The sequence below is a fragment of the Ranitomeya imitator genome, chromosome 9 (assembly GCF_032444005.1).
Source record: "Ranitomeya imitator isolate aRanImi1 chromosome 9, aRanImi1.pri, whole genome shotgun sequence".
Taxonomy (NCBI): Eukaryota; Metazoa; Chordata; class Amphibia; order Anura; family Dendrobatidae; genus Ranitomeya; species Ranitomeya imitator.
Genome location: NC_091290.1, coordinates 101,898,893 through 101,970,981, shown reverse-complemented (window position 1 = coordinate 101,970,981; position 72,089 = coordinate 101,898,893).

Here is a 72,089-nt window from a genome sequence, read left to right as displayed (position 1 = left end):
CAGAGAAGAATGCAGCAGGCGACACAACGGGTTACTCCATGGAGCTCTTTACACATACCGTCCCTGGCTTAGAAAGTGAAGCAGTTAACAGTCCATGCCCATTACAAATTGAATCTGACATGGAGTGCACTGACGCACAGCCACAGCCAGACTACTATGCTGGTCCTTTGACTCAGACCACAACATTGCCCTCGCAGGGTGCTGATCAAGAATCAGACCCTGATGAGACTATGTTGCCCCATCACGAACGCTATACCACCGAACGACACGGTGACACAGACGAAGTTGCGCAGGAGGTACAAGAAGAGTTATTAGATGACCCAGTTCTTGACCCCGATTGGCAGCCATTGGGGGAACAGGGTGCAGGCGGCAGCAGTTCTGAAGCAGAGGAGGAGGAGGGGCCGCAGCAGGCATCAACATCGCCACAGGTTCCATCTGCCGGGCCCGTATCTTGCCCAAAACGCGTGGCAAAGCCAAAACCTGGTGGAGGACAGCGTGGCCATCCGGTTAAAGCTCAGTCTGCAATGCCTGAAAAGGTATCCGATGCTAGAAAGAGTGCAGTCTGGCATTTTTTTAAACAACATCCAATTGATCAGCGCAAAGTCATCTGTCAAAAATGTTCTACTTCCTTAAGCAGAGGTCAGAATCTGAAAAGTCTCAATACTAGTTGCATGCATAGACATTTAACCACCATGCATTTGAAAGCTTGGACTAACTACCAAACGTCCCTTAAGGTTGTTGCACCCTCGGCCAATGAAGCTAGTCATCAACGCAACATCCCTTCCGGCAGTGTAGGACCACCATTTAGCGCACCACCTGCTGTATCTGTGCAGGTATCTTTGCCAGGCCAAAGCAGTCAGGGTCAGGGAATCACCAGTTTCGTAGTAGGAAACACTGCATCTAGGGCACCGGCGGCAACAATACCATCTCCCACCGTCTCTCAGTCTGCCATGTCCACCGGCACCCCCGCTAGTTCCACGATCTCCAGCTCTCCAGTCCAGCTCACCCTACATGAGACTATGGTTAGAAAAAGGAAATACTTAGCCTCGCATCCGCGTACACAGGGTTTGAACGCCCACATAGCTAGACTAATCTCGTTAGAGATGATGCCCTACCGGTTAGTTGAAAGCGAAGCTTTCAAAGACCTGATGGACTACGCTGTACCACGCTACGAGCTACCCAGTCGACACTTTTTTTCCAGAAAAGCCATCCCAGCCCTCCACCAGCATGTTAAAGAGCGCATCGTCCATGCACTCAGGCAATCTGTGAGCACAAAGGTGCACCTGACAACAGATGCATGGACCAGTAGGCATGGCCAGGGACGTTACGTGTCCATCACGGCACACTGGGTAAATGTGGTGGATTCAGGGTCCACAGGGGACAGCAAGTTTGGGACAGTTCTGCCTAGCCCACGGTCTAGTAAACAGTTGTCTGTAGCCGTTCGCACCCCCTCCTCCTCCTCCTCCTCGTCCTCCTGCAGAAGCAAGAGCTCGTCCACAGACCGCAGTCGCACAAACACTCCATCCGCACCTGCCACTGTTGCACACCAGGTCTCCCATTATGGGGCAGCTACTGGCATACGTCAGCAGGCTGTATTGGCTATGAAGTGTTTGGGCGACAATAGACACACCGCGGAAGTTCTGTCCGAGTTCTTGCAGCAAGAAACGCAGTCGTGGCTGGGCACTGTAGATCTTGAGGCAGGCAAGGTAGTGAGTGATAACGGAAGGAATTTCATGGCTGCCATCTCCCTTTCCCAACTGAAACACATTCCTTGCCTGGCTCACACCTTAAACCTGGTGGTGCAGTGCTTCCTGAAAAGTTATCCGGGGTTATCCGACCTGCTCCTCAAAGTGCGTGGACTTTGCGCACATATCCGCCGTTCGCCTGTACACTCCAGCCGTATGCAGACCTATCAGCGTTCTTTGAACCTTCCCCAGCATCGCCTAATCATAGACGTTGCAACAAGGTGGAACTCAACACTGCACATGCTTCAGAGACTGTGCGAACAGAGGCGGGCTGTTATGTTTTTGTGGGAGGATACACATACACGGGCAGGCAGTAGGATGGCAGACATGGAGTTGTCAGGTGTGCAGTGGTCGAAGATTCAAGACATGTGTCAAGTCCTTCAGTGTTTTGAGGAATGCACACGGCTGGTTAGTGCAGACAACGCCATAATAAGCATGAGCATCCCCCTAATGCGTCTGCTGATGCAAAGTTTGACGCACATAAAGGATCAGGCGTCTGCACCAGAGGAAGAGGAAAGCCTTGATGACAGTCAGCGATTGTCTGGTCAGGGCAGTGTACATGACGAGGTACCGGGCGAAGAGGAGGTGGAGGATGAGGAGGATGATGGGGATGAGTATATTTTTAATGAGGAAGCTTTCCCGGGGGCACGGGAAATTGGTGGCGTGGCAAGGCCGGGTTCTGGTTTTTTGAGGGACACAAGTGACGTAGATTTGCCTGCAACTGCCCCTCAACCAAGCACAACCGCAGATTTGACAACGGGAACTTTGGCCCACATGGCGGATTATGCCTTGCGTATCCTCAAAAGGGACACACGCATTACAAAAATGATGAACGATGACGATTACTGGTTGGCCTGCCTCCTTGATCCTCGCTATAAAGGCAAATTGCAAAATATTATGCCACATGAGAACTTGGAACTAATATTAGCAACAAAACAATCAACTCTTGTTGACCGTTTGCTTCTGGCATTCCCTGCACACAGCGCCCGTGATCGTTCTCACACGAGCTCCAGGGGCCAGCAGACCAGAGGTGTTAGAGGGGCAGAAATCAGAAGTGGCGTTGGACAGAGGGGTTTTCTGACCAGGTTGTGGAGTGATTTTTCTATGACCGCAGACAGGACAGGTACTGCAGCATCAATTCAAAGTGACAGGAGACAACATTTGTCCAGTATGGTTACAAACTATTTTTCATCCCTTATCGACGTTCTCCCTCAACCGTCATTCCCATTTGATTACTGGGCATCCAAATTAGACACCTGGCCAGAATTGGCAGAATATGCATTGCAGGAGCTTGCTTGCCCGGCAGCTAGTGTCCTATCAGAAAGAGTATTCAGTGCTGCAGGTTCAATACTAACAGAAAAAAGGACTCGTCTGGCTACCCAAAATGTAGATGATCTAACCTTCATTAAAATGAACCACAACTGGATTTCAAAATCTTTTGCCCCACCCTGCCCGGCTGACACCTAGCTTTCCTATGAAAAGGTCTTGCCTGTGGACTATTCTGAATGACTTTTCCAATCTCGTAATTTTCTTCACCTGATTGTCCAGCATACGACATGTTTCCACCTCACGAAATGGCCAAACTCCCCACACGGGGCCGTGCTATCGCCACTTTGCGCTTGGACCCTTGAGAGTGCTGTTTGTCTGAAGAGGTGGGTGTGGCCGCTTTTGGTCGACGGCACTGCCACTGGGTCCCTCATAGTACAATAAAGTGTCTCTGGCGGTGGTGGTGCGCACCCAACGTCAGACACACCGTTGTAATATGAGGGGCCCTGTGCCTGTACCGCCGGCCACAAGACAGTTCCCCCCCCCAGCTCAAACAGTGCTCTACCACTAGCAAAATTATCTCTCACAGCTTCACCAATGTGTAGTCTAGCCGCTGACATCCTTCAATGCCTGGCACTGACAATACCATTGTTTTGACATTTTTGTTATGTTAGGCCTTCGAAGCCTGTCTGCGGTCCCTTCTTTCTACAACTACTACACTGACCAGGCCACTGCTGGCCGTGTTACCCTGGAACCAATTTAAAAGTGCCTACAGTCAGCCCAATTTTGTTATGTTAGGCCTTCGAAGACTGTCTGCCGTCACTCCTTCCACTAGACTTCCACTGACCATACACTGCTGCCCATGTACCCCTGGAACCAATTTAAAGTGCCTACAGCCAGCCCAATTTTGTTATGTTAGGCCTTCGAAGCCTGTCTGCGGTCACTCCTTCCACTAGACTTCCACTGACCAGACCACTGCTGCCCGTGTACCCCTGGAACCAATTTAAAATTGCCTACAGCCAGCCCAATTTTTTTATTTTAGGCCTTCGATGCCTGTCTGCGGTCCATTCTTTCAACTACTACTACACTGACCAGGTCACTGCTGCCCGTGTACCCCTGGAACCAATTTAAAATTGCCTACAGCCATGTGTTATTATTTTAGGCCTTCGATGCCTGTCTGCGGTCACTCCTTCCACTAGGCCTCCACTGACCACACCACTGCTGTCCGTGTACCCCTGGAACCAATTTAAAATTGCCTACAGCCATGTGTTATTATTTTAGGCCTTCGATGCCTGTCTGCGGTCACTCCTTCCACTAGGCCTCCACTGACCACACCACTGCTGTCCGTGTACCCCTGGAACCAATTTAAAATTGCCTACAGCCATGTGTTATTATTTTAGGCCTTCGATGCCTGTCTGCGGTCACTCCTTCCACTAGACTTCCACTGACCAGACCACTGCTGCCCGTGTACCCCTGGAACCAATTTAAAAGTGCCTACAGCCAGCCCAAGTTTGTTATGTTAGGCCTTCGATGCCTGTCTGCGGTCACTCCTTCCACTAGGCCTCCACTGACCACACCACTGCTGTCCGTGTACCCCTGGAACCAATTTAAAATTGCCTACAGCCATGTGTTATTATTTTAGGCCTTCGATGCCTGTCTGCGGTCCATTCTTTCAACTACTACTACACTGACCAGGGCACTGCTGGCCGTGTACCCCTGGAACCAACATCAGAAAATATAAAAATAAGTATTTTGCTTATAAAAAAGAAAATACTGGTGAGATATCAAATGCAGACATTTTAACATTAAAAACAAACACACAACTCTAATCTGGTACAGTACTAAAAATGGCCACCAGCTACAATTACTTTCTCCTGCAAGTAGTTAACTGAAAGTTTTTTTAAATTGAAAACACACATATGGCATCCACCGAGTGTTGTCCTGTCGCGTCTTCTTTATATTATTGCCGAGAAGATGCAAAATAATGAAAATAATAAAATCATTAATTACCAAAATAATAGAGAAAGTCAACACCACATTGCAAATAAACATTCATTCCAAATAAAGAAGCAGGGCGCGTCCGAGGGTGAGTATATACCTAATAAGAATATAATCACCCTCGGACGCGCAATGCTTATTTCCAACAGCCTTCCTTCCTAAGAATCAGCCCTTCCGTCGTGTAGAGAGACGTTGTGTTACACTCCAAGGTGTTCCCCAGGTTGCCTTTCCTGAGCTTCGATCTTCCGGCTCTCGTTTAGTAGTTCTTGGAAACTACTCTGCATTAGGCCTTCAAATTGGGTATGGGGTGTAGAGAGATGGTGTGTTCCACTCCAAGGTGTTCCCCAGGTTGCCTTTCCTGAGCTTCGATCTTCCGGCTCTCGTTTAGTAGTTGTTGGAAACTACGCTGCATTAGGCCTTCAAATTGGGTATGGGGTGTAGCGAGAGGGTGTGTTACACTCCAAGGTGTTCCCCAGGTTGCCTTTCCTGAGCTTCGATCTTCCGGCTCTCGTTTAGTAGTTCTTGGAAACTACACTGCATTAGGCCTTCAAATTGGGTATGGGGTGTAGAGAGAGGGTGTGTTACACTCTAAGGTGTTCCCCAGGTTTCCTTGCCATTGCTTCGGTCTTCCGACTCTCGTTTAGTAGTTGTAGAAAAGTACACTGCATTAGGCCATACAAAATGGGTATGGGGTGGAGAGAGATGGTGTGTTACACTCCAAGGTGTTCCCCAGGTTGCCTTTCCTGAGCTTCTATCTTCAGGCTCTCATTAAATTGTGGTTAAATGGAACAACTGCATTTGGCGTACTAGTTGGTTTGGGGCCTACTATCGGTGTCTGCCACTCCTTGCTGTTCTCCTCCACTGAACAAAGCTGTGCCGCCTGTTTACTACGGTTGCCAATTTTGAACTGCATTTCGACTACTTACTGATTTGGCCCTACTCTCTGTGTCAGCCTCTCATTCCAGTTGTCCTCCACTGCAATGCCCCCTGGTTATTCCTGTGTTACCAATTTTGAACTGCATTTAGCCCACTTTCTTCTTTGGGCCTATATCTGTGTTTCCACTTCATCGTGCCCATTGCCCAGCCAGTGATAGATGAGTCTGCTGGTACATTGACCCATAACGCAACATTCCCCGTGCACGCTACACAACAACATTGTGACCCTGCTGAAAGTCAGGTTGCTCTTCCCGCATACCATACCACCTTACACGGGGACAAAGAGGAAGGTGCAGATGAAAGTGCAGGTTCCTTCATCAGGTGGGGGGAGGAATACTAGTTGGCGACGTCACTGGCACAGGGCCTCTCATAGTACGCAAAAGTGTTGCTGCCGGTGGGAGGCGCCCCCGCCGTGCAAACACACCGCTGTACTTTGAGGGGCCCTGTGCCAGTGCCAATGCCAACGAGTGGGCCCCCCCTGCTTGCTCAGGTTCACAGCACTTGCAAAGTTGAAATACTTACCTCTCCCTGCTCCACTGCCGTGACGTGGTCCAGATTTCCTGGGCCCACTAATTACTTGAACCAGCCCTACCCCCCACAACTTTAGCCAAATGACCCCCAATTTCAAATGCCTTCCAATTATTATAAGGTAAATTACGCTTGACAAGCTTCATTAAGAAGAATGGATGGTTTTGACATTAAAATGGCCACTCTAGGTGTTTTCCTGGCCCCCACTCACTGCCGACTATGCTGCCCCATTGACTTGCATTGGGTTTCGTGTTTCGGTCGATCCCGACTTTACGTCATAATCGGCCGATTTCACTCGACCCGACTTTGGACATAGTCGGGTTTCGCAAAACCCGGCTCGACTCTAAAAAGGTCAAGGTCGCTCAACTCTAATTCTCACTCTGTTCTGTGAGTTACTGCTGCTTCTCCAGTCTCTGCCATTAAAGTCAGTGCTGGTCAGCAGCGAGCGGACTTCTCTGGGACTAAGTCCTTGTCTGCACGTACTGAGCATGTCCAGGGTAAGATCTCCCGTTGGAGATCGAGGGTCATGTGCTCAGGCTCTGCAGCACATTCCATTGGTCCTTTTGGCAGGTCTTGGAAGGGCAAAGGTACTGTAGCCACTTCCTGTGCTGCTGCTATATAAACTGCGCATGACCGCACGGCCATGCGCTAGTATTGTCTTACAATTGAATACGTGTGTTTGTTGTGAGTGCAAGTCGTTCATTAAATACCCCTACCCTATTGTATGACTGTTCGCGTATGGAGTATGGCTGCTATCTAGCGCCCGACTAATCACTCAACGTGTCACACACGTATCAGCGTCTATTGCTGTGACCGCCAGTGCGGCGCCACGCGCCAGTAGTGCGCTTCCTGACCCACGTCTGGGTGCTTAGTGGTGCCTGCCAGCACGGCACAGTTCGCACTTCGGTGCTCTAATTATAAGAGTTGCCTAACACACCCTGTTGCGGTGTTGTGTCAGCAAGTGGTCTAATCGGACTTCAATCCTGTGTCTTGGGGTTGTGTTCGCTGACTCCTTGCTTGCACTCTTTAGTGCGGTATTGCGGACCTGTGGTTTTACCGGATTCGCTTCCACCGCCATATTACGCTGCCATTTACTAGCAGCAGGTTTTTACCTGCACGGTGGACCCCGGACTGCGAACGCATCTATTACATCTTTCTTGGTGCGTTCCGCCAGTCCTAACAGAATACTAGCGCCAGGGTCTGGCTAGTAAATGGCAGACGATCAGCGTTTACAGCGGTACATCCAGCAGCTGGAGGGAAGGTTGGCGGCTCTAGATCGTTCAACCTCAGCTGTGGATGTCACTGCTGTCGCTGTTCAGGCTGCAAGTGTAGCCGCAGCCAGTTTGTCCGCTGCCACCTCTGCCCCGACTTTATCCCGTCTCCCGCTTCCTGACAAGTTTGCTGGCGACAGTAAACAATGTCGCGGATTCGTGAGCCAGTGCTCTATACACCTTGAGCTCCTGGCGGCGCGTTTCCCTACAGAACGGGCGAAAGTGGGATTTATTTTATCTCTCTTGTCGGGCAGGGCGTTGGAGTGGGCAACGCCACTTTGGGAGCGTGATGACCGTGTGGTACAGAGTGCTCCGCTCTTTCTGGACGCTCTGAAGCAGGTCTTTTTGGGACCCCGTATTACACACGATACTGCGCTCCAGTTATTGACAATCACTCAGGGTTCGTCCGTGGTCAGTCAGTTTGCCATCCAGTTCCGGACTCTAGCCTCGGAGTTAGAGTGGTCGGATAAAGTTCTAATTCCGGTGTTCTGGAGGGGACTGGCAGACCACGTGAAGGACGCCTTAGCCATCAGGGAGATACCCGCCACACTGGAGGAGCTTATTTCTCTATCTACCCGCATCGACCTCCGTTTTCACGAACGAAGGTTAGAGCAGACCCAGTGTAGGCAGAGGTTTAAACTGGCTCCCACCTTCGCCAGACCTCTTGAATCTTCCGTTTTGGCGTCCGACTCCCATGAGCCCATGGAGGTTTCTCGAGCGGGACCTAAGTCTCAGGCCGCTCGAGTACCCATGGTTTGTAAAAATTGTCACCAACGAGGACATTACACTAATAAATGTCCACGGCGGTCGGGAAAACGATCGCGTCTAGTAACCTTAGGGGGAGGTTCACTAGACACAGCGGCTTTTTCCTCCAAACTGTCCTTTAAAGGGACAATCCTGTTTGACTCATCCACTCTACCAGTCGAGCTTTGTGTGGATTCAGGAGCAGAGGGAAATTTCATGTCCTCTGCTTTTGCTCTGCGCCACGCTGTACCACTTGTTATGCTCGCCAAACCTGTAACTGTTAGAGTTGTGAATGGGTCGACACTTCCACAACAAATCACACACCAGACTGTTCCATTCTCGTTGTCCATGTCCCCTTCCCACCAGGAGATTATTTCCCTTCTAGTCCTACCCGAGGGAATGGATGAGATTTTACTGGGAATACCCTGGCTCCGTTACCACTCCCCACATATTGAGTGGTCCTCTGGGAGAATATTGGGTTGGAGTAAGTCTTGTATGGGCAGGAGTGTGAGTGAGTGTGTACAGGTCTCTACTACCGAGGTACCCGCAGACCTTTCATCTCTTCCAAGGTACTATTGGTGCTATGCAGATGTATTCTCTAAAAAGGCAGCAGAGACTCTACCGCCTCATCGCCCCTATGACTGTCCTATTGACCTCTTGCCTGGAGCTGAACCTCCTCGAGGAAGGGTATATCCCCTCTCTCTCCCTGAGACGGAGGCTATGTCTCAATACATCCAGGAGAATTTGGCAAGAGGATTCATTAGGAAGTCAGTGTCTCCTGCAGGGGCGGGATTCTTCTTCGTACAGAAGAAAAACGGGGAATTACGTCCTTGCATTGATTACAGGGGTCTCAATGCTATCACCATTAAAAATAAGTACCCGTTGCCCCTGATATCGGAGCTCTTTGACAGGCTAAGGGGAGCAAAGATATTCACCAAACTAGATCTGCAGGGTGCCTACAACTTAATTCGCATCCGTGAGGGGGACGAATGGAAAACGGCTTTCAATACCAGGGATGGGCACTATGAGTACCTGGTGATGCCCTTCGGGCTCTGTAATGCCCCAGCCGTTTTTCAGGACTTTGTCAACGATATCTTCCGGGATATGCTTTCCACCTCGGTTGTAGTCTATCTGGATGATATTCTCATCTTCTCTCCAGATATTGACTCCCACCGGAGAGATGTTGGCAGAGTCTTCGAACTCTTACGGGCGAATTCCTTATATGCAAAGTTGGAGAAGTGTGTGTTTGAACAGGAGTCCTTGCCTTTCCTGGGCTATATCATCTCGGCCCAGGGATTGGCTATGGATCCTGCCAAACTACAAGCAGTGATGGACTGGCAGGAACCCCATTCTCTTAAAGCGGTGCAGCGCTTTATGGGGTTCATAAATTACTATCGCCAGTTCATTCCCCACTTCTCAACTTTGGTTGCTCCCTTGGTATCCCTCACCAAGAAGGGAGCGAATCCCAAATCGTGGTCCTAAGGGGTCTCCAAGGCCTTCTCTTCTATAAAGTCCCATTTTGCCAGTGCTCCTATCTTACATCGTGGGTAAGCCATTCCTTTTGGAAGTGGATGCCTCATCCGTTGGTGCTGAAGCAGTCCTCTATCAAAAGGATGCTCAGGGTCGGAAGCACCCATGCTTCTTTTTCTCAAAGACCTTCACACCAGCGGAGAGAAATTACTCCATCGGGGATAGAGAGTTGCTGGCAATGAAGTTGGCCTTTTCGGAGTGGAGACATCTCTTGGAGGGTGCTCGGTTCCCATTCCAAGTTTTCACGGATCACAAGAATTTGGTCTATTTACAAACAGCCCAGCGGCTGAATTCTCGTCAGGCCAGATGGTCCTTGTTTTTCTCCCGGTTCCACTTTACCCTACATTATCTCGCCAGGGAGAAGAATATTCGTGCTGATGCTCTCTCTCGCTCCTTCGTGTCAGCTGAGGAGGAGGAGGACGAGCCTCGGCTCATTGTCCCTTCGGAGAGTCTGAGAACTGTAGCTCCGGTTTCGCTGGAGTCTGTGCCCCCGGGCAAGACTTTTGTTCCCATCAATTTGCGTCCGGAGGTTCTCGCTTGGGCTCATTCATCCAGAGTGGGTGGACACTTTGGGGCAAAAAGGACATCTGAGCTACTGGCGAGGACGTACTGGTGGCCTCATATGGTTCGTGATGTCGGAGACTACGTTCAGGCATGTGTCTCTTGTGCCAAGAATAAGTCTTCCCGACAATGGCCAGCTGGTTTGTTACACCCTCTGCCGGTGGCAGACAGGCCCTGGGAGATGGTCGGGATGGATTTTGTTGTGGGTCTGCCCAAGTCTCGTGGCTGTACCATTATTTGGGTAATCACCGACCATTTTTCTAAGATGGTGCATTTGGTGCCGCTTCCCCGGTTACCTTCTGCACGGGCCTTGGCAGCGTTGTTTGTCAAACACATCTTTCGTCTTCACGGTATGCCAGACAAAATTGTCAGTGACCGAGGTCCCCAGTTTGCGTCTCGGTTCTGGAGAGAGCTTTGTCGTCTTCTCAGTATCGAGTTGAATCTCTCTTCGGCTTATCATCCCGAGACGAATGGGTTGGTAGAGAGAGCCAACCAGACCTTGGTCACATATCTGCGACATTTTGTTTCAGCTAAGCAGGATGACTGGGCATCTTTGCTACCGTGGGCGGAGTTTGCTCTTAACAATGCCGTCGCTGATTCCACTGGACAGACTCCATTCCTCCTTAACTATGGTCAGCATCCGCGGGTACCTGTGCCCATGCCCATGTCTTCCGCCGATTCCAGGGTGGCAGACTGGGCTGTGGAGGCACGGGACATTTGGGATCGCACTCAGGATGCCATTCAGGCTTCCAAAGAGAGAATGAGGTCCTCCGCCGACGCACATCGACGCCCCGCTCCAACCTTTGCTCCTGGCGACTTAGTGTGGCTCTCCGCCCGTAACATCAGGCTGCGAGTTGAGTCTACCAAGTTTGCACCTCGCTACTTAGGTCCTTTTAAGGTCCTCGAACAGGTTAATCCTGTGGTTTACCGTCTGGCCCTTCCTCCACGCCTAGGTATCACCGACACCTTTCACGTGTCCCTCCTTAAGCCCGTCTACATGTCCCGGTTTTCTGAGTCATCTACTGGGACGTCGGGTTTGTCTACGGATGATTACGAGGTGAACGCTATCTTGGGGTACAAGGTAGTTCGTGGCAAAAAATTTTATTTGGTGGATTGGAGGGGTTACGTTCCTGAGGATAGATGTAGTTGGCTACAGGTTCTATGCTAGGGACGGGCTGCATCTCAATGGGGAAGGTGCAGCTGAGCTGGGGGAGAAAATGGCTGGAAGGTTGGAGGATTGTTTAAACTAGGGAATGGGGGGGAGGGTATTCATTTTATAGGAGGGGAAGATAATGCAGATAGAGACCTGGGCACAAATAAGGAAGTTGGGGGTGGCGGTGGCATGGGGGGTGGGGATAGAACAGTTAATAATTTAACACACAATAGAGGTACAGAGAGATACATAAAGTGTATGTATACTAATACATACCTAATACAGACCTAATACTATCTAATAGACCTGACAGAATAACAAATCTGCAGGTGGTTGGGCATTTAGGAAATAGCGACCACAATATTGTGCAGTTTCACCTGTCTTTCACTAGGGGGACTTGTCAGGGAGTCACAAAAACATTGAACTTTAGGAAGGCAAAGTTTGAACAGCTTAGAGATGCCCTTAATCTGGTAGACTGGGACAATATCCTCAGAAATGAGAATACAGATAATAAATGGGAAATGTTTAAGAACATCCTAAATAGGCAGTGTAAGCGGTTTATACCTTGTGGGAATAAAAGGACTAGAAATAGGAAAAACCCAATGTGGCTAAACAAAGAAGTAAGACAGGCAATTAACAGTAAAAAGAAAGCATTTGCACTACTAAAGCAGGATGGCACCATTGAAGCTCTAAAAAACTATAGGGAGAAAAATACTTTATCTAAAAAACTAATTAAAGCTGCCAAAAAGGAAACAGAGAAGCACATTGCTAAGGAGAGTAAAACTAATCCCAAACTGTTCTTCAACTATATCAATAGTAAAAGAATAAAAACTGAAAATGTAGGCCCCTTAAAAAATAGTGAGGAAAGAATGGTTGTAGATGACGAGGAAAAAGCTAACATATTAAACACCTTCTTCTCCACGGTATTCACGGTGGAAAATGAAATGCTAGGTGAAATCCCAAGAAACAATGAAAACCCTATATTAAGGGTCACCAATCTAACCCAAGAAGAGGTGCGAAACCGGCTAAATAAGATTAAAATAGATAAATCTCCGGGTCCGGATGGCATACACCCACGAGTACTAAGAGAACTAAGTAATGTAATAGATAAACCATTATTTCTTATTTTTAGTGACTCTATAGCGACAGGGTCTGTTCCGCAGGACTGGCGCATAGCAAATGTGGTGCCAATATTCAAAAAGGGCTCTAAAAGTGAACCTGGAAATTATAGGCCAGTAAGTCTAACCTCTATTGTTGGTAAAATATTTGAAGGGTTTCTGAGGGATGTTATTCTGGATTATCTCAATGAGAATAACTGTTTAACTCCATATCAGCATGGGTTTATGAGAAATCGCTCCTGTCAAACCAATCTAATCAGTTTTTATGAAGAGGTAAGCTATAGACTGGACCACGGTGAGTCATTGGACGTGGTATATCTCGATTTTTCCAAAGCGTTTGATACTGTGCCGCACAAGAGGTTGGTACACAAAATGAGAATGCTTGGTCTGGGGGAAAATGTGTGTAAATGGGTTAGTAACTGGCTTAGTGATAGAAAGCAGAGGGTGGTTATAAATGGTATAGTCTCTAACTGGGTCGCTGTGACCAGTGGGGTACCGCAGGGGTCAGTATTGGGACCTGTTCTCTTCAACATATTCATTAATGATCTGGTAGAAGGTTTACACAGTAAAATATCGATATTTGCAGATGATACAAAACTATGTAAAGCAGTTAATACAAGAGAAGATAGTATTCTGCTACAGATGGATCTGGATAAGTTGGAAACTTGGGCTGAAAGGTGGCAGATGAGGTTTAACAATGATAAATGTAAGGTTATACACATGGGAAGAGGGAATCAATATCACCATTACACACTGAACGGGAAACCACTGGGTAAATCTGACAGGGAGAAGGATTTGGGGATCCTAGTTAATGATAAACTTACCTGGAGCAGCCAGTGCCAGGCAGCAGCTGCCAAGGCAAACAGGATCATGGGGTGCATTAAAAGAGGTCTGGATACACATGATGAGAGCATTATACTGCCTCTGTACAAATCCCTAGTTAGACCGCACATGGAGTACTGTGTCCAGTTTTGGGCACCAGTGCTCAGGAAGGATATAATGGAACTAGAGAGAGTACAAAGGAGGGCAACAAAATTAATAAAGGGGATGGGAGAACTACAATACCCAGATAGATTAGCGAAATTAGGATTATTTAGTCTAGAAAAAAGACGACTGAGGGGCGATCTAATAACCATGTATAAGTATATAAGGGGACAATACAAATATCTCGGTGAGGATCTGTTTATACCAAGGAAGGTGACGGGCACAAGGGGGCATTCTTTGCGTCTGGAGGAGAGAAGGTTTTTCCACCAACATAGAAGAGGATTCTTTACTGTTAGGGCAGTGAGAATCTGGAATTGCTTGCCTGAGGAGGTGGTGATGGCGAACTCAGTCGAGGGGTTCAAGAGAGGCCTGGATGTCTTCCTGGAGCAGAACAATATTGTATCATACAATTATTAGGTTCTGTAGAAGGACGTAGATCTGGATATTTATTATGATGGAATATAGGCTGAACTGGATGGACAAATGTCTTTTTTCGGCCTTACTAACTATGTTACTATGTTACTATGTAATGCCAAAAGCCTTGCCAACAAAATGGAGGAATTAGAATTAATGTTGCTGGAGCATAAAGATGACATGGTGGGGATATCTGAAACATTGCTGGATGAGAGCCATGACTGGACTGTTAGCTTGCAGGGTTATTGTCTGTTCAGAAATGACCGAACGGATCAGCGAGGGGGAGGGGTGTGTCTATATGTAAAATCATCCTTAAAACACATCCTGCGTGATAATATAGGTGAATCTAATGAAAATGTAGAATCCCTGTGGGTGGAGATAAGGGGAGGGGGAAAAATAATAAATTACTGATAGGGGTTTGTTATAAGTCTCCAAAAATAATGGAAGCAACAGAGAATATGCTCATAAAGCAAATAGATGAAGCTGCGACTCAGGGAGAAGTCATTATTATGGGGTACTTCAACTTCCCTGAAATAGATTGGGGAACGGAAATCTGCAGTTCCAGCAAAGGTAATCGGTTTTTGACAACTATGAGGGACAATTACCTTTCACAATTGGTTCAGGACCCAACAAGAAGGGGGCACTGCTAGAACTAATATTAACCAACAGGCCAGACGCATTGCAAATATAAGGGTTGGGGGTCACATGGGGAATAGTGATCACAAAATAATAAGTTTTCATGTATCCTTTAAAAAGATGTGTAGTAGAGGGCTTACAAGGACACTAAACTTCAGGAGGGCAAATTTCCAACGGATGAGAGAGGATCTTGGTGCAATTAAATGGGATGATATCCAGAGACACAAAAATACACAAAGAAAATGGGAAACGTTTATTATTAGCATCCTGGATAGGACCTGTGCACAGTATATACCGTATGGGAATAAACATACCAGAAATAGGAAGAAACCAATATGGCTAAATAGAGCTGTAAGGGGCGCAATAAGGGACAAAAAGAAAGCATTTAGAGAATTAAAGGAAGTAGGTAGTGAGGAAGCATTAACCCCTTCCCGACCCATGACGCCACGTAGGCGTCATGAAAGTCGGTGCCAATCTGACCCATGACGCCTATGTGGCGTCATGGAAAGATCGCGTCCCTGCAGATCGGGTGAAAGGGTTAACTCCCATTTCACCCGATCTGCAGGGACAGGGGGAGTGGTAGTTTAGCCCAGGGGGGGTGGCTTCACCCCCTCGTGGCTACGATCGCTCTGATTGGCTGTTGAAAGTGAAACTGCCAATCAAAGCGATTTGTAATATTTCACCTATTATAACTGGTGAAATATTACAATCCAGCCATGGCCGATGCTGAAATATCATCGGCCATGGCTGGAAATACTAATGTGCCCCCACCCCACCGATCGCCCCCCCAGCCCCCCGATCTGGCCGGTACACTGCTCCGGCTCCCCTCTGTCCAGTGCTCCGCTCCCCCCCCGTGCTCTTGTCCGCTCCCCCCGTGCTCCAATCACCCCCCCGTGCTCCAATCACCCCCCCTGCACTCCGATCCACCCCCCCGGTGCTCCGTTCCACCCCCCGTGCTCCATTCCAGCCCCCCCGTGCTCCGTTCCACACCCCCCGTGCTCCGTTCCACCCCTCCTGCGCTCCGATTCCCCCCCCGTGCTCCGATCCCCCTCGTGGTCCCCCCCCACCCCATCATACTTACCGATCCAGCCGGGGTCCCGTCCGTCTTCTCCCTGGGCGTCGCCATCTTCCAAAATGGCGGGCGCATGCGCAGTGCGCCCGCCGAATCTGCCGGCCGGCAGATTCGTTCCAAAGTGCATTTTGATCACTGAGATAGATTATATCTCAGTGATCAAAATAAAAAAAATAATAAATGACCCCCCCCTTTGTCACCCCCATAGGTAGGGACAATAAAAAAATAAAGAAATTTTTTTTTTCCACTAATGTTAGAATAGGGTTAGGGGTAGGGTTAGGGTTAGGGGTAGGGTTAGGGGTAGGGTTAGGGGTAGGGGTAGGGGTAGGGGTAGGGTTAGGGGTAGGGTTAGGGCTAGGGTTAGGGCTAGGGTTAGGGCTAGGGGTAGGGTTAGGGGTAGGGTTAGGGTTAGGGCTAGGGTTAGGGTTTCGGTATGTGCACACGTATTCTGGTCCTCTGCGGATTTTTCCGCTGCGGATTTGATAAATCCGCAGTGCTAAACCGCTGCGGATTTATGGCGGATTTACCGCGTTTTTTTCTGCGCATTTCACTGCGGTTTTACAACTGCGATTTTCTATTGGAGCAGTTGTAAAACCGCTGCGGAATCCGCACAAAGAAGTGACATGCTGCGGAATGTAAACCGCTGCGTTTCCGTGCAGTTTTTCCGCAGCATGTGTACAGCGATTTTTGTTTCCCGTAGGTTTACATTGAACTGTAAACTCATGGGAAACTGCTGCGGATCCGCAGCGTTTTCCGCAGCGTGTGCACATACCTTTAGAATTAGGCTATGTGCACACTGTGCGGATTTGGCTGCGGATTGGCCGCTGCGGATTCGCAGCAGTGTTCCATCAGGTTTACAGTACCATGTAAACATATGAAAAACCAAATCCGCTGTGCCCATGGTGCGGAAAATACCGCGCGGAAACGCTGCGTTGTATTTTCCGCAGCATGTCAATTCTTTGTGCGGATTCCGCAGCGTTTTACACCTGTTCCTCAATAGGAATCCGCAGGTGAAATCCGCACAAAAAACACTGGAAATCCGCGGAAAATCCGCAGGTAAAACGCAGTGCCTTTTACCCGCGGATTTTTCAAAAATGGTGCGGAAATATCTCACACGAATCCGCAACGTGGGCACATAGCCTTAGGGTTAGGGTTGGAATTAGGGTTGTGGTTAGGGTTGTGATTAGGGTTATGGCTACAGTGGGGATTAGGGTTAGGGGTGTGGGGGGGTTAGTGTTGGAGTTAGAATTGAGGGGTTACCACTGTTTAGGCACATCAGGGGTCTCCAAACGCAACATGGCGCCACCATTGATTCCAGCCAATCTCGTATTCAAAAAGTCAAATGGTGCTCCCTCACTTCCGAGCCCTGACGTGTGCCCAAACTGTGGTTTACCCCCACATATGGGGTACCAGCATACTCAGGACAAACTGCGCAACAATTACTGGGGTCCAATTTCTCCTGTTACCCTTGTGAATCTAAAAAAATGCTTGCTAAAACATAATTTTTGAGGAAAGAAAAATGATTTTTTATTTTCACGGCTCTGCGTTGTAAACGTCTGTGAAGCACTTGGGGGTTCAAAGTGCTCACCACATATCTAGATAAGTTCCTTGGGGGGTCTAGTTTCTAAAATGGGGTCACTTGTGGGGGTTTCTACTGTTTAGGCACACCAGGGGCTCTGCAAACGCAACGTGACGCCCGCAGAGCATTACATCAAAGTCTGCATTTCAAAACGTCACTACTTCAATTCCAAGCCCCGGCATGTGCCCAAACAGTAGTTTACCCCCACATATGGGGTATCACCGTACTCAGGAGAAACTGGACAACAAATATTGGGGTCAAATTTCTCCTGTTACCCTTGGGAAAATTAAAAAATTCTGGGCTAAATAATTATTTTTGAGGAAAGAAAACGTATTTATTATTTTCACGGCTCTGCATTATAAACTTCTATGAAGCGCTTGGGGGTTCAAGGTGCTCACCACACATCTAGATAAGTTCCTTTGGGGGTCTAGTTTCCAAAATGGGGTCACTTGTGGGGGGTTTCTACTGTTAAGCCACATCAGGGGCTCTGCAAACGCAACGTGACGCCCACAGAGCATTCCATCAAAGTCTGCATTTCAAAACGTCACTACTTCACTTCCGAGCCTCGGCATGTGCCCAAACAGTGGTTTACCCCCACATATGGGGTATCAGCGTACTCAGGAGAAACTGGACAACAACTTTTGGGGTCCAATTTCTTCTGTAACCCTTGGGAAAATAAAAAATTCTGGGCTAAATAATAATTTTTGAGGAAAGAAAACGTATTTATTATTTTCACGGCTCTGCATTATAAACTTCTATGAAGCACTTGGGGGTTCAAAGTGCTCACCACACATCTAGATAAGTTCCTTTGGGGGTCTAGTTTCCAAAATGGTGTCATTTCTGGGGGATCTCCAATGTTTAGGCACACAGGGGCTCTCCAAACGTGACATGGTGTCCGCTAATGATTGGAGCTAATTTTCCATTTAAAAAGCCAAATGGCGTGCCATCCCTTCCAAGCCCTGCCGTGCGCCCAAACAGTGGTTTACCCCCACATATGGGGTATCAGCGTACTCACGACAAACTGGACAACAATATTTGGGGTCCAATTTCTCCTATTATCCTTGGCAAAATAGGAAATTCCAGGCTAAAAATCATTTTTGAGGAAAGAAAAATTATTTTTTTATTTTCATGGCTCTGCGTTATAAACTTCTGTGAAGCACCTGGGGGTTTAAAGTGCTCAATATGCATCTAGATAAGTTCCTTGGGGGGTCTAGTTTCCAAAATGGGGTCACTTGTGGGGGAGCTCCAATGTTTAGGCACACAGGGGCTCTCCAAACGCGACACGGTGTCCGCTAACAATTGGAGCTAATTTTCCATTCAAAAAGTCAAATGGCGCGCCTTCCCTTCCGTGCCCTGCCGAGTGCCCAAACAGTGGTTTACCCCCACATATGAGGTATCGACGTACTCGGGAGAAATTGCCCAACAAATTTTATGATCCATTTTATCCTACTGCCCATGTGAAAATGAAAAAATTGAGGTGAAAATAATTTTTTTGTGAAAAAAAAGTACTTTTTCATTTTTACAGATCAATTTGTGAAGCACCTGAGGGTTTAAAGTGCTCACTAGGCATCTAAATAAGTTCCTTGGGGGGTCTAGTTTCCAAAATGGGGTCACTTGTGGGGGAGCGCCAATGTTTAGGCACACAGGAGCTATCCAAACGCGACATGGTGTCCGCTAACGATGGAAATAATTTTTAATTCAAAAAGTCAAATGGTGCTCCTTCCCTTCCGAGCCTTACCATGTGCCCAAACAGTGGTTTACCCCCTTATGTGAGGTATTGGTGTACTCAGGAGAAATTGCCCAACACATTTTAGGATCCATTTTATCCTGTTGCCCATGTGAAAATGAAAAAATTGAGGCTAAAAGAATTTTTTTGTGAAAAAAAAGTACTTTTTCATTTTTACGGATTAATTTGTGAAGCACCTGGGGGTTCAAAGTGCTCACTATGCATCTAGATAAGTTCCTTGGGGCGTCTAGTTTCCAAAATGGGGTCACTTGTGGGGGAGCTCCAATTTTTAGGCACACGGGGGCTCTCCAAACGTGACATGGTGTCCGCTAAAGAGTGGAGCCAATTTTTGATTCAAAAAGTCAAATGGCGCTCCTTCCCTTCCAAGCCCTTCCGTGCGCCCAAACAGTGGTTTACCCCCACATATGAGGTATCAGCGTACTCAGGACAAATTGGACAACAACTTTCGTGGTTCAGTTTCTCCTTTAACCATTGGGAAAATAAAAAAATTGTTGCTAAAAATAATTTTTGTGACAAAAAAGTTAAATGTTCATTTTTTCCTTCCATGTTGCTTCTGCTGCTGTGAAGCACCTAAACGGTTAATAAACTTCTTGAATGTGGTTTTAAGTACCTTGAGGGGTGCAGTTTTTAGAATGGTGTCACTTTTGGGTATTTTCAGCCATATAGACCCCTCAAACTGACTTCAAATGTGAGGTGGTCCCTAAAAAAAATGGTTTTGTAAATTTCGTTGTAAAAATGACAAATCGCTGGTCAAATTTTAACCCTTATAACTTCCTAACAAAAAAAAATTTTGTTTCCAAAATTGTGCTGATGTAAAGTAAACATGTGGAAAATGTTATTTATTAACTATTTTGTGTCACATAACTCTCTGGTTTAACAGAATAAAAATTCAAAATGTGAAAATTGCGAAATTTTCAAAATTTTCGCCAAATTTCCGTTTTTATCACAAATAAACGCAGAATTTATTGACCTAAATTTACCACTAACATGAAGCCCAATATGTCACAAAAAAACAATCTCAGAACCGCTAGGATCCATTGAAGCGTTCCTGAGTTATTACCTCATAAAGGGACACTGGTCAGAATTGCAAAAAACGGCAAGGTCTTTAAGGTCAAAATAGGCTGGGTCATGAAGGGGTTAAATAAATACAGAAAATTAAATAAATTCTGTAAAAAGCAAATCAAGGCAGCAAAGATTGAGACAGAGAGACTCATTGCCAGAGAGAGTAAAATAATCCCAAAATATTATTCAACTAGGTAAATAGTAAGAAACTAAAAAAAATGATAGTGTTGGCCCCCTTAAAAATAGTCTGGGTGAAATGGTGGATGAGGATGAGGAAAAAGCCAATATGCTAAATGACTTTATTTCATCAGTATTTACACAAGAAAATTCCATGGCAGACAATATGATCAGTGATAACAAAAATTCCCCATTAAGTGCCACCTGCTTAACCCAGCAGGTGTCGGCGTCTATAAATCACTAAAATTGACAAATCTCTGGGCCCAGATGGGATACAATCCCGAGTACTGCAGGAATTAAGTACGGTCATTGATAGACCATTATTTTTAATTTTTAACCCCTTACCGGCATCGGACGTACTATACCGTCCGATGCCGGCTCCCCTGCTTTGATGCAGGGCTCCGCGGTGAGCCCACACCAAAGCCGGGACATGTCAGCTGTTTTGAACAGCTGACATGTGCCCGTTATAGGCGCGGGCAGAATCGCGATCTGCCCGCACCTATTAACTAGTTAAATGCCGCTGTCAAACGCAGACAGCGGCATTTAACTACCGCTTCCGGCCGGGCGGCCGGAAATGACGTCATCGCCGACCCCGTCACATGATCGGGGGTCGGCGATGCGTCTCCATTGTAACCATAGAGGTCCTTGAGACCTCTATGGTTACTGATCCTCGGCAGCTGTGAGCGCCACCTTGTGGTCGGCGCTCACAGCACACCTGATTTTCAGCTACATAGTAGCGTTCAGCAGATCGCTGCTATGTAGCAGAGCCGATCGTGCAGTGCCTGCTTCTAGCCTCCCATTGAGGCTATTGAAGCATGGCAAAAGTAAAAAAAAAAAGTTGAAAAAAATGTGAAAAAAATAAAAAAAATATAAAAGTTTAAATCACCCCCCTTTCGCACCAATCAAAATAAATCAATTAAAAAAATATAAAATCTACGCATATTTGGTATCGCCGCGCTCAGAATCGCCCGATCTATCAAATAAAAAAAAGCATTAACCTGATCGCTAAACAACGTAGCGGGAAAAAAATTTGAAACGCCAGAATTATGTTTTTTTGGTCGCCGCGACATTGCATTTAAATGCAATAACGGGCGATCAAAAGAATGAATCTGCACCGAAATGCTATCATTAAAAACGTCATCTCGGCACGCAAAAAATAAGCCCTCAACCGACCCCAGATCATGAAAAATGGAGACGCTACGGGTATCAGAAAATGGCACAATTTTTTTTTTTTTTTTAGCAAAGTTTGGAATTTTTTTTCACCACTTAGGTAAAAAATAACCTAGTCATGTTTGGTGTCTATGAACTCGTAATGACCTGGAGAATCATAATGTCCGGTCAGTTTTAGCATTTAGTGAACCTAGCAAAAAAGCCAAACAAAAAACAAGTGTGGGACTGCACTTTTTTTGCAATTTCACCGCACTTGGAATTTTTTTCCCGTTTTCTAGTACACGATATGGTAAAACCAATGATGTCGTTCAAAAATACAACTCGTCCCGCAAAAAATAAACCCTCACATGGCCAAATTGACGGAAAAATAAAAAAGTTATGGCTCTGGGAAGGAGGGGAGCGAAAAATGAACACGGAAAAACAAAAAATCCCACGGTCATGAAGGGGTTAAAGAGTCCATAATAACAGGGTCTGTACCACAGGACTGGCGTATAGCAAATGTGGTGCCAATATGCAAAAAGGGGACAGGAACTGAACTCGGAAATTATAGGCCAGTAAGCTTAACCTCTACTGTGCGTAAAATCCTGGAGGGCATTCTAAGGCAGGGGTGTCAAACTGCATTCCTCGAGGGCCTCAGACCATGCGTGTTTTCAAGATTTCCTTTGCATTACACAAGGTTCTGGAATCATTCTGTGCAGGTGATTAAATTATCACCTGTGCAATACAAGGAAATCCTGAAAACATGACCTGTTTGCGGCCCTCGAGGAATGCAGTTTGACACCCCTGTTCTAAGGGATGCTATACTGGAGTATCTGAAGAGGAATAACCTCATGACCCAGTATCAGCACGGGTTAACTAGAGATCATTCCTGTCAGACAAATTGTACTTATACCAAGTCATGCACTTGGGTAGAAGTAATAAGATGTATAATTATGTGCTTAATTCTAAAACTCTGGGCAAAACCGTCCATGAAAAAGACCTGGGTGTATGGGTGGATGACAAACTCATGTTCAGTGGCCAGTGTCAGGCAGCTGCTACAAAGGCAAATAAAATAATGGGATGCATTAAAAGAGGCATAGATGCACATGAGGAGAACATAATTTTACCTCTATACAAGTCACTAGTGCGACCACACTTAGAATACTGTGCACAGTTCTGGTCTCCGGTGTATAAGAAAGACATAGCTGAACTAGAGCGGGTGCAGAGAAGAGCGACCAAGGTTATTAGAGGACTGGGGGGTCTGCAATACCAAGATAGGTTATTACACTTGGGGCTGTTTAGTTTGGAAAAACGAAGACTAAGGGGTGATCTTATGTTAATGTATAAATATATGAGGGGACAGTATAAAGACCTTTCTGATGATCTTTTTAATCACAGACCTGAAACAGGGAAAAGGGGGCATCCTCTACGTCTGGAGGATAGAAGGTTTAGGCATAATAACAGACGCGGATTCTTTACTGTAAGAGCAGTGAAACTATGGAACTCTCTGCTGTATGATGCTGTACTGAGTGATTCATTACTTAAATTTAAGAGGGGACTGAATGCCTTTCTGGAAAAGTATAATGTTACAGGGTATATACACTAGGTTCCTTGTTAGGGTGTTGATCCAAGGAACTAGTCTGATTGCCGTATGTGGACTCGGGAAGGAATTTTTTTCCCCAGTGTGGAGCTTACTCTTTGCCACATGGTTTTTTTTTGCCTTCCTCTGGATCAACATGTTAGGGCATGTTAGGTTAGGCTATGGGTTGAACTAGATGGACTTAAAGTCTTCCTACAACCTTAATAACTATGTTAATAACTATGTCATGCATTATGCAATGCAATGTGAACTGTGGTGTGCATTAAAGATGTTGGTAATTTTGATAAGATGTGTAGTTTGACTATAGGAATATAGAGCGTTAATAGTTGGGACTAGCTCACTGTGGGAGGTGCTAGTGTAAGGAAAAGTGTCTGTCTCCTGTAAAGAAAACAAATAGGGCCTCGAGTGCATAGTGAGTGGACCACAAAGTCCAAGGTGAGCAGTGCCGCATTCTGGTGTGACTCTAAGTGAGAGGAGATTGAAGAAAAGGGATAGTAAGATCCAGAGCAGTGACTGAGATACAGAGTGGCCTACCAGAAATGGGTCCAAGGAGAGGACATCTAGCCACAAGCCCTTGAGCTTATAGCGCTAGAAGTTAATTGCCATAAAGCAGGACTCAGTAAGTGGGACGAGTAGAGTGTCCCTGGAGGGAGGTCCAGAGTGTCAGCTTCACATGCCATACTGGCAAGCTGATGGGAAAAGAGGAAGCAGAACTGCAGAACAAGTATATAACGCTTGCTTATCAAGACTGTTGTGTTAAAGCTGAGTTGTGGTGAAGTAGGAAGAAATAGTGGAAATAGAGAACCCTGGAGTAAACTGCTAAAGAAGGAAACTGTGTGGAAAATGCTTCAAGCTGTAAAGGAAATTTTCATAAGCTTTTGCACCAGCTATCACTTGTATATATCCTCCCCCAAATCCTCATTCAGTAAAGAGTTTATTTTTGAATGGTGGTCTGCCTTATTGAACGCCCGTAGAATGTAAGTCCGCAAGGTCAGGGTCCTCTCCCCTCTTTACCAGTCTGTCATTGTAAACTTGTTTACTGTAAACGATATCTATAATTCTGTATGTAACCCCTTTCTCATGTACAGCACCATGGAGTTAATGGTGCTAAATAAAAAAAATAAATAATAATAATAATAATAACTAGGGTTGAGCGAAACGGGTCGAACATTTTCAAAAGTCCCCGACTTTTGGCGAAGTCGAGTTTCATGAAACCCGATCCGACCCCTGTGCGTGGTCGGCCATGCGGTACGCGACTTTCGCGCCAAAGTCGCGTTTCAATGACGCGAAAAGCGCCATTTCTCAGCCAATGAAGGTAAACGCAGAGTGTGGGCAGCGTGATGACATAGGTCCTGGTCCCCACCATCTTAGAGAAGGGCATTGCAGTGATTGGCTTGCTGTCTGCGGCGTCACAGGGGCTATAAAGAGGCGTTCCCGCCGACCGCCATGTTACTGCTGCTGATCTGAGCTTAGGGAGAGGTTGCTGCCGCTTCGTCAGAAGCAGGGATAGCGTTAGGCAGGGTCCATTAACCACAAAACCGCTTGTGCTGTAGCGATTTCCACTGCCCAACACCACCTTCGGTGTGCAGGGACAGTGGAAGCTCCTTTTTTTTTTTTTTTTTTCCTCAGCGCTGTAGCTCATTGGGCTGCCCTAGAAGGCTCCCTGATAGCTGCATTGCTGTGTGTACGCCGCTGTGCAAACCAACTGCTTTTTTCAAAGCACAAATCCTCTTGTTCCTTCCTTTCTGCACAGCTATCTTGTTTGTTTGTCCACACTTTTTATTTAATTTGTGCATCAGTCCACTCCTTATTGCTGCCTGCCATACCTGGCTGAGATTACTGCAGGCAGGGAGATAGTAATTGAAGGACAGTTCCTTTTTTTTTTTTTTTTTTTTTTTGGTGGGAGATTAAGATTGACATTTCTGCTAGAGTGCCATCTCTGTCTGTGTCATCTCTCACTCAGTGGGCCATAGAAAGCCTATTAATTTTTTTGCTTGATTTGGGTTCTAAAATCTACCTGAAAAAATCAATAAATCAATCAGTGGGAGATTAATATTGGCCTTTGGGCTTGTGTGCCAGTCCTAAGCGTGCCATCTCTCTCTCTCAGATAGTGGGCCATAGAAAGCCTATTTTTTTATTATTTTATTGGGTTTATAAATTTTCCCTGGAAAAAAAAAAAGTGGGAGATTAATATTGGCCTCTGGGCTTGTGTGCCAGTCCTGAGCGTGCCATCTCTCTCACAAGTAGTGGGCCATAGAAAGCCTATTTATTTTTTTGGTTGATTTGGGTTCATAATTCTACCTTAAAAAATCAATCAATCAATCAGTGGGAGATTAGTATTGGCCTTTGGGCTTGTGTGCCAGTCCTAAGCGTGCCATCTCTCTCTCTCAGATAGTGGGCCATAGAAAGCCTATTTATTATTATTCTTTTTATTGGGTTTATAAATTTTCCCTGGAAAAAAAAAAATGGGAGATTAATATTGGCCTCTGGGATTGTGTGCCACTCCTGACTCCTGTGTGCGTCATCTGTCACTCAGTGGGCCCTAGAAAGCCTATTTTTTGTTTTATTTGTTTTCTAAATTCTCCCTGAAACAATCATTTTATTTTCTTTGGTTTCTAAATTATTCCTGAAAAAAATCATTTTTTTGGTATTTTTTTTTCTCTCAAGTCTCCCTGAAAAAAAAAAAAAAAAAAAAAATCTGTGGTAGATTCATATTGCCCCTTCTGCTTGTGTGCCAGTCTTGACTCCTGGGTGTGCCATCTCTCTCTCTCTCTCCCCAATTGTGGGCCATAGAAAGCCTATTAATTTTTTTGCTTGATTTGGGTTCCAAAATCTACCAAAAAAAATAACTAAATCAATCGGTGGGAGATTAATATTGGCCTCTGGGCTTGTGTGCCACTCCTGACTCCTGTGTGCGTCCTCTCTCACTCAGTGGGCCCTACAAAGCTTTTTTTTTTTTTTTTTTTTTCCTAAATTCTCCCTGAAACAATCATTTCATTTTATTTGTTTTATAAATTCTTCTGTAAAAAATAATTTTTTTTTAATTTTTTTTTTTTCTGAAGTCTCCCTTTTAAAAAAAACAAACACAAATTAGTGGGAGATAAATATTTACATTTGCGCTTCAGTGACAGTCCTGCGTGTGTGCCATCTCATTTGTTGCCAACAACAACAGAGTGTGTAACATTGTGGCTGATTTTCGTTGTGGTCTCACCCACCTGTAAAGGGGTAGCTAAATCATACTGAAGTTATAGCTCACCGTGTAAGTTGTGTGACAGCAACAAATACCGTTCGTTTGTTAACGTTTTTAAAACAATGAGGAAGTCTGGTGGAAGAGGTCGTGGCCGGGGGCGTTCATTGTCAGCTGGTAATGAGGGTAGTGGTAGTGGTGGAGCATCAGCTGGTCGTGGGAAAAAAAATATTGCACCTATGTCTGGAGCTGTGGAGCCAGGTTCGTCGTCTGGCTACACAAGGCCTCGAACGCTCCCTTTTCTGGGAGTAGGAAAACCGCTTTTAAAGCCGGAGCAGCAAGAGCAAGTTTTGGCTTATCTTGCTGACTCAGCCTCTAGCTCTTTTGCCTCCTCTCGTGAAACTGGTAAATGTCAAAGCAGCGCGTCGTTAGTGGATGTTCACGGTCAGGGACAAGTCGCTTCCTTGTCCTCTTCAGCAAAAACAACAACAGAGAAGAATGCAGCAGGCGACACAACGGGTTACTCCATGGAGCTCTTTACACATACCGTCCCTGGCTTAGAAAGTGAAGCAGTTAACAGTCCATGCCCATTACAAGTTGAATCTGACATGGAGTGCACTGATGCACAGCCACAGCCAGACTACTATCCTGGTCCTTTGACTCAGACCACAACATTGCCATCGCAGGGTGCTGATCAAGAATCAGACCCTGATGAGACTATGTTGCCCCATCACGAACGCTATACCACCGACCGCCACGGTGACACAGACGAAGTTGCACACGAGCTACAAGAAGAGGTAATAGATGACCCAGTTCTTGACCCCGATTGGCAGCCATTGGGGGAACAGGGTGCAGGCGGCAGCAGTTCTGAAGCGGAGGAGGAGGGGCCGCAGCAGGCATCAACATCGCAACAGGTTCCATCTGCCGGGCCCGTATCTTGCCCAAAACGCGTGGCAAAGCTAAAACCTGTTGGAGGACAGCGTGGCCATCCGGTTAAAGCTCAGTCTGCAATGCCTGAAAAGGTATCCGATGCTAGAAAGAGTGCAGTCTGGCATTTTTTTAAACAACATCCAATTGATCAGCGCAAAGTCATCTGTCAAAAATGTTCAACTACCTTAAGCAGAGGACAGAATCTGAAAAGTCTCAATACAAGTTGCATGCATAGACATTTAACCACCATGCATTTGCAAGCCTGGACTAACTACCAAACGTCCCTTAAGGTTGTAGCACCCTCGGCCAATGAAGCTAGTCAGCAACGCAACATCCCTTCCGGCAGTGTAGGGCCACCATTTTCCGCACCACCTGCAGTATCTGTGCAGGTTTCTTTGCCAGGCCAAAGCCGTCAGGGTCAGGGAATCACCAGTTTCGTAGTAGGAAACACTGCATCTAGGGCACCGGTGGCAACAATACCATCTCCCACCGTCTCTCAGTCTGCCATGTCCACCGGCACCCCCGCTAGTTCCACGATCTCCAGCTCTCCAGTCCAGCTCACCCTACATGAGACTATGGTTAGAAAAAGGAAGTACTTAGCCTCGCATCCGCGTACACAGGGTTTGAACGCACACATAGCTAGACTAATCTCGTTAGAGATGATGCCCTACCGGTTAGTTGAAAGCGAAGCTTTCAAAGCCCTGATGGACTACGCTGTACCACGCTACGAGCTACCCAGTCGACACTTTTTTTCCAGAAAAGCCATCCCAGCCCTCCACCAGCATGTTAAAGAGCGCATCGTCCATGCACTCAGGCAATCTGTGATCACAAAGGTGGACCTGACAACAGATGCATGGACCAGTAGGCATGGCCAGGGACGTTACGTGTCCATCACGGCACACTGGTTAAATGTGGTGGATGCAGGGTCCACAGGGGACAGCAAGTTTGGGACAGTTCTGCCTAGCCCACGGTCTAGGAAACAATTGGCTGTAGCCGTTCGCACCCCCTCCTCCTCCTCTTCGTCCTCCTGCAGAAGCGAGAGCTCGTCCACAGACCGCAGTCGCACAACCACTCCATCCGCAGCTGCCACTGTTGCACACCAGGTCTCCCATTATGGGGCAGCTACTGGCAAACGTCAGCAGGCTGTATTGGCTATGAAGTGTTTGGGCGACAACAGACACACCGCGGAAGTTCTGTCCGAGTTCTTGCAGAAAGAAACGCAGTCGTGGCTGGGCACTGTAGATCTTGAGGCAGGCAAGGTAGTGAGTGATAACGGAAGGAATTTCATGGCTGCCATCTCCCTTTCCCAACTGAAACACATTCCTTGCCTGGCTCACACCTTAAACCTGGTGGTGCAGTGCTTCCTGAAAAGTTATCCGGGGTTATCCGACCTGCTCCTCAAAGTGCGTGGACTTTGCTCACATATCCGCCGTTCGCCCGTACACTCCAGCAGTATGCAGACCTATCAGCGTTCTTTGAACCTTCCCCAGCATCGCCTAATCATAGACGTTGCAACAAGGTGGAACTCAACACTGCACATGCTTCAGAGACTGTGTGAACAGAGGCGGGCTGTTATGTTTTTGTGGGAGGATACACATACACGGGCAGGCAGTAGGATGGCAGACATGGAGTTGTCAGGTGTGCAGTGGTCGAAGATTCAAGACATGTGTCAAGTCCTTCAGTGTTTTCAGGAATGCACACGGCTGGTTAGTGCAGACAACGCCATAATAAGCATGAGCATCCCCCTAATGCGTCTGCTGATGCAAAGTTTGACGCACATAAAGGATCAGGCGTCTGCAGCTGAGGAAGAGGAAAGCCTTGATGACAGTCAGCCATTGTCTGGCCAGGGCAGTGTACAGGACGAGGTAGCGGGCGAAGAGGAGGACGAGGAGGATGATGGGGATGATTATATTTTTAATGAGGAAGCTTTTCCGGGGCCACTGGAAATTGGTGGCGCGGCAAGGCCGGGTTCTGGTTTTTTGAGGGACACAAGTGACGTGGATTTGCCTGAAACTGCCCCTCAACCAAGCACAACCGCAGATTTGAGAACTGGAACTTTGGCCCACATGGCGGATTATGCCTTACGTATCCTCAAAAGGGACACACGCATAACTAAAATGATGAATGATGACGATTACTGGTTGGCCTGCCTCCTTGATCCTCGCTATAAAGGCAAATTGCAAAATATAATGCCACATGAGAACTTGGAACTAATATTAGCAACCAAACAATCAACTCTTGTTGACCGTTTGCTTCTGGCATTCCCTGCACACAGCGCCCGTGATCGTTCTCACACGAGCTGCAGGGGCCAGCAGACCAGAGGAGTTAGAGGGGCAGAAATCAGAAGTGGCGTTGGCCAGAGGGGTTTTCTGACCAGGTTGTGGAGTGATTTTGCTATGACCGCAGACAGGACAGGTACTGCAGCATCAATTCAAAGTGACAGGAGACAACATTTGTCCAGTATGGTTACAAACTATTTTTCATCCCTTATCGATGTTCTCCCTCAACCGTCATTCCCATTTGATTACTGGGCATCAAAATTAGACACCTGGCCAGAATTGGCAGAATATGCATTGCAGGAGCTTGCTTGCCCGGCAGCTAGTGTCCTATCAGAAAGAGTATTCAGTGCTGCAGGTTCAATACTAACAGAAAAAAGGACTCGTCTGGCTACCCAAAATGTAGATGATCTAACCTTCATTAAAATGAACCACAACTGGATTTCGAAATCTTTTGCCCCACCTTGCCCGGCTGACACCTAGCTTTCCTATGAAAAGGTCTTGCCTGTGGACTATTCTGAATGCCTTTTCCAATCTCGTAATTTTCTGCACCTGATTGTCCAGCATACGACATGTTTACACCTCACTAAATGGCCAAACTCCCCACACGGGGCCGTGGTATCGACACTTGACGACAGCACCCGTGAGAGTGCAGTTTGTCTGAAGAGGTGGGTGAGCCCGCTTTTGGTCGACGGCACTGCCACTGGGTCCCTCCTAGTACAATAAAGTGTCTCTGGCGGTGGTGGTGCGCACCCAACGTCAGACACACCGTTGTAATATGAGGGGCCCTGGGCCTGTACCGCCGGCCACAAGACAGTTTCCCCCCACCCCAGCTCAAACAGTGCTCTACCACTTGCAAAATTATCTCACAGCTCCACCAATGTTTAGTCTATGCGCTGACATCCTTCAATGCCTGCCACTGACAATACCATTGTATTGACATTTTTGTTATGTTAGGCCTTCGATGCCTGTCTGTGGTCACTCCTTCCACTAGGCCTCCACTGACCACACCACTGCTGCCTGTGTACCCCTGGAACCAATTTAAAATTGCCTACAGCCATGTGTTATTATTTTAGGCCTTCGATGCCTGTCTGCGGTCACTCCTTCCACTAGGCCTCCACTGACCACACCACTGCTGCCCGTGTACCCCTGTAACCAATTTAAAATTGCCTACAGCCATGTGTTATTATTTTAGGCCTTCGATGCCTGTCTGCGGTCACTCCTTCCACTAGGCCTCCACTGACCACACCACTGCTGCCCGTGTACCCCTGTAACCAATTTAAAATTGCCTACAGCCAGCCCAATTTTTTTATTTTAGGCCTTCGATGCCTGTCTGCGGTCCATTCTTTCAACTACTACTACACTGACCAGGGCACTGCTGCCCGTGTACCCCTGGAACCAACATCAGAAAATATAAAAATAAGTATTTTGCTTACAAAAAAGAAAATACTGGAGAGATATCAAACGCAGACATTTTAACATTAAAAACAAACACACAACTAAAATCTGGTACAGTACTAAAAATGGCCACCAGCTACAATTACTTTCTCCTGCAAGTAGTTAACTGAAAGGTTTTTTCAATTGAAAACACACATATGGCATCCACCGAGTGTTGTCCTGTCGCGTCTTCTTTATATTATTGCCGAGAAGATGCAAAACAATGAAAATAATAAAATCATTAATTACCAAAATAATAGAGAAAGTCAACACCACATTGCAAATAAACATTCATTCCAAATAAAGAAGCAGGGCGCGTCCGAGGGTGAGTATATACCTAATAAGAATATAATCACCCTCGGACGCGCAATGCTTATTTCCAACAGCCTTCCTTCCTAAGAATCAGCCCTTCCGTGGTGTAGAGAGACGTTGTGTTACACTCCAAGGTGTTCCCCAGGTTGCCTTTCCTGAGCTTCGATCTTCCGGCTCTCGTTTAGTAGTTGTTGGAAACTACGCTGCATTAGGCCTTCAAATTGGGTATGGGGTGTAGAGAGATGGTGTGTTCCACTCCAAGGTGTTCCCCAGGTTGCCTTTCCTGAGCTTCGATCTTCCGGCTCTAGTTTAGTAGTTGTTGGAAACTACGCTGCATTAGGCCTTCAAATTGGGTATGGGGTGTAGAGAGATGGTGTGTTCCACTCCAAGGTGTTCCCCAGGTTGCCTTTCCTGAGCTTCGATCTTCCGGCTCTCGTTTAGTAGTTCTTGGAAACTACACTGCATTAGGCCTTCAAATTGGGTATGGGGTGTAGAGAGAGGGTGTGTTACACTCCAAGGTGTTCCCCAGGTTGCCTTTCCTGAGCTTCGATCTTCCGGCTCTCGTTTAGTAGTTCTTGGAAACTACACTGCATTAGGCCTTCAAATTGGGTATGGGGTGTAGAGAGAGGGTGTGTTACACTCCAAGGTGTTCCCCAGGTTGCCTTTCCTGAGCTTCGATATTCCGGCTCTCGTTTAGTAGTTGTTGGAAACTACACTGCATTAGGCCTACAAATTTGGTATGGGGGAAACATTGGCGCATCTGCGGTCCCTCCTTCCTCTAGGCCTCCACTGACCTGTCTACTGCTGCCCGTGTTCCCCTGGAACCAATTTTAAATTGCCTACAGGCAGCCCAATTTATTATGTTAGGGCTTCGAAGCCTGTCTGCGGTCCCTCCTTCCACTAGGCCTCCACTGACCTGTCTACTGCTGCCCGTGTACCCCTTGAACCAACATCATAAAATAAAAAAAAAGTATTTTGCTTATAAAAAAGAAAATACTGGTGAGATATCAAATGCAGACATTTTAACATTAAAAACAAACACACAACTAAAATCTGGTACAGTACTAAAAATGGCCACCAGCTACAATTACTTTCTCCTGCAAGTAGTTAACTGAAAGGTTTTTTCAATTGAAAACACACATATGGCATCCACCGAGTGTTGTCCTGTCGCGTCTTCTTTATATTATTGCCGAGAAGATGCAAAACAATGAAAATAATAAAATCATTAATTACCAAAATAATAGAGAAAGTCAACACCACATTGCAAATAAACATTCATTCCAAATAAAGAAGCAGGGTGCGTCCGAGGGTGAGTATATACCTAATAAGAATATAATCACCCTCGGACGCGCAATGCTTATTTCCAACAGCCTTCCTTCCTAAGAATCAGCCCTTCCGTGGTGTAGAGAGACGTTGTGTTACACTCCAAGGTGTTCCCCAGGTTGCCTTTCCTGAGCTTCGATCTTCCGGCTCTCGTTTAGTAGTTCTTGGAAACTACACTGCATTAGGCCTTCAAATTGGGTATGGGGTGTAGAGAGAGGGTGTGTTCCACTCCAAGGTGTTCCCCAGGTTGCCTTTCCTGAGCTTCGATCTTCCGGCTCTCGTTTAGTAGTTGTTGGAAACTACGCTGCATTAGGCCTTCAAATTGGGTATGGGGTGTAGAGAGAGGGTGTGTTACACTCCAAGGTGTTCCCCAGGTTGCCTTTCCTGAGCTTCGATCTTCCGGCTCTCGTTTAGTAGTTCTTGGAAACTACACTGCATTAGGCCTACAAATTGGGTATGGGGTGGAGAGAGATGGTGTGTTACACTCCAAGGTGTTCCCCAGGTTTCCTTGCCATTGCTTCGGTCTTCCGACTCTTGTTTAGTAGTTGTAGAAAAGTACACTGCATTAGGCCTACAAAATGGGTATGGGGTGGAGAGAGATGGTGTGTTACACTCCAAGGTGTTCCCCAGGTTGCCTTTCCTGAGCTTCTATCTTCAGGCTCTCATTAAATTGTGGTTAAATGGAACAACTGCATTTGGCGTACTAGTTGGTTTGGGGCCTACTATCGGTGTCTGCCACTCCTTGCTGTTCTCCTGGTTTCCTGTCCTGAAATTCCATTTTCAGGCTCTCGTTAAGTAGTTGTTAATGTTAGACTGCATTTGGCCTACTAGTTGGGTTGGGGCCTACTATCGGTGTCTGCCACTCCTTGCTGTTCTCCTCCACTGAACAAAGCTGTGCCGCCTGTTTACTACGGTTGCCAATTTTGAACTGCATTTCGACTACTTACTGATTTGGCCCTACTCTCTGTGTCAGCCTCTCATTCCAGTTGTCCTCCACTGCAATGCCCCCTGGTTATTCCTGTGTTACCAATTTTGAACTGCATTTAGCCCACTTTATTCTTTGGGCCTATATCTGTGTTTCCACTTCATCGTGCCCATTGCCCAGCCAGTGATAGATGAGTCTGCTGGTACATTGACCCATAATGCAACATTCCCCGTGCATGCTACACAACAACATTGTGACCCTGCTGAAAGTCAGGTTGCTCTTCCCGCATACCATACCACCTTACACGGGGACAAAGAGGAAGGTGCAGATGAAAGTGCAGGTTCCTTCATCAGGTGGGGGGAGGAATACTAGTTGGCGACGTCACTGGCACAGGGCCTCTCATAGTACGCAAAAGTGTTGCTGCCGGTGGGAGGCGCCCCCGCCGTGCAAACACACCGCTGTACTTTGAGGGGCCCTGTGCCAGTGCCAATGCCAACAAGTGGGCCCCCCCTGCTTGCTCAGGATCACAGCACTTGCAAAGTTGAAATACTTACCTCTCCCTGCTCCACTGCCGTGACGTGGTCCAGATTTCCTGGGCCCACTAATTACTTGAACCAGCCCTACCCCACACAACTTTAGCCAAATGACCCCCAATTTCAAATGCCTTCCAATTATTGTAAGGTAAATTACGCTTGACAAGCTTCATTAAGAAGAATGGATGGTTTTTACATTAAAATGGGCACTCTAGGTGTTTTCCTGGCCCCCACTCACTGCTGACTATGCTGCCCCATTGACTTGCATTGGGTTTCGTGTTTCGGTCGATCCCGACTTTACGTCATAATCGGCCGATTTCACTCGACCCGACTTTTGAGATAGTCGGGTTTCGCGAAACCCGGCTCGACTCTAAAAAGGTCAAGGTCGCTCAACTCTAATAATAACTGTGAAGCATCTGGTCGTGACAAACCAGCAACAGTGACCAGCAGCAACAAGTATAAGCTTTATTCCAGCAAAAGTAAAAAAAATTGACGTTCCTAAGTACATCCAAAATATTAAGCAGTGGACAATCAATATTTTTTTGGATGTACTTAAAAATGCTAACTTTTTAAACTTTTGGTGGAATAAAGTTTATACTTTTTATATGTAACACAGTTGGAGGATTTTGATATTTGTGCAGAACACTGTCCTGGAGTGGTTTCTTACATGCTGAGGATTGTTCTAGCCTTGTTGATGATAAGCTGGTTTGTACATTATGGTTACAACAATATCATTACGTATCTCTGGACATCCCTCAAAAATTGATGAAAAGACAAGAAGAATATAGGTGTAATACTACTGTAGGAACTCTAGGATTCTGGTAGCGTGGGGCAATGAACAGACAGAGACGGGTTTCTTTAGTGAAAATAGTGTATTTGTACCACAGCAATAACACCCAAAACAATATACTGATAACCTGCAATGAAACAAGCCCATTAACCATATACAGCAAATCGGAAGAGTTCTTAGAGCAGAGTCCTTGGCAAGGTGAGTGTGACTAGTGACGTGGTGCAGATCCAAAACACTGTTGGTGCAGAAAGAGTCAAATCCAGGTATGTAGTAAACACAGGGAAGTCCAGTACAAGTCCTCAGGTTAATCCTAGGTGTGGCATGAACACCGGTAAGTCCAGAAACAAGTTCTCAAGTTGATCTCAGTTGTGGCATAAACATGGGTAAGTCCCACAGAATCTGAATGGGAAGAGAACAATGTGAGTATTTCTCCCCTTGATCTTTAGGGGAAGTCAACATCAATGTTAGGGGAACCACAGCATCTAGATGTAAACTGGTCTCCGAAACTTCTGACTCAGTGTCTGTATTGTCATAATCCCCTACTGCTGCCAACACTTTGTTAGGTTGCCTGGGACATTTAGGACAATTAATAAGGAAATGATCCCATTAACCGCAGTAAAAACATAAGCGCTCACGAAAACGATATTCACGGCCTTTGTTACACTCACGTTTTTGTAGAGAGTCCACTTGCATAGGCACCTCCTCATCCTCTCGTGGTTTCTTGTTGGTAGTTTCCCTAGACGGAAGAGCAAAATTAGTGATGCGATTTAAAGCTGCACATTTCTCTTGTCTGCGTTCGGTTAGGCGGATATCAATACGCACACAGTGTTGTAAAAATAACTCAAACTCCTGTGGAGACGCTGAGCGAGCTAGCTCATCCTTGATTGTACTGGACAACCCTTTCCTAAAAATTGGCAATAAAGCATTGTTATCCCAGTTGCTATCCACTACTAACCTCTTAAATTCAATAATATATTCTGAATGTTTCCCCTGGCGTAAGGAAAGCATGGATTTATCAGCGGAGGCACGGCGGTTGGGATGATCAAACATTTGTGCCATAGCTGCCAGAAAAATATTCCAAATTATTTAGACGGATATCGCGACTTTCAACCATAAGATTTGCCCAAGCCAGTGCCCGCGATGTCAACAGCATAATAATTCATAGTACCTCAGATCTATCAGACTGATAGTAGGAGGCATGTACATCAAAAAATAATATGCATTGATTAACAAACCCGCGGAATTGACTTTGGTCACCATTAAACCGGAAAGGAGGCAATTTAGGCATACTGGTGGGTGGTGTATGCTGAACAGGTGGTGTATGCTGAACAGGTGGTGTAACCTGAGCTTCTACCAAGGTACGTAAATCTTGGAGAGCCTGACCAAACACCTGCGCATTGTGGTTAGCCCGGGAATCTTATTTTGTACAGCCGCCATCTCCTGCTGCAAGGAGTTAATCATAGCAAACATCTTGTCTACCCGTGTCTCTGTCATTGCCCCAGCAGAATCCTTTTTTGGCTGGAGTATCCTGTAGTACTATTGTAGGAACTCTAGGATTCTGGTAGCGTGGGGCAATGAACAGACAGAGATGGGTTTCTTTATAGAAAATAGTGTATTTGAAATGCAGCAATAACACCCAAAGCAATATACTGATAACCTGCAATGAAACAAGTCCCTTAACTATATACAGCAAATCGGAAGAGTTCTTAGGACAGAGTCCTCGGCAAGGTGAGGTTGACAAGTGACGTGGTGCAGATCCAAAACACTGTTGGTGCAGAAAGAGTCAAATCCAGGTATGTAGTAAACACAGGGAAGTCCAGAACAAGTCCTCAGGTTAATGCCAGGTGTGGCATGAACACGGGTAAGTTCAGAAACAAGTTCTCAAGTTGATCTCAGTTGTGGCATAAACACGGGTAAGTCCAGAACAAGTTCACATTAAAGTATTATACTGGTGCAAATTCTAGTAGCTCCCACCGGGGGAGTAAATTAAGGATTAAGTAGCAAAAACACAGTCCAGCAACATAGTTCCAAAACACAGTTCCAAAACAGAGTTCTTACCAGGAGGAGTGAACCAAGGGTTAAGTTCCAAAGCCAACAGACAGAGTGTAGCTTACATAGGCAGAGAATGTCCAGAGCCAAGGGTAGAAGCACAGTAGAACAAGCAGCTGAGCTGAAGGGGAAACGGAAGCAGAATACTCCAGCAAAGAGGCTGACACCTGACCTGGGTTTTAAACAAACGAACAGCAAGTAGGGCAGACAAAAACAGCAAACTCCATCTTAACAAAATTATTCACAAGGTGACTTGGAAAACCCGCAATACTGACAATAGGTGTGGCAGGCTACAAGAGGCCTACAGCAACATTAAAGGAGCTGCAGGAATTTCTGGCAAATGCTGCTTGTGTGCTGAAGGTGACAACAATCTCCCATATTTTTTATGTGTCTGGACTTTGGGGTATGTGACTTTTTAAATCCACTATATATCTTCAAGTAAATAGAATTTTTGACATTTGCAGGTTCCCTTTACAGTCAACATATTCAATATTTGCCTAAATTTGGATATGCTGTTTTACTGTTTGGTTCATTTATATTACAGTGGCAGCAGTTTGAACCTGTTCACATTTGCTTCATTCCGTTACAGCATGCTTGTGTGTTTTCATTTTATTGCTTGTTTTACATATGATGGTTTCTCAAGCTCTGCAAACACCCGTTGATTTTAGTATGTAGAATGTAAGCCCACAAGGGCAGGGTCCTCTTCCCTCTGTACCAATCTGTCATTGTGAGTTTTGTTTACTGTAAGTGATATTTGTATTTTGATGTAACCCCTTCTCATGTACAGCACCATGGAATTAATGGTGCTATATAAATATGAATAATAATAATAATAATAATTTTAGGAAAAATAAAAGTTTTTATCAGCTCACCGAAAATAAATCACCGTAATATTTAGCAAGGATACCAAAATACAAAAGAGGAAAAATTGCAGGGCAATGAAAAATAAAATATAAAAAATTATTGATGTGTCATTATTTAAACTAACTTATTAAACTAATAAAGAAAAAAGGGGGCCTATGAATAAGAACATATCAGTCCGAAACGTGTAAGCTTTTCTTTATTTTTATTTTCCTCCCTCCTTACCCCATTCTTTTTTTTCTTTATTTTAACCCCTTTCTGACATATGACGTACTATCCCGTCGAGGTGAGGTGAGCCCATATGACCACCGACGGGATAGTACATCATAGCGATTGGCCGCGCTCACGGGGGGAGCGCGGCCGATCGCGGCCGGGTGTCAGCTGACTATCTCAGCTGACATCCGGCACAATGGGCCAAGAGCGGTCACGGACCGCTCCTCGCACATTAACCCCTGGCACACTGCGATCAAACATGATCGCGGTGTGTCAGCGGTATAGTGAAGCATCGCGCAGGGAGGGGGCTCCCTGCGGGCTTCCCTAAGACCCCCACAGCAACGCGATATGAACACGTTGCTGCAAGGGTCTCTTACCTCCTCCTTCTCCTTGCAGGCCCGGATCCAAAATGGCCACGGCATCCGGGTCCTGCAGGGAGGGAGGTGGCTTCACAGCGCCTGCTCAGAGCAGGCACTGTGAAGCCTAGAGCTGTGCATGTCAGATCACTGATCTGACACAGTGCACAGCAAAGTGTCAGATCAGCGATCTTACACTATAACATGATGCCCCCTTCACCCCCGGGGCAATGTTATAGTGTAAAAAAAAAAAATTCACATGTGTAAAAAAAATTAAAAAAAATTCCCAAAAAAATCCCCCCCCCCAAAAAAAATATTGTTCCTATAAATACATTTCTTTATCTAAATAAAAAAAACAATAATAGTACACATATTTAGTATCCACGTCCGTAACGACCCCACTTATAAAACTGTCCGCTAGTTAACCCCTTCAGTGAACGCGGTAAAAAAACAAACAAAAAAAAACGAGGCAAAAAACAACGCTTTATTATCATACCGCAAACAAAAAGTGGAATAACACGCGATCAAAAAGACGGAAATAAATAACCATGATGCCGCTGAAAACGTCATCTTGTCTTGCAAAAAACGAGCCGCCATACAGCATCATCAGCGGAAAAATAAAAAAGTTATAGTCCTCAGAATAAAGCGATGCAAAAATAATTATTTTTTCTATAAAATAGTTTTTATCGTATAAAAGCGCCAAAGCATAAGAAAAATGATATAAATGAGGTATCGCTGTAATCATACTGACCCGAAGAATAAAACTGCTTTATCCATTTTACCAAACGCGGAACGGTATAAACGCCTATCCCAAAAGAAATTCATTAATGGCTGGGTTTTGGTCATTCTGCCTCACAAAAATCGGAATAAAAAGCGATCAAAAATTGTCACGTGCCCGAAAATGTTACCAATAAAAACATCAACTCATCCCTCAAAAAACAAGACCTCACATGACTCTGTGGACCAAAATATGGAAAAATTATAGCTCTCAAAATGTGGTAATGCAAAAAATATTTTTTGCAATAAAAAGCTTCTTTCAGTGTGTGACGGCTGCCAATCATAAAAATCCGCTAATTAACCCGCTATAAAAGTAAATCAAACCCCCCTTCATCACCCCCTTAGTTATGGAAAAATTAAAAAATTTTAACAAATGTATTTATTTCCATTTTCCCATTAGGGTTCGGGCTAGGGTTAAGGTTGGGGCTAGGGTTAGGGCTAGGGTTAGGGCTAGTGCTAGGGTTAGGGTTATGTTGTGAATTCCGCTCTTGGGCTCCCTCCGGTGGTTGTAAGTGGCACTTTTGTGAGTTCTGCTCTTGGGCTCCCTCTTGTGGTTTCTAGTGGTATGGCTGCTCCTTGGAGTTAGCTGTCATCAGTTGCCTCCACTTATCGTCTCTTCTGCTCGGCTATTTAGGCCTGGCTCCTTCTTCTGCCAGTGCCACTTGTAAATGGTTCCTGGTTGGATTCACATCTCTTTGGAGTTCCCTGTTATCCTGACCAGTTCAGCAAAGCTAAGTTTTTGCTTGCTCTTTTCTGTCCATAGATTGTGGACTTATCCATTCTGTGCTTTCTATGTTTGTCCAGCTTATCAGTGTGAATTAATTCTGTCTTGCTGGAAGCTCTGGGAGGCAGATTTGCCCTCCACACCTTTAGTCAGGTGTGGAGATTTTTCTGTAAACTCTGTGTGGATTTTTGTAGTGTTTTATACTGACCGCACAGTATTCCATCCTGTCCTATCTATTTAGCTAGACTGGCCTCCTGTGCTCATCCTGGTTTCGTTCTGTGTATGTCTTTTCCCTCTCCACTCACAGTCATTATTTGTGGGGGGCTAATCTATACTTTGGGGATTTTCTCTGAGGCAAGATAGCTTTCCTGCTTCTTTCTTTAGGGGTAGTTAGCTCTTAGGCTGTGACGAGATGCCTAGGGAGAGTTAGGAGCATTCCACGGCTACTTCTAGTGTTGTGTTGAGCTTAGGGACTGTGGTCAGTACAGTTACCACATCCTTCAGAGCTCGTTCCATGTTGCTCCTAGACCACCGTTGTTATGACCTGGTGGTTAGGACAATAATGGACCAGGTGGTAAAGAGCTCACGGAAAGACCTGATAGTTAATAATAATACAGGACAAGCTCTGGGACGTGGGAACTCTGCTGATCGCAATCCCTAATCCTATCACACACACTAGAAATAGCCGTGGATTGCTACTAACGCTCCCTATGCAACTCGTCACAGCCTAAGGAACTAGCTAGTCCTAAAGATAGAAAAGTAAGCCTACCTTGCCTCAGAGAAATTCCCCAAAGGAAAAGGCAGCCCCCCACATATAATGACTGTGAGTTAAGATGAAAATCATAAACACAGAGATGAAATAGATTTAGCAAAGAGAGGTCCGACTTACTGAACAGACAGAGGATAGGAAAGGTGACTTTGCGGTCAGCACAAAGCTGCAAAAAAACCACGCAGAGGGCGCAAAAGACCCTCCGCACCGACTCACGGTGCGGAGGCGCTCCCTCTGCATCCCAGAGCTTCCAGCAAGCAAGACAAAAATCAAAATAGCAAGCTAGACAGAAAAATAGCAAACAAGAGAAAAATGAGCAGGAACCTAGCTTCTGCTGGAGAAGACAGGTCACAAGAACGATCCAGGAGCGAACAGACCAATACTGGAACATTGACAGGTGGCATGGAGCAATGATCTAAGTGGAGTTAAATAGAGCAGCCAGCTAACGAATTAACCTCGTCACCTGTGGAAGGAAACTCAGAAGCCGCAGCCCCACTCACAACCACCAGAGGAAGCCCATGGACAGAAACAGCCGAAGTACCATTCATGACCACAGGAGGGAGCTTGACAACAGAATTCACAACAGTACCCCCCCTTGAGGAGGGGGTCACCGAACCCTCACCAGAGCCCCCAGGCCGACCAGGACGAGCCAAATGAAAGGCACGAACCAGATCGGCAGCATGAACATCAGAGGCAAAGACCCAGGAATTATCTTCCTGACCATAACCCTTCCAATTGACCAGGTACTGGAGTTTCCGTCTCGAAATACGAGAATCCAAAATCTTCTCCGCCACATACTCCAACTCCTCCTCAACCAACACCGGGGCAGCAGGATCAACGGATGGAACCACAGGCGCCACGTATCTCCGCAACAACGACCTATGGAATACATTATGGATGGCAAAAGAAGCTGGAAGGGTCAAACGAAATGACACAGGATTGAGAACCTCAGAAATCTTATACGGACCAATGAAACGAGGCTTAAACTTAGGAGAGGAAACCTTCATAGGAACATAACGAGACGACAACCAAACCAAATCCCCAACACGAAGACGGGGACCCACACAGCGCCGGCGGTTAGCGAAACGTTGAGCCTTGTCCTGGGACAATGTCAAATTATCCACCACATGAGTCCAAATCTGCTGCAACCTATCCACCACAGTATCTACACCAGGACAGTCCGAAGACTCAACCTGCCCTGAAGAGAAACGAGGATGGAAATATGCATCCAGGGCCTCTTCGGGACCGGCAAGGGCAAAAGCAACCCACTGGCACGAGAACAGCAGGGCTTAGCCCGAGCACAAGTCCCACAGGACTGCACAAAAGAACGCACATCCCGTGACAAAGACAGCCACCAAAAGGATCTAGCCACCAAATCTCTGGTACCAAAGATTCCAGGATGATCAGCCAACACCGAACAATGAACCTCAGAGATAACTCTACTAGTCCATTTATCATTGACAAACAGTTTCTCCGCTGGGCAACGGTCAGGTTTATCAGCCTGAAATTTTTGCAGCACCCGCCGCAAATCAGGGGAGATGGCAGACAAAATTACCCCTTCTCTGAGAATACCCGCCAGCTCAGGAACACCCGGAGAGTCGGGCACAAAACTCCTTGACAGGGCATCAGCCTTCACATTCTTAGAGCCCGGAAGGTACGAAACCACAAAATCAAAACGGGAGAAAAATAGCGACCAACGAGCCTGTCTAGGATTCAACCGTTTGGCAGACTCGAGATAAGTCAAATCCTTGTGATCCGTCAAGACCACAACGCGATGCTTGGCTCCTTCAAGCCAATGACGCCACTTCTCGAATGCCCACTTCATAGCCAACAACTCTCGATTGCCAACATCATAATTGCGCTCAGCAGGCGAAAACTTTCTAGAAAAGAAGGCACATGGTTTCATCACCGAGCCATCAGAACCTCTTTGCGACAAAACAGCCCCTGCTCCAATCTCAGAAGCATCAACCTCGACCTGAAACGGGAGCAAAACATCTGGCTGGCACAACACAGGGGCAGAAGAAAAACGACGCTTCAACTCCTGAAAAGCTTCCACAGCCGCAGAAGACCAATTGACCACATCAGCACCCTTCTTGGTCAAATCAGTCAACGGTTTAGCAACAGTAGAAAAATTACTGATGAAGCGACGATAAAAATTAGCAAAGCCCAGGAACTTTTGCAGACTCTTCACAGATGTCGGCTGAGTCCAATCATAAATGGCCTAGACTTTAACAGGGTCCATCTCGATAGTAGAAGGGGAAAAACTGAAACCCAATAATGAAACCTTCTGAACTCCAAAGAGACACTTTGACCCCTTCACAAACAAAGAATTAGCACGAAGGACCTGGAACACCATTCTGACCTGCCTCACGTGAGACTCCCAATCATCCGAGAAGACCAAAATATCATCCAAATATACAATCAGGAATTTATCCAGGTACTCTCGGAAGATGTCATGCATAAAGGACTGAAATACTGATGGAGCATTGGAAAGCCCGAATGGCATAACCAGGTACTCAAAATGGCCCTCGGGCGTATTAAATGCTGTTTTCCATTCATCGCCCTGTTTAATACGCACAAGATTATACGCCCCTCGAAGATCTATCTTGGTGAACCAACTAGCCCCTTTAATACGAGCAAACAAATCAGACAGCAGCGGCAAAGGATACTGAAACCTGACTGTAATTTTATTAAGAAGGCGGTAATCAATACAAGGTCTCAAAGAACCATCCTTCTTGGCCACAAAAAAGAACCCTGCTCCTAATGGTGATGACGACGGGCGAATATGACCTTTCTCCAAGGATTCCTTTATATAACTCCGCATAGCGGCGTGTTCTGGCACAGATAAATTGAACAGTCGGCCCTTAGGAAACTTACTACCAGGAATCAAATTAATAGCACAATCGCAATCCCTACGGGGAGGTAGGGCACTGGATTTGGGCTCATCAAATACATCCCGGTAATCCGACAAAAACTCCGGGACTTCAGAAGGGGTGGATGACGAAATAGACAAAAATGGAACATCACCATGTACCCCTTGACAACCCCAGCTGGACACAGACATAGATTTCCAATCCAATACTGGATTATGGACCTGTAGCCATGGCAACCCCAAAACGACCACATCATGCAGATTATGCAACACCAAAAAGCAAATATCCTCCTGATGTGCAGGAGCCATGCACATGGTCAATTGGGTCCACTACTGAGGCTTATTCTTGGCCAAAGGCGTAGCATCAATTCCTCTCAATGGAATAGGATACTGCAAGGGCTCCAAGAAAAAACCACAGCGCCTAGCAAACTCCAAGTCCATCAAATTCAGGGCAGCGCCTGAATCGACAAATGCCAGAACAGAATAGGATGACAAAGAGCAAATCAGAGTAACGGACAAAAGAAATTTCGACTGTACCGTACCAATGGTGGCAGACCTAGCGAACCGCTTAGTGGGCTTAGGACAATCGGAGATAGCATGAGTGGAATCACCACAGTAAAAACACAGCCCATTCCGACGTCTGTATTCTTGCCGTTCAGCTTTGGTCAAAGTCCTATCACATTGCATAGGCTCAGGTCTATGCTCAGATAATACCGCCAAATGGTGCACAGCTTTACGCTCACGCAAGCGTCACGCAAGATCACGCAAGCGTCGATCGATCTGAATGGCCAAAGACATAGACTCATTCAGACCAGCAGGCATGGGGGGTGGGGTTAGAACAGTTAATAATTTAAGAATGAATAGAGGTACAGAGAGGAACATCAAGTGCATGTATACTAATGCCAGAAGCCTCGCCAACAAAATGGACGAATTAGAACTAATGTTGTTGGAGCATAATTATGACATGGTGGGGATATCTGAAACGTGGCTGGATGAGAACGATGACTGGGCTGTTAACTTGCAGGGCTATAGCCTGTTCAGAAATAACCGTACAGATAAGCGAGGGGGTGGGGTGTGTCTATATGTAAAATCGTCCTTAAAACCCATCCTGCGTGATAATATAGGTGAATTTAATGAAAATGTAGAATCCCTGTGGGTGGAGATAAGGGGAGGGGGAAAAATTATAAATTACTGATAGGGGTTTGTTATAAATCTCCAAAAATAATGGAAGCAATGGAGAATATCCTCGTAAAGCAAATAGATGAAGCTGCGACTCAAGGAGAAGTTATTATTATGGGGGACTTCAACTACCCTGAAATAGATTGGGGAACAGAAACCTGCAGTTCCAGCAAAGGTAATCGGTTTTTGACAACTATGAGAGACAATTACCTTTCACAACTGGTTCAGGACCCAACAAGAAGGGGGGCACTGCTAGACCTAATATTAACCAACAGGCCAGACCGCATAGCAAATGTAAGGGTTGGGGGTCACTTGGGAAAGAGTGATCACAAAATAATAAGTTTTCATGTATCCTTTAATAAAATTTGTAGTAGAGGGCTTACAAGGACACTAAATTTTAGGAGGGCAAATTTCCAACGGATGAGAGATGATCTTGGTGCAATTAACTGGGACGATATCCTGAGACACAAAAATACACAAAGAAAATGGGATACATTTATTAGCATCCTGGATAGGACCTGTGCACAGTATATACCGCATGGGAATAAACATACTAGAATTAGGAGGAAACCAATATGGCTAAATAGAGCTGTAAGGGGCGCAATAAGTGATAAAAAGAAAGCATTTCGAGAATTAAAGGAAGTAGGTAGTGAGGAGGCATTAAATAAATACAAAAAATTAAATAAATTCTGTAAAAAGCAAATCAAGGCAGCAAAGATTGAGACAGAGAGACTCATTGCCAGAGAGAGTAAAAATAATCCTAAAATATTCTTTAACTACATAAATAGTAAGAAACTAAAAAATTATAGTGTTGGCCCCCTTAAAAATAGTCTGGGTGAAATGGTGGATGAGGATGAGGAAGAAGCCAATATGCTAAATGACTTTTTTTCATCAGTATTTACACAAGAAAATCCCATGGCAGACAAAATGATTAGTGATAAAAATTCCCAATTAAATGTCACCGGCTTAACCCAGCAGGAAGTGCGGCGGCGTCTAAAAATCACTAAAATTGACAAATCTCCGGGCCCGGATGGGATACACCCTCGAGTACTGCAGGAATTAAGTACAGTCATCGATAGACCATTATTTTTAATCTTTAGAGACTCCATAATAACAGGGTCTGTACCACAGGACTGGCGTATAGCAAATGTGGTGCCAATATTCAAAAAGGGGACAAAAACTGAACTCGGAAATTATCGGCCTGTAAGCTTAACCTCTACTGTGGGTAAAATCCTGGAGGGAATTCTAAGGGATGCTATACTGGAGTATCTAAAGAGGAATAACCTCATGACCCAGTATCAGCACGGGTTTACTAGGGACCGTTCATGTCAGACTAATTTGATCAGTTTCTATGAAGAGGTAAGTTTCGGATTGGACCAAGGGAACCCAGTGGATGTAGTGTATATGGACTTTTCAAAAGCTTTTGATACGGTGCCACACCAAAGGTTGATACATAAAATGAGAATAATGGGCATAGGGGAAAATATGTGTAAGTGGGTTGAGAGCTGGCTCAGGGATAGGAAACAAAGGGTGGTTATTAATGGAGCACACTCGGACTGGGTCGCGGTTAGCAGTGGGGTACCACAGGGGTCAGTATTGGGCCCTCTTCTTTTTAACATATTTATTAATGACCTTGTAGGGGGCATTCAGAGTAGAATTTCAATATTTGCAGATGACACTAAACTATGCAGGGTAATTAATACAGAGGAGGACAATTTTATATTACTGGATGATTTATGTAAACTAGAAGCTTGGGATGATAAATGGCAAATGAGCTTTAATGGGGATAAATGTAAGGTCATGCACTTGGGTAGAAGTAATAAGATGTATAATTATGTGCTTAATTCTAAACCTCTGGGCAAAACCGTCAATGAAAAAGACCTGGGTGTATGGGTGGATGACAAACTCATATTCAGTGGCCAGTGTCAGGCAGCTGCTACAAAGGCAAATACAATAATGGGATGCATTAAAAGAGGCATAGATGCTCATGAGGAGAACATAATTTTACCTCTATACAAGTCACTAGTTCGAACACACTTAGAATACTGTGCACAGTTCTGGTCTCCGGTGTATAAGAAAGACATAGCTGAACTAGAGCGGGTGCAGAGAAGAGCGACCAAGGTTATTAGAGGACTGGGGGGTCTGCAATACCAAGATAGGTTATTACACTTGGGGCTATTTAGTTTGGAAAAACGAAGACTAAGGGGTGATCTTATTTTAATGTATAAATATATGAGGGGACAGTACAACGACCTTTCTGATGATCTTTTTAATCATAGACCTGAAACAGGGACAAGGGGGCATCCTCTGCGTTTGGAGGAAAAAAGGTTTAAGCATAATGACAGACGTGGATTCTTTACTGTAAGAGCAGTGAGACTATGGAACTCTCTGCCGTATGATGTTGTAATGAGTGATTCATTACTTAAATTTAAGAGTGAACTTGATACCTTTCTGGAAACGTATTATGTTACAGGGTATATACACTAGATCCCTTGATAGGGCGTTGATCCAGGGAACTAGTCTGATTGCCGTATGTGGAGTCGGGAAGGAATTTTTTCCCCATTGTGGAGCTTACTCTTTGCCACATGGGGTTTTTTTTGCCTTCCTCTGGATCAACATGTTAGGGCATGTTAGTTTAGGCTATGGGTTGAACTAGATGGACTTATAGTCTTCCTTCGACCTTAATAACTATGTAACTATGTAACTATGGGAAATCCCACCATGACATCCTTAAGGGCTTCAGAGAGACCCTTTCTGAAAATTGCTGCCAGGGCACATTCATTCCACTGAGTGAGTACAGACCACTTCCTAAACTTCTGACAATATATCTCTACCTCATCCTGACCCTGACACAGAGCCAGCAAGATTTTCTCTGCCTGATCCACTGAATTTGGTTCATCATAAAGCAATCCAAGCGCCAGAAAAAAACGCATCAACATCACGCAATGCCGGATCTCCTGGCGCAAGGGAATATGCCCAGTCTTGAGGGTCACCATGTAACAAAGAAATAATGATTTTCACTTGTTGAACAGGGTCACCTGAGGAGCGAGGTTTCAAAGCAAGAAACAATTTACAATTATTTTTGAAATTCAGAAACTTAGATCTATACCCAAAAAACAAATCAGGAATTGGAATCCTAGGCTCTGACATCGGATTCTGAACCACAAAATCTTGAATGTTTTGTACCCTTGCAGTGAGATTATCCATCCAAGAGGACAGACCTTGAATGTCCATATCCACACCTGTATCCTGAACCACCCAGAGGTCTAGGGGAAAAGAAAGGCAAAACACAGTGCAAAGAAAAAAAAATGGTCTCAGAACTTCTCTTATCCCTCTATTGAGATGCATTAATACTTTGGGCCACCTGTACTGTTATGACCTGGTGGTTAGGACAATAATGGACCAGGTGGTAAAGAGCACATGGAAAGACCTGATAGTTAATAATAATACAGGACAAGCTCTGGGACATGGGAACTCTGCTGACCGCAATACCTAATCCTATCACACACACTAGAAATAGCCGTGGATTGCTACTAACGCTCCCTATGCAACTCGTCACAGCCTAAGGAACTAGCTAGTCCTAAAGATAGAAAAATAAGCCTACCTTGCCTCAGAGAAATTCCCCAAAAGATAAGGCAGCCCCCCACATATAATGACTGTGAGTTAAGATGAAAATCACAAACACAGAGATGAAATAGATTTAGCAAAGAGAGGCCCGACTTACTGAACAGACAGAGGATAGGAAAGGTGACTTTGCGGTCAGCACAAAACTACAAAAAAACCATGCAGAGGGCGCAAAAGACCCTCCGCACCGACTCACGGTGCGGAGGCGCTCCCTCTGTGTCCCAGAGCTTCCAGCAAACAAGACAAAAATCAAAATAGCAAGCTAGACAGAAAAATAGCAAACAAGAGAAAAATGAGCAGGAACCTAGCTTCTGCTGGAGAAGACAGGTCACAAGAACGATCCAGGAGCGAACAGACCAATACTGGAACATTGACAGGTGGCATGGAGCAATGATCTAAGTGGAGTTAAATAGAGCAGCCAGCTAACGAATTAACCTCGTCACCTGTGGAAAGAAACTCAGAAGCCACAGCCCCACTCACAACCACCAGAGGAAGCCCATGGACAGAACCAGCCGAAGTACCATTCATGACCACAGGAGGGAGCTTGACAACAGAATTCACAACACCGTATCATAACAGTACAAGTGGCCAAAAATGAATTAGATGCATCTCAAAAGAAGGAAAAGAAAGTTCTGAACCATTTTTTTTTCTGTGCTCTGGTTTGTCTTTTTTTTCCTCTTGATATCTGGGTGGTTCAGGATATATGCTTTGGCATGGATGTTCAGGGTTTGTTTTCTCGTGTGGATCAACTTGCTGTAAGAGTACAGAGTATCCAGGACTATGTTGTCCAGACTCCGGCTTTAGAGCCTAGAATTCCTACTCCTGATTTGTTTTTTGGGGACAGATCCAAGTTTTTGAACTTTAAAAATAACTGCAAATTGTTTTTTGCTTTGAAACCCCGTTCTTCTGGTGATCCCATTCAGCAAGTAAAAATCATCATATCATTGCTGCGTGGTGACCCTCAAGACTGGGCTTTTTCTCTTGAAACAGGGGATCCGGCATTATTGAATGTAGATGCATTTTTTCAAGTGCTCGGATTATTGTATGACGAACCTAATTCTGTGGATCATGCAGAAAAAATCCTGTTGGCCTTGTGTCAAGGTCAGGAAGCGGCAGAGTTGTACTGCCAGAAATTTAGAAAATGGTCTGTGTTCTCAGTAAATGGAATGAAGAGGCTCTGGCTGCTATTTTCAGAAAAGGTCTTTCTGAAACCCTTAAAGATGTTATGGTGGGCTTTCCTACGCCTGCCGGTTTGAGCGAATCTATGTCTCTAGCCGTTAAGATTGATCGGCGTCTGCGCGAGCGCAAAGCTGTGCACCAAATAGTTACATAGTTATTAAGGTTGAAGGAAGACTATAAGTCCATCTAGTTCAACCCATAGCCTAACCTAACATGCCCTAACATGTTGATCCAGATGAAGGCAAAAAAAAACCCATGTGGCAAAGAGTAAGCTCCACATTGGGGAAAAAAATTACTTCCTGACTCCACATATGGCAATCAGACTAGTTCCCTGGATCAACGCCCTATCAAGGGATCTAGTGTATATACCCTGTAACATAATACTTTTCCAGAAAGGTATCCAGTCCCCTCTTAAATTTAAGTAATGAATCACACATTACAACATCATACGGCAGAGAGTTCCATAGTCTCACTGCTCTTACAGTAAAGAATCCGCGTCTGTTATTATGCTTAAACCTTTTTTCCTCCAAACGCAGAGGATGCCCCCTTGTCCCTGTTTCAGGTCTATGATTAAAAAGATCATCAGAAAGATCTTTGAACTGTTCCCACATATATTTATACATTAAAATAAGATCACCCCTTAGTCTTTGTTTTTCCAAACTAAATAGCCCCAAGTGTAATAACCTATCTTGGTATTGCAGACCCCCCAGTCCTCTAATAACCTTGGTCGCTCTTCTCTGCACCCGCTCTAGTTCAGCTATGTCTTTCTTATACACCGGAGACCAGAACTGTGCACAGTATTCTAAGTGTGGTCGAAATAGTGACTTGTATAGAGGTAAAATTATGTTCTCCTCATGAGCATCTATGCCTCTTTTAATGCATCCCATTATTGTATTTGGCTTTGTAGCAGCTGCCTGACACTGGCCACTGAATATGAGTTTGTCATCCACCCATACACCCAGGTCTTTTTCATTGACGGTTTTGCCCAGAGTTTTAGAATTAAGCACATAATTATACATCTTATTACTTCTACCCAAGTGCATGACCTTACATTTATCCCCATTAAAGCTCATTTGCCATTTATCAGCCCAAGCTTCTAGCTTACATAAATCATCCTGTAATATAAAATTGTCCTCCTCTGTATTAATTACCCTGCAGAGTTTAGTGTCATCTGCAAATATTGAAATTCTACTCTGAATGCCCCCTACAAGGTCATTAATAAATATGTTAAAAAGAAGAGGGCCCAATACTGACCCCTGTGGTACCCCACTGCTAACCGCTACCCAGTCCGAGTGTGCTCCATTAATAACCACCCTTTGTTTCCTATCCCTGAGCCAGCTCTCAACCCACTTGCACATATTTTCCCCTATCCCCATTATTCTCATTTTATGTATCAACCTTTTGTGTGGCACCGTATCAAAAGCTTTTGAAAAGTCCATATACACTACATCCACTGGGTTCCCTTGGTCCAGTCCGAAACTTACCTCTTCATAGAAACTGATCAAATTAGTCTGACATGAACGGTCCCTAGTAAACCCGTGCTGATACTGGGTCATGAGGTTATTCCTCTTCAGATACTCCAATATAGCATCCCTTAGAATTCCCTCCAGGATTTTTACCACAGTAGAGGTTAAGCTTACTGGCCGATAATTTCAAAGTTCAGTTTTTGTCCCCTTTTTGAATATTGGCACCACATTTGCTATACGCCAGTCCTGTGGTAAAGACCCTGTTATTATGGAGTCTCTAAAGATTAAAAATAATGGTCTATCAATGACTGTACTTAATTCCTGCAGTACTCGAGGGTGTATCCTATCCGGGCCCGGAGATTTGTCAATTTTAGTGATTTTTAGACGACGCCGCACTTCCTGCTGGGTTAAGTCGGTGACATTTAATTGGGAATTTTTATCACTAGTCATTTTGTCTGCCATGGGATTTTCTTGTGTAAATACTGATGAAAAAAAGTCATTTAGCATATTGGCTTTTTCCTCATCCTCATCCACCATTTCACCCAGACTATTTTTAAGGGGGCCAACATTATAATTTTTTAGTTTCTTACTATTTATGTAGTTAAAGAATATTTTAGGATTATTTTTACTCTCTCTGGCAATGAGTCTCTCTGTCTCAATCTTTGCTGCCTTGATTTGCTTTTTACAGAATTTATTTAATTTTTTGTATTTATTTAATGCCTCCTCACTACCTACTTCCTTTAATTCTCTAAATGCTTTCTTTTTGTCACTTATTGCGCCCCTTACAGCTCTATTTAGCCATATTGGTTTCCTCCTATTTCTAGTATGTTTATTCCCATACGGTATATACTGTGCACAGGTCCTATCCAGGATGCTAATAAACGTCTCCCATTTTCTTTGTGTATTTTTATGTCTCAGTATATCGTCCCAGTTAATTGCACCAAGATCCTCTCTCATCCGTTGGAAATTTGCCCTCCTGAAATTTAGTGTCCTTGTAAGCCCTCTACTACAAATCTTATTAAAGGACACATGAAAACTTATTATTTTGTGATCGCTATTTCCCTAGTGACCCCCAACCCTTATGTTTGATATGCGGTCTGGCCTGTTGGTTAATATTAGGTCTAGCAGTCCCCCCCTTCTTGTTGGGTCCTGAACCAGCTGTGAAAGGTAATTGTATCTCATAGTTGTCAAAAACCGATTACCTTTGCTGGAACTGCAGGTTTCTGTTCCCCAATCTATTTCAGGGTAGTTGAAGTCTCCCATAATAATGACTTCTCCTTGAGTCGCAGCTTCATCTATTTGCTTTACGAGGATATTCTCCATTGCTTCCATTATTTTTGGAGATTTATAACAAACCCCTATCAGTAATTTATAATTTTTTCCCCCTCCCCTTATCTCCACCCACAGGGATTCTACATTTTCATTAAATTCACCTATATTATCACGCAGGATGGGTTTTAAGGACGATTTTATATACAGACACACCCCTCCCCCTCGCTTATCTATACGGTCATTTCTGAACAGGCTATAGCCCTGCAAGTTAACAGCCCAGTCATGGCTCTCATCCAGCCATGTTTCAGATATCACCAACATGTCATAATTATGCTCCAACAACATTAGTTCTAATTCGTCCATTTTGTTGGCGAGGCTTCTGGCATTAGTATACATGCACTTGATGTTCCTCTCTGTACCTCTATTCTTTCTTAAATTATTAACTGTTCTAACCCCACCCCCCATGCCACCGCCACCCCCAACTTCCTTATTTGTGCCCAGGTCTCTGTCTGCACTATCTTCCCCTCCTATAAATTGAATACCCTCCCCCTCAATTCCTAGTTTAAACACTCCTCCAACCTTCTGGCCATTTTCTCCCCCAGCACAGCTGCCCCCTCCCCATTGAGGTGCAGCCCGTCCCTAGCGTAGAGCCTGTAGCCAACTGAGAAGTCGGCCCAGTTCTGCAGAAACCCAAACCCCTCCTTCCTACCCCAATTCTTGAGCCACTTATTAACCTCCCTAATCTCCCGTTGCCTCTCTGGCGTGGCACGTGGTACAGGCAGTATTTCGGAAAATACCACGTTGGAGGTCCTTGCTTTCAGCTTGCGGCCTAAATCCCTGAAATCATCTTTAAGGACCTTCCACATACCTCTAACTTTGTCATTTGTGCCAATGTGCACCATGACCGCTGGGTCCTCACCAGCCCCTCCCAATAATCTGTCCACCCGATCAGCGATGTGTCGGACTCGAGCGCCAGGTAGGCAGCACACCATTCGACGATCCCTGTCTTTGTGACAGATTGCCCTGTCTGTTCCCCTAATAATTGAGTCTCCCACTACCAGCACCTGTCTGGCCTGCCCTGCTCTCCTATTTCCCTCCTTACTGGAGCAATCACTCCTCCGGCTTTCAGAGGACATGCCTGGCTGCAGCAGTGCTACCCCTGTACTGGCACCCCCCTCATCCGCCAACTTAGCAAACTTATTGGGGTGTTCCAGATCAGGACTAGCCTCCCTGGCACTCTTCCCTCTACCCTGCTTTCTAACTGTCACCCAACTTGCTACTTCACTGTCCTGCAGCTCCATCCTACCATCCCCCCTCATCTGTCCCATTGAGCGTCTGCTCTGTGAGCAGAAGACTCCTCTCCATATTGTCAATGGATCTCAGTGTTGCCAGCTGCACATTTAGATTCAGAATCTGGGTTTCCAAATGCACAACGTGCTCACATCTCGCACAGCAGTATGCACCCTCGATCGGCTGCTCAAGGACTGCATAAATGTGGCAAGATGTGCACTGGATGGCATTAACAAGAGTGGAGCACATTTCCTAATGGGGATTGCACCAGACAGAAAAGTTAAATAAAAAAAATAAAAAATAAATACAAAGTATTAATAAGAAACAGACAGCAATTCAGTAATTCCTCCCCTGGAAACTCCCTGACTCCAAAGTCACTGAATCACAAGTCACACTTACCGCCGTCCACACTTACACTCAGCTCACACTCAGCTCGCTCACACTCGCTATGCTGAAGATTTATAGATTTTCTTTTTCTCTAGTTCCCTTAACAGCAATCCACCTTGCTGTTCAAATGCACTTCCCAAAAGCGCAGTATCCTCTGAGCAAAGTCCTGAACCTATGCAATGTGATAGGATTTTGACTAGAATAGAACGGCAGGAATTCAGACGTCAGAATAGGCTGTGTTTTTACTGTGGTGATTCGGCTCATGTTATCTCTGATTGCCCTAAGCGTACTAAGAGAGTCGCTAGGTCTGTTACCAATAGTACTATACAGCCTAAATTTCTCTTATCTGTGACCCTGATTTGCTCATTGTCGTCCTTTTCTGTCATGGCATTTGTGGATTCAGGCACTGCCCTGAACTTAATGTACTTAGAATTCGCCAGGCGCTGTGGTTTTTCCTTGCAGCCTTTGCAGAGCCCTATTCCTTTGAGGGGTATTGATGCTACACCCTTGGCCAAGGATAAACCTCAGTACTGGACACAGATGACTATGTACATGGCTCCTGCACATCAGGAAGATTGACGTTTTCTGGTGTTGCATAACCTGCATGATGTTGTTGTACTGGGATTTCCATGGTTACAGGAACATAATCCGGTGCTGGATTGGAAAACTATGTCGGTGACCAGTTGGGGTTGTCGAGGAGTACATAGTGACGTTCCTTTGATGTCAATTTCCTCTTCCCCCTCTTCTGAGGTCCCTGAGTTTTTGTCGGATTTCCAGGATGTATTTGATGAGCCCAAGTCCAGTTCCCTTCCTCCGCACAGGGACTGTGATTGTGCTATTAACTTGATTCCTGGTTGCAAGTTCCCTAAGGGCCGACTTTTCAATCTGTCTGTGCCAGAGCATGCCGCCATGCGGAGTTATGTTAAGGAGTCTTTGGAGAAGGGGCATATTCGGCCCTCTTCGTCACCATTGGGAGCGGGTTTCTTTTTTGTTGCTAAGAAGGATGGCTCCTTGAGACCCTGTATTGATTATCGTCTTCTTAATAAGATCACGGTCAAATTCCAATACCCCTTGCCTTTGCTTACTGATTTGTTTGCTCAGATTAAGGGGGCTAGTTGGTTTACTAAGATTGACCTCCAAGGGGCATATAATCTTGTTCGTATTAAACAGGGTGACAAATGGAAAACTGCATTTAATACGCCCGAAGGCCATTTTGAATACCTTGTGATGCCATTTGGGCTCTCTAATGCTCCATCTGTGCTCCAGTCAGTCATGCATGATATTTTCCGCAATTATCTTGATAAATTCATGGTCGTATATTTGGATGATATTTTGATTTTTTCTGATGATTGGGAGTCTCATGTGAAGTAGGTCAGGATGGTGTTCCAGATCCTTCGTGATAATGCTTTATTTGTGAAGGGGTCTAAGTGCCTATTCGGAGTTCAGAAGGTCTCTTTTTGGGTTTTATTTTTTCTCCCTCGTCTATAGAAATGGATCCTGTTAAGGTCCAAGCTATTCATGACTGGATCCAACCCACATCTGTGAAGGGTCTTCAAAAATTTTTGGGCTTTGCTAATTTCTATTGCCGTTTCATTGCCAACTTTTCCAGTGTGGTTAAGCCCCTTACTGATTTGACGAAGAAAGAGCCAGGCCTAAATAGCCGAGCAGAAGAGACGATAAGTGGAGGCAGCTGATGACAGCTAACTCCAAGGAGCAGCCATACCACTAGAAACCACAAGAGGGAGCCCAAGAGCAGAACTCACAAAAGTGCCACTTACAACCACTGGAGGGAGCCCAAGAGCAGAATTCACAACAGGGTTAGGGCTAGGGTTAGGGTTTGTTAGGAGTCGAGTTTCCTCTGCTGCACAGGGGGAATCTCGATCCATCTCCGTTGCGGTCTCCCATTCTCCTCCAGCCGCAGTGGAGTCTGCTCAGCAGGGACGTCGATCCCAGCGTCTCGCTCAGTCTGACTCTGTGAGAAGAGTTACTGCTGCTTCTCCAGCTTCTGCCTTTAAAGCCAATACTGGTCAGCAGCGAGCGGACCTCTCTGGGACTAAGTCCTTATCTGCACACACTGAGCATGCCCAGGGCAAGATCTCCCGTTGGAGATCGAGAGTCATGTGCTCAGGCTCTGCAGCACATTCCATTGGTCCTCTTGGCAGGTCTTGGAAGGGCAAAAGTTCTATAGCCACTTCCTGTGCTGCAGCTATATAAACTGCGCATGACCGCACGGCCATGCGCTAGTATCAAGTCATATGTGCTTTGCGCCAGTTTGGTTAAGCATAAGTGTGTTCAGGGACCCGGCTGAAATAAGCCCCTAGAATATCGGCACCTCCGGTGAGGAGATTGTATGTGTGTGTTCAGGGACCCGGCTGAAATAAGCCCCTAGAATACCGGCTTCTCCGGTGAGGAGATTGCGTGTTGCTTAACCACAGACTGCTATCAGCTTGGCAGTAAGCTTGTGCTCCTGTGAGGCTAACAGGGCGCAGTGCTTTCCTCTTGCGGCTGCTCTGTGAGGTAACAGAGCTAGTCTATACCGCCATATTGTGCCGCCATTCACTAGCAGCAGGTTCTTCCTGCACGGTGGACCCCGGGCTGCGAACGCACCTTCTATAATAAATATCTATTTCTACTCGGTGCATTCCGCTAGCCCTAACATAATACTAGCGCCAGGGTCTGGCTAGTAAATGGCGGATGGTCAGCGTCTACAGCAGTACATCCAGCAGCTGGAGGGTAGGTTGGCGGCTCTCGAGCGCACAACCTCAGCTGTGGACGTTACTGCTGTCGCTGTTCAGGCTGCAAGTGCAGCTGCAGCCAGTTTGTCCGCTGCCACCCCTGCTCCGACCTTGTCCCGTCTCCAGCTTCCAGACAAGTTTGCTGGTGACAGTAAGCTATGTCGGGGATTCGTGAGCCAGTGCTCCATACATCTCGAGCTGCTGGCTGCACGTTTTCCTACGGAACGGGCGAAAGTGGGATTCATTATAGCTCTCTTGTCGGGCAGGGCGTTGGAGTGGGCAACGCCGCTTTGGGAACGTGGTGATCGTGTGGTACAGAGTGCTCCTATCTTCCTGGACGCTCTGAGGCAGGTCTTTTTGGGACCTCGTGTCACCCACGATACCGCGCTCCAATTGTTGGCAATTACTCAGGCTTCGTCCATGGTCAGCCAGTTCGCCATCCTATTCCGGACTCTAGCTTCTGAGCTGGAATGGCCGGATAAAGTCCTTATTCCGGTGTTCTGGAAAGGACTGGCAGATCATGTGAAGGACGCCTTGGCCACCAGGGAGATTCCTGCCACACTGGAGGAGCTTATTACTATAGCTACCCACATCGATCTCCGTTTTAACGAGCGGAGGTTGGAGCGAACCCAGTGTAGGCAGAGGTTTCGGCTGGCTCCCACCTTTGCCAAACCTCTAGAATCTCCTGTTATGGCGTCCGACTCCCATGAGGCCATGGAGGTTTCTCGAGCGGGACCTAGGTCTCAGACCGCTCGATTACCTGTGGTATGTAAAAATTGCCAGCAACCGGGACATTACGCTAATAAATGTCCACGGCGGTCGGGAAAACGATCGCGTCTAGTGACCATTGGAGGAGGTTCACTGGACACTGCGGCATTTTCCTCAAAATTGTCCTTTAAAGGGACAATCCTGTTAGGCACATCCACTCTTACAGTAGAGCTTTGTGTGGATTCAGGAGCAGAGGGAAATTTTATGTCTTCTGCTTTTGCTCTGCGCCACGCAATACCTCTGGTTATGCTTGCCAAACCAGTAACTGTTAGAGTGGTGAATGGGTCGACACTTCCATTACAGATCACACATCAGACTGTCCCTTTCACGTTAGCCATGTCCCCATCCCACCAGGAGATTATTTCCCTTCTTGTCCTTCCCGAGGGAATGGATGAGATTCTGCTGGGAATACCCTGGCTCCGTTTCCACTCCCCACATATTGAGTGGACCTCTGGGAGGATATTGGGTTGGAGTGAATCCTGTAAGGGCAGATGTGTGAAAGAGTGCGTTCAGGTTTCCACCACTGAGATACCCGCAGATCTCTCTACTCTCCCCAAATACTATTGGTCTTATGCTGACGTCTTCTCCAAAAAGGCCGCGGAGACCCTTCCGCCTCACCGTCCCTATGACTGTCCTATAGATCTCTTGCCTGGAGCAGAACCTCCTCGGGGACGTGTCTATCCCCTCTCTCTCCCGGAAACGGAGGCTATGTCCCAATACATCCAGGAGAATTTGGCAAGAGGATTTATTAGGAAGTCAGTGTCACCAGCAGGGGCAGGGTTCTTCTTCGTACAGAAGAAGAATGGAGAATTGCGTCTTTGCATAGACTACAGGGGTCTTAACGCCATCACCGTTAAGAATAAGTACCCGCTGCCCCTGATTTCTGAGCTTTTTGATAGGCTACGGGGAGCTAAGGTATTTACCAAATTAGACCTGCGGGGAGCTTATAATCTGATTCGCATTCGTGAGGGGGACGAATGGAAGACGGCGTTTAACACCAGAGATGGGCACTATGAGTATCTGGTGATGCCCTTCGGGCTCTGTAATGCCCCAGCCGTTTTCCAAGACTTTGTCAACGACATCTTCCGGGATATGCTTTCCACCTCGGTCGTAGTCTATCTGGATGATATTCTCATCTTCTCTCCAGATATTGACTCCCACCGGAGAGATGTTGGCAGAGTCTTCGACCTCTTACGGGCAAACTCTCTTTACGCAAAGTTGGAGAAGTGTGTGTTTGAGCAGGAGTCTTTACCTTTCCTGGGCTATATCATCTCTGCCCAGGGATTGGCTATGGATCCTGCCAAACTACAGGCTGTGATGGACTGGCAAGAGCCCCATTCTCTTAAGGCGGTGCAGCGCTTTATGGGGTTCATTAATTATTACCGCCAGTTCATTCCCCACTTCTCAACTCTGGTAGCTCCCTTGGTAGCCCTCACCAAGAAGGGAGCAAATCCCAAAGTGTGGTCTGAAGAGGTCTCCAGGGCCTTTTCTTCTACTAAGTCTCATTTTGCTAGCGCTCCCATCCTACATCGTCCCGATGTCGATAAGCCGTTTATAATGGAGGTGGATGCCTCTTCCGTTGGTGCTGGAGCAGTCCTCTTCCAAAAGGATGCTCAAGGTCGGAAGCATCCGTGCTTCTTCTTCTCCAAGACCTTCACACCAGCGGAGAGGAATTATTCCATCGGGGACAGGGAGTTGCTAGCGATGAAATTGGCTTTCTCTGAGTGGAGACATCTCTTGGAGGGGGCTCGTTTTCCCTTTCAAGTATTTACAGACCACAAAAATTTGCTATATTTGCAAACAGCCCAGCGGCTAAATTCTCGCCAGGCCAGATGGTCCTTATTCTTCTCCCAATTCCACTTCACCCTCCATTATGTCGCTGGGGAGAAGAACATTCGTGCTGATGCTCTTTCTCGCTCTGTTGTGTCATCTGAGGAGGAGGAAGGAGAGCCTCGGCTTATTGTTCCTTCTGAGAGCTTGAGAACCGTGGCTCCGGTGTCGCTTGAGTCTGTGCCTCCGGGCAAGACTTTTGTGCCCATAAATTTGCGACCGGAGGTTCTCTCTTGGGCTCATTCCTCCAGGGTGGGTGGACACTTTGGGACAAAAAGGACATCTGAGCTGCTGGCGAGGACGTACTGGTGGCCGCATATGCTGCGAGATGTCAGAGATTACGTTCTGGCGTGTGTTTCATGCGCCAAAAATAAGTCTCCTCGACAACGGCCGTCTGGGTTACTCTATCCCTTGCCGGTGGCAGACAGGCCCTGGGAGATGGTCGGGATGGACTTTGTAGTGGGTTTGCCCAAGTCTCGCGGCTGTACCATCATTTGGGTTATTACCGATCATTTCTCGAAAATGGTGCACTTGGTACCGCTCCCACGGTTACCTTCTGCACGGGCCTTGGCAGCGTTGTTCATAAGACACATCTTCCGCCTACACGGCATGCCAGACAAAATTGTCAGTGACCGGGGTCCCCAGTTTGCGTCTCGGTTCTGGAGAGAGCTTTGTCGTCTTCTCAGCATTGAGTTAAATCTCTCTTCCGCATATCATCCCGAGACGAATGGGTTGGTAGAGAGGGCCAATCAGACTCTGGTCACATATCTACGACATTTTGTTTCTGCCAGGCAGGATGACTGGGCATCTTTATTACCATGGGCAGAGTTCGCCCTTAATAACGCTGTAGCCGACTCCACCGGTCAGACTCCTTTCCTCCTTAATTACGGCCAGCATCCGCGGGTTCCTGTGCCTATGCCCGTGTCCTCTGCTGACTCCAGGGTGGCAGACTGGGCAGTGGAGGCACGGGACATTTGGGACTGCACTCAGGATGCCATTCGGGCCTCGAAGGAGAGAATGAGGTCCTCCGCCGATGCACATCGGCGCCCTGCCCCGACCTTTGTTCCTGGCGATTTAGTGTGGCTCTCCGCTCGTAACATCAGGCTGCGTGTAGAGTCCACTAAGTTTGCACCTCGCTACTTGGGCCCCTTCAAGGTCCTTGAACAGGTTAATCCTGTGGTCTACCGTCTGGCCCTTCCTCCACGCCTTGGTATCACCGACACCTTTCATGTGTCCCTCCTTAAGCCCGTATACATGTCCCGGTTTTCTGAGTCATCTGCCGAGACATCGGGTTCGTCTACGGACGATTTCGAGGTGAACGCTATTTTGGGGTGCAAGGTGGTGCGTGGTAAAAAATTTTATTTGGTGGACTGGAAGGGTTATGGCCCCGAGGACAGGTCCTGGGAGCCTGTTGAGCACATTCGGGCTCCGCAGCTCATTGCTGCCTTCGAACGTAGCGAGGTCCAAGGAGGGGGGGGGCCCTAGGAGGGGGGGTAATGTTAGGAGTCAAGTTTCCTCTACTGCACAGGGGGAATCTCGATCCATCTCCGCTGCGGTCTCCCATTCTCCTCCAGCCGCAGTGGAGTCTGCTCAGCAGGGACGTCGATCCCAGCGTCTCGCTCAGTCTGACTCTGTGAGAAGAGTTACTGCTGCTTCTCCAGCTTCTGCCTTTAAAGCCAATACTGGTCAGCAGCGAGCGGACCTCTCTGGGACTAAGTCCTTATCTGCACACACTGAGCATGCCCAGGGCAAGATCTCCCGTTGGAGATCGAGAGTCATGTGCTCAGGCTCTGCAGCACATTCCATTGGTCCTCTTGGCAGGTCTTGGAAGGGCAAAAGTTCTATAGCCACTTCCTGTGCTGCAGCTATATAAACTGCGCATGACCGCACGGCCATGCGCTAGTATCAAGTCATATGTGCTTTGCGCCAGTTTGGTTAAGCATAAGTGTGTTCAGGGACCCGGCTGAAATAAGCCCCTAGAATACCGGCTTCTCCGGTGAGGAGATTGCGTGTTGCTTAACCACAGACTGCTATCAGCTTGGCAGTAAGCTTGTGCTCCTGTGAGGCTAACAGGGCGCAGTGCTTTCCTCTCGCGGCTGCTCTGTGAGGTAACAGAGCTAGTCTATACCGCCATATTGTGCCGCCATTCACTAGCAGCAGGTTCTTCCTGCACGGTGGACCCCGGGCTGCGAACGCACCTTCTATAATAAATATCTATTTCTACTCGGTGCGCTCCGCTAGCCCTAACAGGGTTAGGGCTAGGGCTGGGGTTAAGGTTAAGATTAGAGTTAGGGCTAGGGTTAGGGCTAGTGCTAGGGTTAGGGCTGGGGCTAGGGTTATGGCTACAGTTAGGGTTGGGGCTGAAGTTAGGGTTAGGGTTGGGGCTAAAGTCAGGGTTAGGGTTGGGGCTAAAGTTAGGGTTAGGGTTTGGATTACATTTACGGTGGCAAATAGGGTTGGGATTAGGGTTAGGAGTGTGTCAGGGTTAGGGGTGTGTTTAGGGTTACCGTTGAGATTAGGGGTAGGGGTGTGTTTGGATTAGGGTTTCAGTTATAATTGGGGGGTTTCCACTGTTTAGGCACATCAGGGCCTCTCCAAACGCGACATGGCATCCGATCTCAATTCCAGCGTAATTCTGCGTTGAAAAAGTAAAACAGTGCTCCTTCCATTCCGAGCTCTCCCATGTGCCCACACAAGGGTTTACCCCAACATATGTGGTATCAGTGTACTCAGGACAAATTGGACAACAACTTTTGAGGTCCTATTTCTCCTGTTACCCTTGGGAAAATACAAAACTGGGGGCTTAAAAATAATTTTTGTGGGAAAAAAAAGATTTTTTATTTTCACAGCACTGTGTTATAAACTGTAGTGAAACACTTGGGGGTTCAAAGCTCTCACAACACACCTAGATGAGTTCCTTAGGGGGTCTACTTTCCAAAACGGTGTCACTTGTGGGGGTTTTCAATGTTTAGGCACATCAGTGGCTCTCTAAACGCAACATGGCGTCCCATCTCAATTTCAGTCAATTTTGCATTGAAAAGTCAAATGGCGCTCCTTCCCTTCCGAGCTCTGCCATGCGCCCAAACAGTGGTTTACCCCCACATATAGGGTATCAGCGTGCTCAGGGCAAAGAATACAACAACTATTGGGGTCCAATTTCTTCTCTTACCCTTGGGAAAATAAAAGAGTTGGGGTGAAAAGATCATTTTTGTGAAAAAATATGATTTTTTATTTCTACGGCTCTGCATTATAAACTTCTGTGAAGCACTTGGTGGGTCAAAGTGCTCACCACACATCTAGATAAGTTCCTTAGGGGGTCTACTTTCCAACATGGTGTCACTTGTGGGGGGTTTCAATGTTTAGGCACATCAGTGGCTCTCCAAATGCAACATGGCATCCCATCTCAATTACTGTCAATTTTGCATTGAAAAGTCAAATGGCGCTCCTTCCCTTTTGAGCTCTGCCATGCGCCCAAACAGTGGTTTACCCCCACATATGGGGTATCAGCGTGCTCGGGACAAATTTTACAACAATGTTTGGGGTCCAATTTCTTCTCTTACCCATGGGAAAATAAAAAATTGAGGGCGAAAAGATAATTTGTGAAAAAATATGATTTTTTATTTCTACGGCTCTGCATTATAAACTTCTGTGAAGCACTTGGAGGGTCAAAGTGCTCACCACACATCTAGATAAGTTCCTTAGGGGGTCTACTTTCCAAAATGGTGTCACTTGTGGGGGGATTCAATGTTTAGGCACATCAGGGGCTCTCCAAACGCAACATGGCGTCCCATCTCAATCCCTGTGAATTTTGCATTGAAAAGTCAAATGGCGCTCCTTCGCTTCCGAGCTCTGCCATGCCCCCAAACAGTGGTTTACCCCCACATGTGGGGTATCTGCATACTCAAGACAAATTGTACAACAACGTTTGGGGTCCATTTTCTCCTGTTACCCTTGGTAAAATAAAACAAATTGGAGCTGAAATAAATTTTTGGTGAAAAAAATTAAATGTTCATTTTTATTTAAACATTCTAAAAATTCCTGTGAAACACCTGAAGGGTTAATAAACTTCTTGAATGTGGTTTTGAGCACCTTTATGGGTGCAGTTTTTAGAATGGTGTCACACTTTGTTATTTTTTATCATGTAGACTGTTGTGAATTCTGTGGCTGAATTCACTCCTGTGGTCACAAGTGGTACTGCAGCTTCTGAGCTTCCTCCCTCAGGTGTTCTGGTGAGCTCGTTAACTGCTTCATTACTTAACTCCGCCTGATGCTGCTATCCTTGCTCCTTGTCAATGTTTCAGTGTTGGATCTGAGCTTCTCCTGATTGTTCCTGTTACCTGCTGCTCTGTATAGCTAAGTGCCTTTTGCTTTTTTGTTGCTTTTTTTTCTGTCCAGCTTGTCTTTTGTTTTGCTGGAAGCTCTGAGACGCAAAGGGTGTACCGCCGTGCCGTTAGTTCGGCACAGTGGGTTTTTTTTGCCCCTTTGCGTGGTTTTGCTTTAGGGTTTTTTGTAGACTGCAAAGTTCGCTTTACTGTCCTCGCTCTGTCCTAGAATATCGGGCCCCACTTTGCTGAATCTATTTCATCCCTACGTTTTGTCTTTTCATCTTACTCACAGTCATTATATGTGGGGGGCTGCCTTTTCCTTTGGGGAATTTCTCTGGGGCAAGTCAGGCCTATTTTTCTATCTTCAGGCTAGCTAGTTTCTTAGGCTGTGCCGAGTTGCCTAGGTAGTTGTTAGGCGCAATCCACAGCCGCTTTTAGTTGTGTTTAGGATAGGATCAGGTGTGCAGTCTACAGAGTTTCCACGTCTCAGAGCTCGTTCTTGTATTTTTGGGTATTTGTCAGATCACTGTGTGCGCTCTGATCGCTAAGCACACTGTGTTTCTGGATTGCCTTCATAACACCTGTCATTAGCAAACATTACAGTACGAGGAGCCAAACTAATGATTCTCAATAGAGGGAAAGAAAAAGTTCTGACATAATTTTTTTTTTTTTTCTGCTCTGTGTTCACTTTTTTTTTTTCCCCTAGACATTTGGGTGATTCTGGACACAGGTGTGGACATGGATATTCAGGGTCTGTGCTCTTCAATGGATAATCTCGTTATAAATGTACAAAAAATTCAAGATACTATTGATCAGAAATCTATGTTAGAACCAAGAATTCCTATTCCTGATTTGTTTTTTGGAGATAGAACTAAGTTTCTAAGTTTCAAAAATAATTGTAAGCTATTTCTGGCCTTGAAACCTCATTCTTCTGGTAATCCTATTCAACAGGTTTTGATTATTATTTCTTTTTTGCGCGGCGACCCTCAAGACTGGGCATTTTCTCTTGCGCCAGGAGACCCTGCATTGAGTAGTGTCGATGCGTTTTTCCTGGCGCTCGGATTGCTGTACGATGAGCCTAATTCAGTGGATCAGGCTGAGAAAAATTTGCTGGCTTTGTGCCAGGGTCAGGATGATATAGAAGTATATTGTCAGAAATTTAGGAAATGGTCAGTACTCACTCAGTGGAATGAATCTGCGCTGGCAGCTTTGTTCAGAAAGGGTCTCTCTGAGGCTCTTAAGGATGTCATGGTGGGATTTCCTATGCCTGCTGGTTTGAATGAGTCTTTGTCTTTGGCCATTCAGATCAGTCGACGCTTGCGCGAGCGTAAATCTGTGCACCATTTGGCGGTACTGCCTGAGGTTAAACCTGAGCCTATGCAGTGCGATAGGACTATGACTAGAGTTGAACGGCAGGAATACAGACGTCTGAATGGTCTGTGTTTCTACTGTGGTGATTCCACTCATGCTATTTCTGATTGTCCTAAGCGCACTAAGCGGTCCGCTAGGTTTGTCGTCATTGGTACTGTACAGTCCAAATTCCTTCTGTCCATTACCTTGATATGCTCTTTGTCGTCGTTTTCTGTCATGGCGTTTGTGGATTCGGGCGCTGCCCTGAATCTGATGGATTTGGATTATGCTAAACGTTGTGGGTTTTTCTTGGAGCCTTTGCGGTGTCCTATTCCATTGAGAGGAATTGATGCTACACCTTTGGCCAAGAATAAACCTCAATACTGGGCCCAGCTGACCATGTGCATGGCTCCTGCACATCAGGAAGTTATTCGCTTTCTGGTGTTGCATAATCTGCATGATGTGGTCGTGTTGGGGTTGCCATGGCTACAAACCCATAATCCAGTATTGGATTGGAATTCCATGTCGGTATCCAGCTGGGGTTGTCAGGGGGTACATGGTGATGTTCCATTTTTGTCGATTTCGTCATCCACCCCTTCTGAGGTCCCAGAGTTCTTGTCTGATTATCAGGATGTATTTGAAGAGCCCAAGTCCGATGCTCTACCTCCGCATAGGGATTGTGATTGTGCTATCAATTTGATTCCTGGTAGTAAATTCCCTAAAGGTCGATTATTTAATTTATCCGTGCCCGAACACGCCGCTATGCGCAGTTATGTGAAGGAATCCCTGGAGAAGGGACATATTCGCCCATCATCATCACCACTGGGAGCAGGGTTCTTCTTTGTAGCCAAGAAGGATGGTTCGCTGAGACCGTGTATTGATTACCGCCTTCTTAATAAGATCACTGTTAAATTTCAGTATCCCTTGCCATTGTTATCTGACTTGTTTGCTCGGATTAAGGGGGCTAGTTGGTTCACTAAGATAGATCTTCGTGGTGCGTATAATCTGGTGAGAATCAGGCAAGGAGATGAATGGAAAACTGCATTCAATACGCCCGAGGGTCATTTTGAGTATCTAGTGATGCCGTTCGGACTTGCCAATGCTCCATCTGTGTTTCAGTCTTTTATGCATGACATCTTCCGTGAGTATCTGGATAAATTCCTGATTGTTTACTTGGATGACATTTTGATCTTCTCAGATGATTGGGAGTCTCATGTGAAGCAGGTCAGAATGGTTTTTCAGGTCCTGCGTGCTAACTCTTTGTTTGTGAAGGGATCAAAGTGTCTCTTCGGTGTGCAGAAAGTTTCATTTTTAGGGTTCATCTTTACCCCTTCTACTATCGAGATGGATCCAGTTAAGGTCCAAGCCATCCAGGATTGGATTCAGCCGACATCTCTGAAAAGTCTGCAAAAGTTCCTGGGCTTTGCTAATTTTTATCGTCGCTTCATCTGTAATTTTTCTAGCATTGCCAAACCATTGACCGATTTGACCAAGAAGGGCGCTGATTTGGTTAATTGGTCTTCTGCTGCTGTGGAAGCTTTTCAGGAGTTGAAGCGTCGTTTTTGTTCTGCCCCTGTGTTGTGTCAGCCAGATGTTTCTCTTCCATTCCAGGTCGAGGTTGATGCTTCTGAGATTGGAGCAGGGGCGGTTTTGTCACAGAGAGGTTCTGATTGCTCAGTGATGAAACCATGTGCTTTCTTTTCCAGGAAGTTTTCGCCCGCTGAGCGTAATTATGATGTGGGCAATCGAGAGTTGCTGGCCATGAAGTGGGCATTCGAGGAGTGGCGTCATTGGCTTGAAGGAGCTAAGCATCGCGTGGTGGTATTGACTGATCATAAGAACTTGACTTATCTCGAGTCTGCCAAGCGCTTGAATCCTAGACAGGCCCGTTGGTCGTTATTTTTTGCCCGCTTCGACTTTGTGATTTCGTACCTTCCGGGCTCTAAAAATGTGAAGGCGGATGCTCTGTCTAGGAGTTTTGTGCCCGACTCTCCGGGTTTATCTGAGCCAGCGGGTATCCTCAAGGAAGGAGTCATTGTGTCTGCCATCTCCCCTGATTTGCGGCGGGTGCTGCAAAAATTTCAGGCGAATAAACCTGATCGTTGTCCAGCAGAGAAACTGTTCGTCCCTGATAGGTGGACTAATAAACTTATCTCTGAACTTCATTGTTCGGTGTTGGCTGGTCATCCTGGAATCTTTGGTACCAGAGAGTTAGTGGCTAGATCCTTCTGGTGGCCATCTCTGTCACGGGATGTACATACTTTTGTGCAGTCCTGTGGGATTTGTGCTAGGGCTAAGCCCTGCTGTTCTCGTGCCAGTGGGTTGCTTTTGCCCTTGCCGGTCCCAAAGAGGCCTTGGACACATATTTCGATGGATTTCATTTCTGACCTTCCCGTTTCTCAAAAGATGTCAGTCATTTGGGTGGTCTGTGATCGCTTTTCTAAAATGGTCCATCTGGTGCCCTTGGCTAAATTGCCTTCCTCCTCTGATTTGGTACCTTTGTTCTTTCAGCATGTGGTTCGGTTGCATGGCATTCCTGAGAATATTGTTTCTGACAGAGGTTCCCAGTTTGTTTCAAGGTTTTGGCGAGCCTTTTGTGGTAGGATGGGCATTGACCTATCCTTCTCCTCGGCTTTCCATCCTCAGACTAATGGCCAGACCGAACGAACCAATCAGACCTTGGAAACATATCTGAGATGTTTTGTTTCTGCAGACCAGGATGATTGGGTGTCCTTTTTGCCGTTGGCTGAGTTCGCCCTTAATAATCGGGCCAGCTCGGCTACCTTGGTTTCTCCATTTTTTTGCAATTCTGGGTTCCATCCTCGTTTCTCTTCAGGACAGGTTGAGTCTTCGGACTGTCCTGGTGTGGATTCTGTGGTGGATAGGTTGCAGCAGATCTGGACTCAGGTAGTGGACAATTTGATCTTGTCCCAGGAGAAAGCTCAACTTTTCGCTAATCGCAGACGCCGTGTGGGTCCCCGACTTCGTGTTGGGGATCTGGTTTGGTTATCTTCTCGTCATATTCCTATGAAGGTTTCCTCTCCTAAATTTAAACCTCGTTTTATTGGTCCGTATAGGATTTCTGAGGTTCTCAATCCTGTGTCTTTTCATTTGACCCTCCCAGACTCCTTTTCCATACATAATGTATTCCATAGGTCGTTGTTGCGGAGATACGTGGCACCTATGGTTCCATCTGTTGAGCCTCCTGCCCCGGTTTTGGTGGAGGGGGAATTGGAGTATATTGTGGAGAAGATTTTGGATTCTCGTGTTTCTAGACGGAAACTCCAGTATCTGGTTAAATGGAAGGGTTATGCTGAGGAAGATAATTCCTGGGTTTTTGCCTCTGATGTTCATGCTTCCGATCTTGTTCGTGCCTTTCATGCGGCTCATCCTGGTCGGCCTGGGGGCTCTGGTGAGGGTTCGGTGACCCCTCCTCAAGGGGGGGGTACTGTTGTGAATTCTGTGGCTGAATTCACTCCTGTGGTCACAAGTGGTACTGCAGCTTCTGAGCTTCCTCCCTCAGGTGTTCTGGTGAGCTCGTTAACTGCTTCATTACTTAACTCCGCCTGATGCTGCTATCCTTGCTCCTTGTCAATGTTTCAGTGTTGGATCTGAGCTTCTCCTGATTGTTCCTGTTACCTGCTGCTCTGTATAGCTAAGTGCCTTTTGCTTTTTTGTTGCTTTTTTTTCTGTCCAGCTTGTCTTTTGTTTTGCTGGAAGCTCTGAGACGCAAAGGGTGTACCGCCGTGCCGTTAGTTCGGCACGGTGGTTTTTTTTTGCCCCTTTGCGTGGTTTTGCTTTAGGGTTTTTTGTAGACTGCAAAGTTCGCTTTACTGTCCTCGCTCTGTCCTAGAATATCGGGCCCCACTTTGCTGAATCTATTTCATCCCTACGTTTTGTCTTTTCATCTTACTCACAGTCATTATATGTGGGGGGCTGCCTTTTCCTTTGGGGAATTTCTCTGGGGCAAGTCAGGCCTATTTTTCTATCTTCAGGCTAGCTAGTTTCTTAGGCTGTGCCGAGTTGCCTAGGTAGTTGTTAGGCGCAATCCACAGCCGCTTTTAGTTGTGTTTAGGATAGGATCAGGTGTGCAGTCTACAGAGTTTCCACGTCTCAGAGCTCGTTCTTGTATTTTTGGGTATTTGTCAGATCACTGTGTGCGCTCTGATCGCTAAGCACACTGTGTTTCTGGATTGCCTTCATAACACCTGTCATTAGCAAACATTACAGTAGACCCCTCAAAATGACTTCAAATGAGATGTGGTCCCTAAAAAAATTTTGCTGTAAAAATGAGAAATTGCTGGTCAACTTTTAACCCTTATAACTCCCTAACAATAAAAAATGTTGGTTCCAAAATTGTGCTGGTGTAAAGTAGACATGTGGAAAATGTTACGTATTAAGTATTTTGTGTGACATATCTCTGTGATTTAATTGCATAAAAATTCAAATTTGGAAAATTGCAAAATTTTCAAAATTTTTGCCAAATTTCTGTTTTTTTCATAAATAAAAGCAGGTAATATCAAAGAATTTTTACCACTATCATGAAGTACAATATGTCACGAGAAAACAGTGTCAGAATCACTGGGATCGGTTGAAGCGTTCCAGAGTTATAACCTCATAAATGTACAGTGGTCAGGATTGTAAAAATTGTCCTGGTCATTAACGTGCAAGCCACCCTTGGGGGTAAAGGGGTTAAATGCTATTTTTCAAGGCACGCTAATACATTTTCATATTTTATTTTTGTCAGTGCTGGATTCTCCTCGTTTGTGTTTACTACTCATTGATTTTAGTCTGTGGTATAGAAGGTTGTCTTGTAATGTCAGCATCTGTAAATGCAGTTGCTCCAATTCTGCTACACAATGGTAGGGGCGATTTTTTTGGTCACCTTAAGTAAATTGTTAGCTAATTGATATTTATTTAGCTCACTTGTACTTTTCTTGTTGTGACTTCTAGAACTATCTATATACGTGTGACTGCAATAACATCATATCATTATATGCATCTCTCTGTGCCCCCTGGCCACACCTCATTGTTGTGGTCCACTAGGTAATGATTGATAGTTGTTTTGTCATCAGATCTCTTCTGGGAAGGAGCACAATGGTAATTTATTTTGTTGTGTGTTGTACTGTATGCCTTTTCCATCAGGGTGTGGTGCACTAATAGGATGTCACTCCTAAATATTGAGAAAGTGGGTGGCTGGTATAACCTTATAATCTAAGTTTAGATGATAGTCTAAGCAGACACCAAAGCACCAGCAGGTCACACTAAGTTTCGTGAACTAGATGTACACCACAATTGATAGACCTTATGGATCAGAGAGTTGGGAAATACATTGGAAAATGCAATAGGTTGCGTCTTAATTCACCCTTTTGAGATTCATGTAACTTTTTTAAAAGTTAATAAAGCAAGTTAAGAAAGCACAATCATTATCATTGCTTAAACTGCATGCTTTCTACCCCTCCCAAAAGCAATTTTTTATTTTTGCACTTTCATTGTTTCCTCCCTTTCCTCCAAGAGCTATAACTTTTCATCTTTCTGTTGATATTGAAGTATGAGAATGATTTGCAACTTTGAATGGCACCATATAGAAGACAGCCATGACATTACCTTGGTCCAGTCTGGAACTTAACTCCTCATAGAAGCTGATCAGATTAGTTTGACAGAACCTATCCCTCATAAATCCATGCTGATACTGGGTGATGAGATTATTCGTATTGAGATACTCTAGGATAGCATCTCTTAGAAAACCCTATTAATGTCCCTCATTGTTGGCCCATTACACTAATAATACATCTGGACCGCCTGCTAGGGCCGTGAGGTACTCAGGCCTGGTCCGACAGTTCTTCAGGGGGTTGTCATGGCAGCAGTGACCCAGTCCCCAAATTAATGAAATGAAGGGGAAATAAAGTCTATAGGGAGTTAGTTCATGATGCCACCTGTGGTGTTCAGCAATGGATGGCCAACGCTGGTTAAGGGGACCACTGGGGCCGATGGTGACACAGCTTGGATGGTTCTGCTCCCCACAGGTGAAGTGGGGCCCCAGGGCTACCAATATAGTTGGTAAGGGATCATAGACGATGGGCTGCAGGACTGAGATTGCTGGGAATGACTGGAATACACAAGAATTGCAATTTCCTTTACCTTTACTTGTTAGTTGCAGGTGCAGTCGGGGACACAGGTAACAGGTGATGATGGGGTCTGGGCAGCCTGGAAGCAACTTAGGATCCACATAGCCAGGTGGGTTTAGAGGCCTTCTGCGCTCTTCTCTTAGGTCCTTGCGGCTTTAAGCTCCTCAAGTTCCTCTCCTGTGTGTTTCTTCTAACCCGTATGGCAGACAACATGAGCCTATCATGGGCACTGCCTTAGCATTGGCAACCCCAGCTCTTGCTCTGCTGTGGTGCTTTAGTCTGGCCAAGAAGCTTGCCCTACAGATTTGGCTGTTGGGGCGTACAGCATCCACACAGCCAAGGACTCTGGTGTCCTTTTTGTCAGCACTCTCTTCTGGGGTTTGCTTGGTTACAGCTCTACTCCCCTGGTATGCCTCGTCTTGTCTCTCCTCTCTCTCTCAGACTACACTCTAGACTAACTAACCCAGCCTGCAGGCCAGAACTTATAGGGAAGCTCCCCTGAAACCGGGTGTTAGAGTTCCCCCTTCTGGTCTGGAGTAAGGAAAGTGTTGGATGCTGGTATCACTTGGCAAGGGGACCCCTCCTTGCTTCCAGGCATGACATCACCCCCTGTACGGGAGGCAATGCCACTGTGGTAACCGGACTCCTGGGGTGCCACACATCCACAGTGCTTCCAATAAATTAATATTGCCCACACAGTGGTATTCTTTAAGTAGCAATTAAAAAAAGGAATGACCAGCTTGTTATGCGTAATAATAATGAGAAATGAGACAGGGAAAAAGTATTAAACACACTTACTGAAATTTATGTAATACCTTATACAAAAGCCTTTGTTGGTGATAACAGCATCAAGATGCATCCTGTATGGAGAAACTAGTCTCAGGCATTGCTTAGGTGCAATTTGACCCATTCTTCCATACAAGCGCTCAAATTCTGAGCACTTTGTTTGCTC